Source organism: Saccostrea echinata, unplaced genomic scaffold (genome assembly GCF_033153115.1).
Source record: "Saccostrea echinata isolate AGI-Se365-2 ecotype Australia unplaced genomic scaffold, CSIRO_AGI_Sech_v1 ptg000001l, whole genome shotgun sequence".
NCBI classification, from domain to species: domain Eukaryota; kingdom Metazoa; phylum Mollusca; class Bivalvia; order Ostreida; family Ostreidae; genus Saccostrea; species Saccostrea echinata.
In genome coordinates this window covers 4,567,602-4,639,690 of record NW_026889750.1, presented here as the reverse complement: position 1 = coordinate 4,639,690, position 72,089 = coordinate 4,567,602, and the positions used below count along the sequence as shown (strand labels likewise).

Below are 72,089 nucleotides of genomic sequence, written 5' to 3'. Positions count from 1 at the left end.
TAAAACTGTGATATAAACTTTATTTTGAATTAAGACTATTCTGCACCAGCACATCTTTTTATCTCCAAGAAACACCAAGGTACCCCAATGACACCCCAAGGTATCCCAAGGTATACCATTATCACCCCAAGGATACCCAAAGTAACCCATTACCTATTATCCCAATGATACCCCAAGATACTAGTACCCCAAGGATACTCAAAGGAATCCCAAGATACCCCTTGGCTCTTGGACAGGGCTGAATTACTGGTAAACAGGGTATTCAAAGTCAAACACCATACACCTTCTAGTTCCATGAACATGCTGGAGGGTTCCTTTCATAATACAAAATGTGCCTAAATATTTGTTTTGGCAATCATTTATAGCCAGATTTTCCTTAAAACAATGAAAGAATTTTGCCTCTGCTGCAAGAATCAAGTACAATCAATAGTTTTTGTCCCTTTTTTCTTTAAAAAAGATCAGACCATCTGCACTTCTTTTGCATGTGGAAATAGTTTTATCCTTTTCACCCTCAGAGCTCCTGTTAATTTTGAAACAGATCCAACTTTAATGTGTCATTCAACAATTTTTTTTGCAAAGCTGTATAATGTTGAAATAATGTAACCCTGCAGAGTAAACAAAAAGGAATTTAACATATGATGTTTTTGGGGGGTATCCTTGGGGTTCTTGGTGAATATCCTTCCTTTTGTTTTGAGTATTGAAATACACAATAAACAGTTAACATCCTAATTTACAAATGCATATAAATTTAGATTCATTTAAGTTAAATGGCATGTTATTGTGGCATCCTTGGGTTGCTATGGCCTCTATTCCTAGGGCTTCCTTTGCGGTCTCTCACTTCTTCGTGAGTACCCTTTGTTTTGTGTATTGTAATACATAATTTACATTTATCAGGTCTTTCATTTTTGTACACCATAAAATATTTATTACAGTTTTGATGAACTATACAAATAAATAGTTTACACAAGTATGCATGTCACTTTTAGATTTTATTTAGTTTATAGCTATTTGTAAGACAAATAACATAAATGAATAAACTGTATATTGGCCCTAAAAAAGATTCATCTAATATATCTAATATAATTACCATATCAAGATCAGTTACATGTAAGGTTCAGGACACACGCAACATAGTTTGAACTTTATTGTCTTTTTCCTTGGAGTTGAAGAGTTCCAATACTTAAAGGAACTGTTTGCTACATTTTAATGTCTATATATGATGTTGAACACTTCTTCTAAAACAAGTTTGGATAAACAAAACATCCAGAATATATGCTTAGAAATTTTTGTATATTTTTCTTTGAATTATACAAGAATTTTCATCAATTGATAACTTTTCAAAGCCCCTGGTAATGCATGCTTATTTTTTGTCTACGAACATCTCATGGCACTTTAATCTTAAATCAAGAATATCTTGAAAAATTATCAGTTGGTAAGGTACGTTGCGTATGTCCTTAAATAGAGTGTCATTTGGGTGTCCTTGGGATTATTTAAAATTGTTTAAGGGTATCCTTTTGCTTCATTTATTGAAATACACAAATAACTAATGGTTATGGTAATTTTTTTTTTACACTAAATATAAAACAGTACTTATGTTTTCAAAGATGTAAGTTTGAGTTAATACAAGTCTCTTTGTTACTTTTAGATGTTCACCTTTGTTTTACTTTTTCCAAGATAAATAGTTCAACTTCTTCAAAAAGATTTAATGCATATAAACCATATCTAAATTCATTAAGATTGAATGGGATGTCATTGTGGTATCCTTGAGGTTCCTTGGTGTACCTTTAATTGAGGTTCCTTGGGGTAAAAAGACACACAAGCACTCTTCTAAATAATCAGAGATTTTCAAATAAACTTTACCTGGAATCTGAAATTTCTCATAGAGTCAGGATGACTGAAAATGTATTGTGGGACTACATCTTAGACATTTTTTGTGCTACTTTGCCAGGGGTCAGATAACTCTGGTGCTAAGAAAGCCCTGTTCCCCTACCTGACTAAAATTTAGAGGCACTTAGAACTGGACCAAATGAACCTTGGTTTGTTATTACAGGAAGGGTGAAAATGTAATGGATAGAAAAAATTGAAGGATCAGACCAGGGTTCAATGCAAGCCCCTTGAACTACCATATAAGTGGAATTTCAAGCAAGACAAAAATTATCATTACTAAACTTCAAAATTCTTCATTTGTTACATTTAATTCACCTTTAAGAACAAATCTTAACTGATGTTCATGTCTTGACATTGGTGTTTCAGACTACTAGGCCGACTATTACTCATATTAGAACCAACATGACCAATTATCCCATCCCTTCATGACCCTACTAAAGAATTCATCTAAAAAATGACCAAAAAAAAAAAAAAAACATTGTTTAACTGTAAGGATAGCTTTTCCTGAAAATCAGAAATAATTATTGGTTTTGATAGGCCACTTAATATTAAATTTCATTACAATGCTAGTTATTTAAATACCAGCTGCACTGATCAAATGTCTTCCCAACCACTGTTGCTTCATAGCAAACATCCATTATCTGTATATTTAGGTGAAACTACATGGGGTAAATCCACTCAGAAATAATTATTAGCAAGCGCAGGGAGTGGAGCGGCTCTAATGACAATGCCTGTGCAAAGAAAAAATTCGGACTACTGCACATTCATTCAATAGAATTTTTTGTAGAAAAGAAGTCTGAATGCTTCTTAAATGCGGATCTTAAAATTAATTGAACAATGTGCTCGCCCCAACAGTCGCACTGTCAACATATTAGGTTCTGATTGGTCACTTATTATTAAATTTCATTATAATGCTAGTTATTTAAACACCAGCCACACTGATCAAATGTCTTTCCAACCACTGTTGCTTTGTAGCAAACACCCATGATCTGTACATATAGGTGAAACTACATGGGGCAAATCACTCAAGGCAAAAAGGGAATTGGAGCAAAACCACTCAAAGCAAAAAGGGTATTGGGGCAGGAGCAAAACCACTCAAGGCAAAAAGGGTATTGGGGCAAAACCACTCAGAGCAAACAGGGCATTTGGGCAAAACTACTTGGATTCTACTATATCAACTTATCTATCTGGCCACAGCAAATAATCCTGCTTGACCTGCATACCGTCAACACACTCATGAAAATATGGTGGTGGTTGGTTGTTGTGGGGGTTATTTTGATTCATTAGATAAAGAGGCAGTATATCAGTTAGAGAGCAGGTATTCAAGGAGTCCAATTTTAATTCTTTGTCTGACTTTATATTTCTTCACTTCCTGCCCAAAATCAAGATTGAATCTGACATAAAATCTGACCGTTCTTATTTTGTATCAAATAAAAAAAAATGATGATTCTGGTATGGTTACTATTACTTGTTATATTACTGAATATTACCTAATAACTGTGTAATTACTTCTGGTAAATTTGGTCCATTATTGACAGTTTCACTTCCGCAAAAAGTAATATTCTTGATCACTAGAAAGCTTAAAAAGAAATTTGACAACTTGTTCTTTAAATGTATTATTTATACTTTTGACTACCATATCTATAAATAATTCTATTTTAAATACAGATTTTTGGCTAAATACTGAATGATTCTACACCACTGTCAACATCAATTTTGCTTTCATCTTTTTAATATAAAATCTCCCGTTCTAACTCAATAATGTATGACCTAATAAATATACAATGAGTAATCTGACACCGATCAGCAGGGAGGCCGAAACTTCAATGTAAATAAACAAACTTTCTGTCTCAACCGTTAGTCTAAAAAAAGAGATGTCTTTCTTCGGTAGGTTTATCATCATAAATACGAATGTGCATTGAATTTTGTTTTTATAAAAATATTGGTTCATTTGAAAGAAATAAAATATACGATAAAAATAGTTATGTACTCAATAAGTATACATTGTACATAAACAGGTCCGGCACAATCCCCAGATTAAGCTCCATAGCTTGAATTAGCTATTTAGCTTTATTAAGCTATTCAAAATAGCTTGATTTAGCTATTTTATCACATTTTTTCTTAAAAGTGTTTTTCTTTTCAGCATGTACAAAAAGTTGCACTTTGGTGCAGTGATAGTTTTCAACTTTGAACTCCTCTGAAAACAATGCACGCAAAAATCTCCTTGAGAGACTTTGTACTCAAAGTTCTAAAACTTTTGGGGCTATATAAAGCAATTGGTTTTTGACCAAACAGTTATTTACTTGCCAGGTGTGGCACAATCTCTTGATTTAGCTATATGGCTTGATTTAGCTATATAGCTTTATTAAGCTATTCAGAATAGCTTGATTTAGCTATTTTATCACACTTTTTTCTTAAATGTGTTATTTTCTCAGCATGCACAAAAAGTCACACCTTGGTGCAGTGATAATATTCAACCTTGAACTCTTCTGAAAATAATGCATGTAAAAATCACTCATCAAATTGTGTCTCCTTAAGAGACTTTGTACTCAAAGTTCTAAAAGTTTTGGGGCTATATAAGGTCATTGATACAGTTACTTCTTCAATGAAATTATAAAGGAGCCCAATTATGGTCAACAAGACAATTGATTGGTAATAATTCAGTACAATAAGCAATCATACTTATCCATGTCTCAAGGCACACAAGGTAGTGTACAGTTACTCAAACAATGGAAATTCACCTTTTGCTTAAAAGTATTCAAATGCTGTAATGTTAGAACTATCTTTGATTTCGGTTTTTGTTTTGATAGCCCATAGTATATATATGAATATTCAAATACTTGCGACTTTTTGTCTATTTCTTACAAAAAACATTTTTGTGAAAAACTGCATAAAAATAGCTTTATCAAGCTATTTTGAATAGCTTACTAAAGCTATTTAGCTATGCTAAATCAAGAGATTGTGCTGGACCTGCTTATTTTGTCCTCTTCGTGCTTTGAGCACATGTCTGAATTCTGAAACATTTAGGGAGGGATGAGTGTGGTGGTAAGAGAGATTCATTGACTGATGGCCAGATACTGTTTGTGTACTTTAAAAAGTGGTCTTTATATTTTACCAGCTTTGATGCAGACAGCAAAGCGCAAATTCATGAATACTGTTTATAAATCATAAATAAATACAATACACGATGCAGATGTGCATAGTGCTAATTCATGATTACATCAACCTCTCAATACCCAGTGATTGCACAAAATTTTAAATCCATCAATTTACATGTGTGTGTACACATACAGTAGCTGGTTCAGTCCCCTGTGTCCCATTTAGTCCCATTTTATCTCTTTCTGATTGTTACACAGGATTACAGCCTCTTTCTGCCTACATTCATTCTACTTTGTATATTCTGTATATAAGTGTTTGCAAAATCTCAATGATTAGGCATTTCTTTTGATAGTCTGTAATACATATTGATGTCCATGGTCATTATTCCATCCTTCTGATTTAGCTCAGAAGAAAAGTTTTTTTCAAAATTATATAAGATATATGGTACTTAATGTTTTGTAACAGAGCAAAAGTGGAACACACACCGATCTGATTCTCCATGTCCCTGCCCAATCTATTTTTGGAATTTTTAAACAGTCTTTGAGAATTACATGTACATCATACTTTTAAAGTAATGATTTACTTAGTTACCTTGATTATAAATGATTCCCCCCCCCCATTTCTAGATGAGTAAATTACCTGTGACTGAGTTAGTTATCCACATTGAACCAATATTTTCCTCAGAACTTTTGGATTATCACGCAGTATTTTAAAATACTGGTACATATATTGGTATATATATTTACCAAATTTTTTTACTTATTTCAGATCTTTATGAACAGTCATTAGAGAATCCTAGTAAAAATAAACATTCCAAACTGACAGAAGAGGAGAAGCATGCTATCACATGTGGACTTTTGCATGCACATTGTATAGGCTGTGTTGCAAGAGACTGTGACATCACTCCTGATGGCCAAAGCAGTTGCTCTGTTATCGAGTGTCCATATCTGTGTGGTCAGAAATTTCACAGGTGTAAGCTTGATGAACATGAAAACTTTTGTATGAGTAAGAAAGTGCCTTGCATAAATCATATCTATGGCTGCCCCTTTTTGATCCCCAGGGAACAACAAGCCCGTCATATCCCTGCATGTCCTGCAAGTGTAGTTAAATGTATGATCGAATGGCATAGGTGGCCAATGCATTCTAGTGACTTGTGTGTCAAAGCACCACTGCCTTTGAATAATCCACATGTACAATGTGGACAGTTAGATGTAGCCCTGGCATTACGAGATCAACGAGTGCTTCTGAAATCCATGTCCGATGAAAAGTCAAAGCCCACTGAAAAGGTAGAGGAAAAGTCAGGTGATGTCCCTTGGGAAACAAACAAGTATCCCCCTGGTCTTCAGAAATCTCTCTGTCACGGTATCTTCTCACCACCAAAAGAGATTGATTATAGTGCCAAAGAACCCATTAATGATGACAGAAATAATTATGCTAAAGAACATGCTTCCTCCCAGCTAGGGGATCAGGGGGTGGATTATATTTCCTCTCGAATGGGTCTTGCTGGTCTTCGGAGATTAAGCGAGATTGAAAGAGAAAAACGAAAGCAGTTGGAAAATTTGGCAACCATTAGCCCTCCACAAGAGAAGAAAGTGGAATTGCAGTCACCTGTCATTCAATTGAAAAAAGAGAGTACAGAAAACAATGGAAGTGATGAAGACAAATTGATTAACCTCTACAATAAAAAAATACAGCTTCATGAACTTCTAGGTGTATGCTTAAATATGGAAGGCTTTCCAAGTGGAACAAAGATTTTCAAGTTTAGCTGCGATCAGAATTTCAGACGTGATGAGATAGCATGGCATTTTAAAAATGTACACAATGAAATACAAAGTGGTTTGAATGGTGTCATGGAACAAAGATGTCCTCTTGCTTACCAAGGTTGTAGCTTCACCCATCGCAAGCTTATTCCTCTTGTACCAAAGGGTAAAATAGTTCATAGCTCTCTATTGGAAAGTTTTGGTCTAGTCATAGATGGGGGAAGTGATGAAGAAAATATTGAATCTATAGAGGATATTCCCACTAGAGGAAGTATAGATTCAGACAAAATGCGTCGACTACGAGAAGCAACTCCCGAAATTGTTACGTCTTCCAAATACGACTCCGTCATTAAGGTGATTCCAAGGTTTAGAAGAGTATCAGGTCCAGAAGTTTCTGGTAAGGTATATCAAGAAAGAGAGGTCTTACACTTAACCAGTCTACCTGCAGAAATCCTAGAACATATCATTAACTATCTGGATGGCTTCAGCTTGAACAATTTATCTTTAACCTGTACGACTCTGAGACAGTTATGTGCAGTGTTACTGCAACAGAAAGGGATGGTTCGAATGGTTTGGGAGAAGCAAGAAAATGGTGATTCATGGCATGTTACAAAAAATGTAAGATCTGTAATTATGGTACTATTAATTTAGGCTCGCATACATTTTAGAGAGAAAGAATCAATAATTTAATCCTTTTGTCTTTGTTTTCTGTAAGAGTTTAATTTTCTTCAGATAGTTATTGCACATACAATTTTAATCATTGAAAATCAAATAGCTTTTACTACCTTCTCTTTACATTTTCACCTGTAATTTTTTTACGTACTTCATAATTGTATTTGCTTGGCCAATTTCAGAAGTGGAGTTTTAGTAACAGTATGACTCCAATCAGACAGTGGAAGCTAGTGGGTGATGGTGTAATGTCTGAACACCTTATAGCCTGCCCATTCAACCAAGAGAAAGACAAAATTATACACACAGAAAAAATTAGGGTCATGGAAAATGTTGGTAGGTGGCAGCACACAGGAAAGGAAAAAGATAATGGACTGTTGGAATCATTTACTTATTTTAACATTTTCTAAATTTAGCTTGGTCATGGACCATTTGACACAATCATGAAATCACCAAATATAAAACCCATTGCAAATTTGCAAATACATTGTAAGCCACAGTGCATATAGTCATCATAAGTCAAACATTCACTTCCATGTTTGTACATGCATGTAGATATGAACATAAAATTCTGTAGATGCTGAAATATATATTTAACATTTTGGAATTTTTGTTTACTTTCAGATTTAATGGAAACCACAGTAGAAGAGGTGCAATAATACAAGCAAGGAGATGCCCAAATGTCCAAACTTAACAAATGTGGAAGTGGACAGTGAAAACTGCTGATGATTCTGTAAACGTACATTTTTTCTCAGGGGTCATAGTTCCATAGATTCTCAATCTCTATTCAATCTGCGAGTAGAAAATTATGCAGGTTTCTGGCATTGTCATTGTATGTCTTATATGCACTTTAAGTACGCTCTGACAAATTTCTGCAAAAAATTTGTTACCGTGTATATAGGGTAAATTAATCCCAAGCGGAAAAATGTACGTCTACGGTAACCATGCAGGTGTCTGAATGCTAGCTTTACTTGTTATAATGGTCTTTCAATGTCTAAAGACAAAAGTGATATTATATTTTTGCTGAGTATCATATTTACACTTAATTATTTTAGAGTATCTTAATGCATAATCAGAATTTTGCATTACATATGCGTGTCCTCAATTCAAATAGTTTTGTTACTTAATGCACAGGTGCATTTTTTTCTCTTATGAAAGAGAGAGATCTTGTTATTTATTAGCATTTTTTATTGTTAGTGTTTTGTTTAGTGTGGGTACGTTACAATGTGTGTGTTTTTCAAACAGAGTTTTTTAATGTGAAATGAATGCAAGAGTGAGTTCATATAGACTAAAAACAAATTATAGTGCATAGTATATATTATTTCCTATGTAGCTTGTAACACAAGCTTTGATTGGTTACAAGGTCGGGTGTAAATTTCCCTACACCTGACTTGAGCCGGGGGGTAAAAAAACATGATGTCACAATGTATAGTTTCTCTATGATAAAAAGCAAATAACATGACGTCACGATGCATTGTAGGACATAGTAAATCTTTATCAGTAGCTTGAAACACAGTTGATTGGACCTGTTTACAAGTAATTTATTTGGGTTAACATAATATTCTTTTCTGTATTGCATTTTTGTCTTCCATAAAATAACAATAAGATTTATACTGTATATTTGAAATTCATATTTATTGTCACTATAAAACAATTTGTCAAGTAGAATGCAGAATGTGTTTTTAGAATTGAGTAATGTGCAATATATCTTTGATTTAGAAGTGTATTCCAATGTGCTGTTGATTGCACAAAAGCTGGAAGACTAAATAGAGGATATTCAATGTTTTGTAGATAGATATGGAATTTATTTCATGAATGGGACAGGATTTTTAGCTCACCTCAACGAAGTTGGGGGAGCTTATGTAATACCCTCGGCGTCGGCATCCCAGGTTAAGGTTTTTGGAGCAGTTTTCTTTTCAAGCACTTCTATGGCCTATATTTGTCAGAGATGCATGGAGGATGCTTCTAGTGTGTTTTATTGTAACAGTCAAGGTTTCAGATGCTGCAATTTCAGCTAAAGAATGACCAGGTTAATGTTTTTGGAGCAGGTTAAAGTTTTTGGAGCAGGTCTCATTTCCAAGTAACTATAAGCCCTATATTGACCAAACTTGCATGGATGAGACATCTAAGGATGCACACTACTGGACTTACTTCGGATGCTGGATATGACTTATATTTTCCGGATGAGTGACCAGGTTAAGGTTTTTGGAGCTGATCTCATTTCCAAGTAACTATAAGCCCTATATTGACCAAACTTGCATGGATGATACATCTAAGGATGCACACTACTGGACTTGCTTCAGATGCTGAATCTGACCTATATTTTATGGATGAGTGACCAGGTTAAAGTTTTTGGAGCAGATGTCATCTCCAAGTATCTATAAACCCTATATTGACCAAACTTGCATGGATGATACATCTAAGGATGTACACTACTGGACTTGCTTCGGATGCTGGATATGACCTATATTTTCCGGATGAGTAACCAGGTTAAAGTTTTTGGAGCAGATCTCATTTTCAAGTAACTATAAGGCCTATCTGAACCAAACTTGCACGGATGATGCATCAAGGGACGAACAATCTCAAAACTTGCTACGGATGCTGGATTTGACTTACATTTTCTGGATGAGTGACTAGTTTTAAGTTTTCAGATAAGTCTATTCCCAAGTAACTGCAAGCTCTATCAGATCAAAATTGCATAAATGTTGCATCTAGGGATGCACACTCCTAGATTATTAGTTTAGTGTGGGACTCTGCCTTACTTAAAGACAACATTCGTTGATGTGAGCTCTGTAATCTCTGATTACCCATGTTTGATATTTTCACGAGTGCGAAGCACGAGTGAAAGTATCAAAAAATCCTGTCTCGCAAGTTATAATTACATATGACAATATTTATACTATTTAATAACAAAATGCTGCATTTGTTTTAGTGTGAAATTAAAGTATGTTAATATTAGAAAACGTACACAAAATCTCAAAAAGAGAAAAATTCATCAATTCATGGTATTTGATTTCATAAATTCACGATTAAATAAAAAATGATTTTAAAGATGTATATAACTTAAAAATCATTGACAAGAAGAATTAACAAAAATGACTAAAGAATATGATATGATTGAGTAAGAGTTATGAAATGCTATGACAGGAAAATTGTTTGCATGGTAATTTTATTTGGTACAATTTTATAAAAGTCATTGTTTTCTTTTTCATTTGAAATGCAGCTTTACACTTTCACTAAATTGGCACACAACACCCATTTTCGTGAAGAAGAAAACATGTTCATTGGCATACTACAGTGAATTATTTGTGCTGTTTAAATTTTTTCTTGATAGTTATGCTCATATTTTATCTAGGCTTAATAAATTTTCTCTAGCTACCTTGAGCCTGTCCAAATTATAATGAGTTGAAATCAACAATTTACATAAAAACACATTATAGCATGAAGCATGGATTTCATAACTCTTTGTAAGTTGTAGTTAAAGAGCAGAATATGTTGTTTTTAGTCTCGTTGAAAGACGATATGATATATTATCCTTGCTGCAGCAAGATTCTCGGCGTACATTGTATCTAATGGGATCTGTAAAGTTAAAAAGTCAATTTTTAGCCCTCACATTTAAGCACTGCCTTATACCTGAACAGTCAATTTTTTCATGTATTGATGTACACTTTATTAGAAGGTGAAATAAAAAAATGTCAAATCTAGATTTTAAAATTGCCTTTTTAATTTCTTTGGGGAGGGGGAAATGATTGGAGCATTTTAAATATAATCTTTTAGACTCATTTATTTCAAAGTGAGGATCCTTTCACTGTTGGATTTTTGAAAAAGTGTTTTTCAATGAGCAGATACGACTTGAGAAAAGGCTTAGTCGCAATTATCCAACATTGAATCCCTGACATGGAAAATAAAAATTATCCAACATTGAATCTCTGACATAGAAAATACCAACATTGAATCCTTGACATAGAAAATAAAAATTATCAAACATTGAATCCCTGACATAGAAAATAAAAATTATCCAACATTGAATCCCTGACATAGAAAATAAAAATAATCCAACATTGAATCCCTGACATAGAAAATAAAAATAATCCAACATTGAATCCCTGACATAGAAAATAATTATCCAACATTGAATCCCTGACATAGAAAATAAAAATTATCCAACATTGAATCCCTGACATAGAAAATAAAAACTATCCAACATCGAATCCCTGACATAGAAAATAAAAATCATTCAACATTGAATCCCTGACATAGTATACACCTATATTTACTGGCTATGAGGACAATAGCAAGTTTATCGTTCCCCAAGACAGCAACTATTTCCCGAGGCGCAGTCGAGGGAAATAGTTGCTGTCGAGGGGAACGATAAACTTGCTATTGTCCGAATAGTCAGTAAATAAGTGTTTTATTATACCGAAGCAGTCTTTACTTGTGTTACGTCACAATCTGGATAAAACCAGAAGAGTTCCGAGATGAAAAGCGAGGGAAATAGAATGCTGCCGGTGAATAGTTTAATGAATATTTCACCGTGGGCAAATAGCACAAAAACTATTCCACGGTAGGGGCTGTTTGGAAAAAATAGCATGTTTATTAATTCGTAATATATTTTTATATAGAAAAAATTCACAGAGGTATAATAAAAAATAAATTATCCAACATTGAATCCCTGACATAGAAAAAAAATTACCCAACATTGAATCCCTGACATAGAAAATAAAAATTATCCAACATCGAATCCATGACATAGAAAATAAAAACTATTCAACATTGAATCCCTACGGAAGCCCGTTGAGGCCAGTTCAGAGAAAGAAATATTTTTTATTGCGTTAAACGCAATAAGTATTGCAAAAAGTATTGCGTTTATTCGCAAAAGCATTGCGTTTAAACGCAAAAGATTGCGTTTAATCGCAATCTTTTGCGTTTCAACGCAAAGTGTTTTGCGTTTAAACGCAATATACATTGCGATTAATCGCAATCTTTTGCATTTAAACGCAATGATTATTGCGATTAAACGCAATGTTTTGCGTTTAAACGCAATAAAAAATATTTCTTTCTCTGAACTGGCCTCAACGGGCTTCCGTAAATCCCTGACATACAAAATAAAATTATTCAACAGTGAATCCCTGACGTAGAAAATAAAAATGATCCAACATTGAATCCCTGACGTAGAAAATAAAAATGATCCAACATTGAATCCCTGACGTAGAAAATAAAAATGCTTAAAATTTGACTTGGATTTCCTATCAAAAGCTAAACAATTGTATGTGTTGAAGATGTCTTCTGACGTAGATTTTGGTCAAACTTTTTTTTGTTTAGTGCAAAACAGTAAAATGGTTTCCCCAGTCTTGTATTCTACGTAGAAAAGAAATTCAAAGATAAATTCATAATAACACTAAATGTTAATTTGAGAATTGTTATTTGGTAAGAAACAAAAACAATATAATTTAGATGACCATGTGCAACTATTGAAACAAAAACATGAAAAAGTGCATATGCTACAGTTCATTTTACCAAATTTTAAAACCACTAAATATAAGATAGTATTTTGTTTTGAAACATAAACTATATGTATTTCTGTCAATTTTGATGCTGAAAGTTTCATTCTGATTTTGGAAAGAGCATTTGTTTATAACTCGATTTTAAACACTTTATGTCAAGAATGATATCCTGTTAAGGAATAATTAAAAATATAGAAAAATGATTTGTTAATAAAGTTAAATTGCACTGGACTTCATAGCTGCAGTTTAGCCCGCTGGTCTGAAAAACTGGGATGGACGACCTAAGAACTGCAAAACCACCCACTGAAAAAAATGAAAAAGAAAAGAAATAAATCGAGAAAGAGCGCACGTTTTTGTGCTCAATAAATATACACTTTTTTAAATGGGTGGTACTGTAGCTCTACGGTCGTCCATTGTTATAGGACATTATTTTGACATGACTTACTTGTTCCATACTCTTCCATACAGAAGTCCGTAAGTTGACGACAGACCAGGGAATTTGCTCACGTACAAGTGGTAATGGCAAGCTGTTTTACCACTTATTCGGAAGATATTTCTCTAAATGACAGAGATATCTCTTATTTTAGAGATAGCTCTGTCGAAATAGAAACATCTTTTTAAAATAAAGATATCTCTCTAAGTAGAAGATATCTCTGTCATTTAGAGAGATATCTTTCTCACTTTGATCTCTTTTTTTACTTAGAGAGTTATACACAGTAAGATATCTTTTTTATTTTGAGAGATATCTCTTTCACTTAGTAGAATGTCACATCTTTTGAATTGTGCTGAACTAAACTTCCTTGCATTGTTTTTAAGTAGTTGCATGGGGCTTATTAAGGGTTTCCTATAGAATAGATGCATGTTAAATACTCAATGTCCAAAAAAAAAAAAGTTCTGACGAATTACGGCATGCTATCATGAAGTTTTATTGGGTAATAGCATTTATGAAGTTCACTTCAAATGAAAATCCTGGTGGAGATATATATTATATAAAATATTTTTATCCAGGGCTGTAGCTTAATAGACCCCCCTTTTCAAAAAAAAAAAAAAAAAAGAAAAAAATGAGGGACAGGGTTTTGCTGAAAGTTTGAGAATGTAGGACATTCGGGAAAAAGATTGCGGACAATTTGCAGACAACTCATCTGAAACCATGACGAAAAACTTCCAAAAATTAAACGGCAAGTTTGCTGATTTCTTAAAGAAATTATCATTGATTTCCATAATTACGGAAATTGAAAAAAAAATCCAAGATGTAAAATTATCTAAGTTCCGCCCTGACAATGATCTTATTTTGAGAAAGCACCATATGTGCTATGTTTTACTAGAAAAAAAATGGCAAACTGACAACTAAAATTTGCGATAAACGTGTTGACAACTTTTCTTTCGTCAACTTTCCTTATTTATGTAGCAGTATTAATACCATTATCACCTAGATATGGAGTTTATGTGCCCCAGTTGATTCGATTCGGATGAACATGTTCTACGTGCGAACAATTTTTAAAACGAGACAGGCTATTGAGAAATATGTTGATGTTACAAGGATATCAACAATCTCGTCTAAAGTCAACATTTCACATTCCATAGTCGATACAATGGCCTTGTTTGCAAATACACTCTGTCGTTTTAAGTTGAATGTTGACTGATGTCTTTCACACAAATTGTTAGGACATAATTTTGACACTGAATTGTCTACGATTTTTTTTTCCGTTTACCCGACATGAAAGGAGTACACGGCAGGTGTGACCGGTCGACATGGGATACTTACATCTCCATGGCATCCGATCCCACCTTTGTTTTCAGAGGTCCATGTTTGGTCTGCTCATAATCTGTATTGTTTAATTGGACTTTTGAAATGATCGCTTTTCGTTTTATGTGAATTTTGTGAAGTAATTGTAATGCTGGATTAAGAAGTATCAATTGTATAGTTCCAAACATAAAAGAGAAATTTTTTGTTGGTTAAAATTTTCTCCTGCGAACTGAAAATTGATTGCTAGTTTAGGTAACTTTGAGATTAAAAAGTTTTTTTTTAAAGAAATTTTCTCTTAAACGTATCATAAAATTTACGTAAAGGCCTTGTCCGTTGCACAGCACTTAGCTGATTTATAAAATGCTTTGATTTGTCTTTTAAAAAAGTAACTTCATATTTGTCATACTAATCTGAAAAAAAGTTATGAAAATCGAAATTTGACATGAAAATGGGTAAGATCGTCCAGCCTCAAAGACAGGCATATAAATTTGTAAATCCAAAATCATTCAATTTTATTAATATTGTCACAATTATACAATGAACAAAATTAATATCAAATTTTGTATTTATATACTGAATCTGTCTTATGCCGTTGTAGGTATTTGTCAAACTCTTCGTTCAGGGCAACAGTAAAATAATTCCTCCAATCTCCTACCTTACCTAAAAAGGAAAGAAACAAAAGCGTCGTAATCTAATGACCCAGTATCACGTTTTCCCAAAAATAGAAACATTTCAAAGGCAACCATAATATAATAATTTTGAAAATGTGAACCATATGTGCGTCTCTTAGCCTAGTCCGAAATATCTGACTTTTCCCAGTCGTTTTTCACGATTTTGTAATTTTACGTGCATGGAAAACATAAAAGAAAACAAGAGACCCATGGGCCACATCGCTCACCTGAGCACCTTGGCTAGGAAAAGAAAAAAGCAAAATCAGTTCAGTATTGAAAAGTTTACCGGGGGGGGGGGGGGGGGGAGGGACTTGAATTTTAAACTACCTGATGATCCTTCCATATCAATATAACAAATGACTTTGCTGTTCTTGAGCAGAAGATTTTTTCCTATATATTCATTTGTAAAAAATGATCCCCTATTGTGACCCCACATTACACCCTAGGGCCCTCTTTTAAACAAATTTGATTCTACACTACCTGAGGATGCCTCCATATCAATATGACTAATCATGGCTTTTCTGTTCTTGGGAAAAAGATTTTTTCCGATATATTCCTATGTAAAACTTTGATCCCCCATTGTGGCCCCACCCTACCCCCGGGGGTCATGATTTGAACAAACTTGAATCTACACTACCTGAGGATGCTTCCATATAAATATGTCTCATCATGGCTTTGCTGTTCTTGAGAAGAAGAGTTTTTAAGAATTTTTCCTATATCCTCCTATGAAAAACTTTTATCACCCATTGTGGCCCCACCCTATCTCCAGGGGTCATGACTTGAGAAAAACTTGAATCTACACTACATGAGGATGCTTCCATATAAATATAACCAATCATGGCTTTGCTGTTCTTAAGAAGATTTTTAAAGATAGTTTCCCATAGATTTCTATGTAAAACTTTGATCCCCCATTGTGGCCCAACCCTACCCCCGAGGGTCATGATTTGAAAAAAACTTGAATCTACACTATCTGAGGATGTTTCCACATAAGTTTCATTTTTCCTGGCCCAGTGGTTCTTGAGAAGAATATTTTTAAATGAGGCCATTATTTTTTCACTAATTCCTAATTATCTCCCCTTGAAAGAGGGCGTTGCCCTTCATTAGAACAAACTTGAATCCCCTTCACCCAATACTTTGTGGCAAGTTTAGTTGAAATTGGCCCAGTGGTTCTTGAGAAGAAGTCGAAAATGTGAAAAGTCTACAGACAGACAGACAGACGGACAGCTAGACAGACGGACGCCGGACAAAACGTGATCAGAAAAGCTCACTTGAGCCTTCGGCTCAGGTGAGCTAAAAAATATAAAATGTTCTCCTGTGAACTGGAAATTGTTTACTTGTATAGATAACTTTGAGATAAAAACTATTTAAAAAAGAAAAAGAAATCTCTTAAACATATCATAAAATTTAGGTAAAGGCCTTCTCCGTTACACATTAGCTGATTTATAAAATGTCTTGATTTTTTTTTTTACTAAAAGAGTAACTCCATATTTGTCATACTATTCTGAAAAAGTTGTGAAAATCGAAATTTGACATGGAAATGATTTAGATCGTTCAGCCTCAAAGACAGGCATACAAACTAACAAATCTGAAATCATTTGATTTTTATTAATATTGGCACAATTACACAATGAAAAAAATTAATATCAAATTTCGTATATATATACTGAATCTGTCTTATGCTGTTTTCCTGGCACGTCTCTTATAGCCATTGGTGAATTCATAAGAACCATACCTTTTCTATATAATGACACTCCCTTTGTATCTTCTTTTACACTGGCCGCCGCTGTCTTTAGATTTTGAAAAGAACATTTTTCAGCAATTATGCTGGCAAGTTCTTCGTCACATGGTTTATCCATAAACAATGCCAATCGCTTTATTTCACTTATTGGATCCTGTTAAATGTAATATTAAGGGCGTTAATGTTAACTTTAATGTTATTAGTTATTTTAGGAGCAAGTATAGATGTGTGTATTTCCTTTGTTGGGCATGTCTGATAATGACACTAATCACACGTATTTGTTTATCCGTTGTTTATCTCTTGCCATCATTCTATGACCTTGACATGTCCTTGAAACAATATTATAGCAATAAATTTAATGCAATGGTTTAAAGTATTTTAGGGATCAAATATAAATTAAATACATGAACTGTTCAAAGTTATTCACTACACAAGAATTGCAAGGTATTATACCAATATAAACTGTCCAGTGACTTTGACATTTTAAAAGTTTTGATCTTGAATCAAATCCCTGACACACCTGAAGGTAATAAACAACAAAATAATATGATGTATTCTTATATTATAGTCCAGGCCACAGACTAAAGTCAAAAGGGGGAGTTTCGATAAGGCTGTTTTTCGGCCCCTCAAGAAATATAATGAAATTGTGATATGTTGTAGATAAAAGTGTCATCTTCCTAAAAATATGAAAAAAATTTATACTGCACATTTTCTGGTCACGTGATAATTAAAAATTTAAGTATACCCTCTTCCCTATATTTTTGGATTGGTCATATTTAAAGGGGGTAATGGAGTCTATTTAACGTCAAAATCATAAATGAAATATTACAAATGTGAATAAAGACATCAAATAACCAATTTCAATATTTGTCTTTACAGAAAATTAATGATGTTTATTTTATTTGAATGCGTTTTAAGGTGCAAGGTTTTTCTCGTGTTTTAATTGTAACGCTTCTTTCAAAGAGGATTGATGTAACATACAAAAAGTATATAAATAATAAAGACAGGAATTTTCAAAAAATGAATTAATCGACACTTTATACGTAGACTTAATAATCAATATATAACATTTTCCGGTACGTAGAAAAGCAAATGTAAAGCTATATAGACAAGAGATAGATAAACTTAAACTGTCATTGACAGGTGTTTGACACTGCTTGCAACACATTTTTATCAACTAAAGCTATTGTGCTAAATAAAGTATTAATAAAATGTATCGAAATATCATTAAATTGAATTTAAAAAAAAATCTTGAAATTAACAGATTTCGGAATTCGGTTCGATTAAAAAATGCAGCTATTTATATTTTTAAAGTATATTTAAAAGAATCATACTGCAATGTACATTGTATTTAATAATACCAAGCGTATTACTACCAGTCAAAATATTTTTTCAAGATAGTAATTAATAATTAGTCCCATACCGGTGAAGCCGGAGGGGTCTATAGGTTTCCTCATCGTCTGTCCGCATGTTTGTCCGTCCGTCCCTCTGTCTATCTGTCAGTCTGTTCCACTTGGTTTTTCGCACTTTTCTCTAAACGCTTGCAGATATTGAGCTGGTTTTTGGTATTTATAGTGTATCCTGATCAGAAACAGAGTTTGAAATTCTAGTTTGAATTTGTTAAATTCTGCTTCATTGAATTTTGACGGAATATTACAAATTCAAAAGAAAAAGGGCGTTCGGCGTTTTTTGTTTTGTTTTGTGTTTTTTTATATATATATATATATAAAAGATTGCATATATTGAGCTGATTTTTGTTTTGGTATATGTGTTAAACTTGAGTTATAGATCAAGTTTGCATTTTCTTCCGCTTCAATGATTTTCAAATAGGGCATTTTTAATTTTTAATGGAAAGCAGGTTATACTTGGTGTGCCGATAGTGGACTATTATTGCTAATGCAGTGCTTACAGAATGTGTGAATAAATAGCTAAATGATAAAAAAAAACAAAACTAAAATACATTGAGTGCATGTCTTCTTTTGATTCTTAAACATAAAAGTATTTACGCACATAAAGAGGTGCATTAGTTTTCAGCAAAAATGAGACAATCAAGGCAAGCGAGGACCTACATGTAATTTCGCGCGCTTCCCACTACCTTTTGATGCTTATGTTGTTTCACCAACTCTAATCACAATTTGATTTGCTAGACCATAGCCGCAATTTAAAATACATTTGTAAATACCAAATGTATGTGTTAAATCATATCCTGCAGAAACGTACAAATCAACATCAACATCCAGTCTTAAAAGTAATCTACGTTCCCTACATGTAGACCACACGGAAATAAATGTGAACCTTCTCTAACAGATTGAAGCGAGGAGAGATTCTATTCAAAGGAATGACTATAACCATATCCATGATAAAGAACGTTAATGAGTGGACTAATTCTTAAACTTCTCTTTAGTTCAGTCAGTCATTCGGAAAATGTAAGATCCGGCATCTGTTACAGTTCTGGTAATGTGTAACCCTAAATGCATCATCGATGCATACTTCTTCAAGATAGGGATTATAGTTACATGAAAATTAGACATGTTCCAAAATATATACCCTGAGCATTCATCGAGAAAATGTAAGTCAGATCTAGCATCTGAAGCAGTCTGACAGTGTGCATCCGAAGATGCATCATGAAGCACGTCTTCTCAACAAGCTGCACTGCTCCATAAACAATAACCTGCTTTAAAAACATTAACCTGGACATTCTTTAACTGAAAATGCAGCATCTAAAACCCGACAGATGACAAGAAAACACACTAGATCAGGCGACTCTGATGATATGAAAAAATTGATTAAAAACTTTCAATAACTTGTACGCCTTTAACGATGGTATTACAAAAGCTCCCCCAACTTCGTGTAGGTGAGCTAAATATGTGACGTTAACCTTACACGCGAGCGACGAAATAAGTATGGAAATAACGATAGGATACGATTATGTTTTCTTATGTTAATATTTTAGAGAGTTCTCTTTGGTTTAGAAAAAATATGCTACTTTTGGCTTTGTATTTTAACACGGCGTCAGATCAAGTAACCAGGAGCTTTTAATTTTAGATATGCAAATTTTAGACAACTTTCAATTTTTGGATATGAAGTGCACACGCGACACTCATCATATTTTAAGATATTAGTGTGCAGAGTATATCTAATTACTGAGCAAAACTAGGTGAGTGTCCCTCATGCACTTCATATTCTTACCATCGATTTATAAATGCCACCCTCTTATATTTTCCCATTAGCCTAATGTTAAAGCATTTGAGGGTACCTCTAAGAATGTGCCAACTACGGAATTCATCTCATATAAACTCTTGAAATATAAATAACAAAAATTATCATATATATCTTGAATTCTAAACCAAATTTGAAAAAATAAAACGAAATTTATTTTTATGAAAATAAGTGGGCCGATAAGCGGCCTTATCGAAACTCCCCCTTTTGATTTAAGATATCTTAAATTCCATCTAACATATGTGCATAAAAACTTACAGATTTTTATAATACACAAATTCAAACACATGTTGAAAATTTTGTTTCATTATCAAAATTATTGAAATTGAGATTGTGAAATAAAATACAGTGTTTCAATAAATGAGCCAAAACTTAAGGCGTACCAGGACCTTAAATCAAGATCCTGGCTTAATATATATATATATATATATATATATATATATATATATATATATATATATATATATATATATATATATATATGGCATTATTCCTTTATCCAGTAATAAGTCGTAAGGTGTGACTCAAACAATTCCAAGATTCCGGGTTACATGCACCTGTTGTAGATCTTCGTACATAATACAATGGACTGGATGGTCCGGATGCTCTTTGATGTACTTTTCCCACGCTAATGTATAGGTCGTCCAGGCGCAGAAATACACTACACACAAAATATTTTTGTTACACAGATGAAAAATAGGATAGGTTTGGAACAATAAGTGTCATGGTCAATAATAATTAAAAAAAAAAAGATGTGTTTGTGAAACACTGATGCCCCCGTATGGCAACTTATAGCAAAGGTTAAACTTTCTCAAAAGCAAATCAAATATGTTGGTACACAAAGGAAGGTCTTGTCTCGAGGAATATACCTGTGAAATATGAAAGCCCTAGCAGCAACCATTGAATAGATATGGAAAAGGTTAAAGTTTTTCAAAAGTAAGTCAAACATCAAGGTCAAATGGTCAAAATTAGCGGTGCCCAAGGAAAGGCCTTCTCACAAGAAATATACAGGTGAAATATGAAAGCCGAAGTATCATTCGTTCAAAAGTTATGACCAAGGTAAAAGTTTTTCAAAAGTAGGTCAAACTCCAAGGTCAAGGTCAAAGGATTACAATTGTTGGTATCCAAAGGAAGGTCTTGTCACAAGGATTGCATATGTGAAGTATGAAAGCCCTAGCTTCAATGGTTCAAAAGTTATGGCCAAGGTTATAGTTTTCAAAAAGTAGGTCAAACTCCAAGGTCAAAGGGTCAAAGTTGTAGGTATCCAAATGAAGGTCTTGTCACAAGGATTAAATATGTGAAGTATGAAAGCCCTAGCACAAGCTGTTGAAAAGTTATGGCCAAGGATAAAGTTTTTCAAAAGTAGGTTTAGCTCCAAGGTCAAAGGGTCAAGGTTGTTGGTATCCAAAGGAAGGTCTTGTCCCAAGAATTACATATGTGAAGTATGCAAGTCTTAGAGCTAACTGTTGAAAAGTTATGGCCGATGTTAAAGTTTTTCAAAAGTAGGTCACACTCCAAGGTCAAGGTCAAAGGGTCAAAGTTGGTGGTATCCAAAGAAAGGTCTTATCTTAAGGATTACATTTGTGAAGTAAGAAAGCCCTAGCACCAATTGTTCAAAAGTTATGGCCAAGGTTAAAGTTGGATAAAATTTTGCAAAACTGGGTCAAACTCCAAGGTCAAAAGGTCAAATATGGTGGTACCCAAAGAAAGGTCTTGTCACAAGGAATACACATGTGAAATATGAAAGCCCTAGCTTCAACTAATCAAAAGTTATGGGCAATGTTAAAATTTTTGTGGACAAACAGACAAACAGACAGACAGACGGACGGACAGGGCAAAAACTATATACCCCCGAATCTTCGATACGGGGGCATAAAAATTAAAACAATTTAAGATGTGTTTGTGGAATACTAATGCCCCCGTATGGCAGCTTTGGGCGAAGGTTAAAGTTTCTCAAATGCAAGTCAAACTCCAAGTCAAAAAGATCAAAGGTCTTGGTACCCAAAGAAAGGTCTTGTCTCGAGGAATATACCTATGAAATATGAAAGCCCTTACACCAAACGTTGAAAAGTTATGGCGAAGGTTAAAGTTTTTCAAAAGTAGGTAAACATCAAGGTCAAAGCCAAATGGTGCCCAAGGGAAGGTCTTGTAAAAAGTGATACACATCTACGTAAAATATGAAAGCCCTAGAACCAAATATTCAAATGTTATGGCCTAGGTTTTTTAACTTAGGTCAAACTCCAAGGTCAATGGGCCAAAATTGTTGGTGTCCAAAGGAAGGTCTTGACACAAGAAATACAAATGTGAAGTATGAAAACCCTAGCATCAATTGTTCAAAAGTTATGACCAAGGTTAAAGATTTTCAAAAGTAGGTCAAACTCCAAGGTCAAGGGGTCAAAATTGTTGGTATCCATAAGACGGTTTTGTCACAAGGAATACACATGTGAAGAATGAAAGTCCTAGAACCAACTGTTCAAAAGTTACGGTCAAGGTTAAAGTTTTTCAAAAGGAGGTAAAACTCCATGGTCAAGGTCAAGGGTCAAAGTTATTGGTATCCATATAAAGATCTTGTCACAAGGAATACACATGTGAAGTATGAAAGCCCTTGCACCAACTGTCCAAAAGTTATGGCCAAGATTAAGGTTTTTTCAAAATTTGGTCAAACTCCAAGGTTAAGGACAAACGGTCAAAGTTGTTGGTATGCGAAGGAAGGTCTTGTCACAAGGTATACACATGTGAAGTTTGAAAGCCTTAGCACCAACTATTTAAAAGTTATGGCCAAGTTTTAAATTTGATAAAATTTAGCATAAGTGGGTCAAACTCCAAGTCAAGGTCAAAATTGATGATACAAAAACAAAGGTCTTGTCACAAGAAATACACAAGAAAGCCATAGCTCCAACCAATCAAAAGTTATGGGCAAGGTTAAAGTTTTTGCGGACAAACAGACAAATAGACAAACGGACAGACAGAGTAAAAATCTTCGAATACGGGGGCATAAAAACATGGCATTGTACAGAAATAAATAAATAAATAAATAAATAAATAAATAAATAAATAAATAAATAAAAAATAAATAAAATTAGATGTGTTTATGAAACACTGAAACTTAAAGTTTCTCATATGCAAATCAACTCCAAGGTCAAGAGATCAAAAATGTTGATACCCAAAGAAAGGTTTTGTCACAAGGAATAAACCTGTTAAAAATGAAAGCCCTAGCACCAACCATTCCAAGGGTTTTTGCCAAGGTTAAAGTTTTTTCAAAAGAAGATCAAACTCCAAGGTCATGGTCAAAGGTCAAAACTATCGGTACCTTAGGGAAGAACTTATCACAATACACTTCATACATGTGAAATATGAAAGCTGTTGCACCTACTATTTAAAAGTTATGACCAAGATTAAAGTTTTCCAAAAGTAGGTCAAACTCCAAGGTCAAGGTCAAAAGTTCGAAATTGCTTAAACCCAAAGGAAGGTCTTGCCACAAGGAATATACATGTGAAATATGAAAGCTGTTGCACCATCTGTTCAAAAGTTATGGCCAAGGTTAAAGTTTCTCAAAAGTAGGTCAAACTCCAAGGTCAAAAGGTCAAAAATTGTTGTACCCAAGGAAAGGTCTTATCACAAGGAATACATATGTGTAGTATGAAAGCCCTAGCAACAACCGTTCAAAAGTTATGGCCAAGGTTAAAGTTTGATAAAAATTTTTAAAAGTTGGTCAAACTCCAAGATCAAGGTCAAAAGGTCAAATATGTAGGTACCCAAAGAAAGTTCTTGTCATCAGGAATACACATGTGAAATATGAAAGCTATAGCTCCAACCAAAAGTTTTGGGCAATGTTAAAGGTTTTAGCGGACAAAAAGACAGATAAACAGCTAGACAGACAGATAAACGGATAAACAGGGCAAAAAATATATGTCCCCGAATCTTCGATTACGGGGGCATAAAAATAAATAAAATCAGAAAATACTTAAGTGATTTATGTTTATAAACAATAAAAGTTTTCAAGTAGATCCGACATGGCATGTACATACTTTGTCCAAACATCTGTCCAATCATGCCTTTCATTGATTGATTGATTGTATGTTGTTTTAAGTCCCATTCGAGAATTTTTCACTCATATAGAGACGTCACTATATACCGGTGAAGGGCTTCAAATTTTGACCTTTACTCGGCACTCAGGGCCATTGAGCAGTGAGGGATCTTTATCGTGCCAACGCCTGCCGTGACACGGGGCCTCGGTTTTTAAGGTCTCATCCGAAGGACCCGCAACTTTCACTTCAAAGTGCTGAGCGCATGGCGAAGGAACAGTTGCTACACATTTTTTATTGACTTAGGTCAGTCGCGGCCGAGATTCCAACTCACGACCTCCCGATCACGGAGCGAGCGCTCTACCGACTCATGCCTTTGAAGAAGTTTCAGATTTCATTGTAAATTGATTTCATTCAAACAAGAGGAGGCTTTGTGTATATTTGTGTGTGTTTACGGCATGGAAATGAAGTATTTCGGACAACATCTCAAAATTCGGGACCAAAATAGCACATTTTGAGAAATAATTAAAATTAACAATATAAAAGTATATTTTTGCCAATTTAAAAAAAATGTAGGAAGGATCTTTTTAGTGGGATAAAAATGAAAGATGGAATTGAAAGATGAGAAATGGAATAATATGAAAAGTTTTAAATCACGTTTTATGCTTGATTTTTTTCTCTTCAGTTTAGTGAGTTTACGTAAGTTTTTCTGGTATTTTTAAAATGGAGATCAAGTCTAGGATATCAGAGGAGACGACGGTAGCAAATGTTCAAAAAGCGTATAAAAAAGGCTACAATTCTTTTTATCTTTCTTTCAAGTTTTTTGGGGAGTATTATGTTTCATGAAAACACAAATTTCACAAGTATTTCATACTTGATTTAAGGAATGAATTTAATAGTAACCCAATTCATACGGTATCAATTTGGTTGGGGCAGTTTTCGGTTTATAAAAAAAGTGTAAACTGCCCCAACCCAGTTTATATCGTATAAGTTGGGTACCTATTTAATTCATCCCTTATACTATAGTTATTTAATTTTCATCATTTAGTATAAAAAAAATATGATTGCCCTTAAAAATGACTTCAAATTGTTCAAAATTTAAATGTATACTTTACTTGCTTCGTGTTTCTCCATGAAAAAATCCATATACTGCTCAAAGGAGCCATGGAAGTTTATCTTGTCGACACAATGATGGTAAAACGATACTGACACGTCTTTTGGATTGCGCTGAACAAAAACTACCTTACATCGTTTTTGTAACATTTGTTTAGGTAGATTACTGGGGTAAAAATGAGTGTTAAACACTCGAGGTGAAATGGTGGACTCCAGTACTTCTGGTGTGTGGAATTCCAGCATGTAGCTTTCTTTTTCTTTAAGGTGGTATTCAGCACTTTGTTTAAGAAGCATACTCATAATTTCCCATGTCCAGTGTGTTCCTTGGAAAGAAAAAAAAACCGTTAAAGCGATTGCGTTATTAAAATTACATGTATTTAATTCAATGATTAAATCATTGTGACTTTCAATTAATTTCAAACATTTTTCTCTTTTCTATTACATTAATTTTCCTTACTTTTTCAGTTTTCCATCTTGTCATTTTGAAAAATATAAACATATTGTAAAATCAACATACTGTAGAATCAAAGTTTTTGGTGAGATCAAATTTTAAAAGAAAAATGTTGGTTCATGATTGAGAATAAGAACATGTAATTTTTTATTTTAATTCATGGGTCTATTTATAACGAAAGAACAAAGAAAATAATATCCCCACGAAAATTAGTGATTTTGCAGTATATTTTCTTTTTTAAGTGAGTGGTCGAATACCAGAATTCGTCATTAATCTTATAGGTTATAATTATCATCCTAGTTTTACTATAGACCGTTTCACGATAACTGCGGTACAAAATGATATAATTTGGTGAAAAAAAAACAATTGTTTAATATATGTCGTTTAATTATCTGTCAACAAAAACTTATCCAAACGTTATTAATTTGCCCTGCAAAAGAGTAGTACCGAAGTTATCGTGAAGGAGCTTATTATATCGTTAGAAAAAATGGTGAAATGAAAGAAAATTTATTTTCTATATATGTATGTACCTGCTTTAGGATAAGCACACAAGAAAAAGTCGTCAGAACTGACATTCATTTCTTTAAGCTTTGGAAAATTGGTCTTTGGGTTTGGATAATTTCCCTTGAGAACCCTCGTTGCATTGAGGCATTGGCCTCCAGATTCTATTAACTCCATTATATTTCCGTGACCGTCGGCGACTTTGATGACATCTTCCTTGGACACCGTTGTGCCATAAACTGAAAATTTTCAGATGCTTAGTTTATATCAGATAAGAATATGGTCACATGCATTTCTTGCAGAACAGCGTTGCTTTGGTACTTTGCTGACAATCATAATCAGTACGTTTTGAATTCTTGCAGTTTATTTTCTGTCCTTTTTTTTGATTATAAATCACATATATTTATTTCATTGGTATTGACTACTTTTATTTTGCCATGAGGTAATAAGGCTGCATATAAAACCTTTATAATTGCAAATAAAAATGTTCGGAATTTCCCAAGAACATGCAAGTTGTTATAGGAAGACTTTAATATTATATCCCACTTGAGTCTTGCTCTTGATTACATTTGGTATGTGTGGTTATGAAAATCCTGGAATCCTGGCTACAGTGCACCGCCTTAACTTCTGGATAGCAGACCGTTTTTGTATTTACTGTCATTAAGTGATATCACCTATTCGAATTGGCGATGTCACTTATTCAGCTTTTGAATTGGGGATATAACCTATTTAATTTGAATGTGTGATATCACCTATTCGAATAGGTGATATCACCTATTTGATTTGAAATGATGATATCACCTATTTGAATAGGTGAATAAATCTAGTTTGTAAAATTTCATCAATTTTAAATCAATGCTGAGGAAATAAAATTGCTCTTTAAAATCCTTTTAAAATTTTCATCTTTTGCATTGAAGCTAGATTGTCTTGAGGAAGGGAACACTCATTATTTAATGTAGTAAGAAATGTAAATAGGTGATATCACTAATTCGAATTATTGACATCACTAATTCAAAAGGAAAAGGAGATATCACCTATTTGAATTGATGATATCACCTATTCATACAATGTATAGGTGATATAATCTATTCCATTGAAATAGGTGATATCACCTTTTAGAATAGATGATGTCACCTATTTATTTCCAATAGGTGATTTCACCAATTTGAAAAGATGATATAATGAAGATGATATAGATGAGTAATTGATATTATTTATCCTAATAGGTGATATCATATGGCACGCCGATTGCACCAAAATTATTTTCTGCACAACGATAATGATTTTATACACGAGTATGATGCAAAATATACACGAATAAGATAAAAATGCACGTATCGGTAAAAATTGCACATAGTTTGAAAGATTTTTACACAAACATAACGAAAAATATACGAATCTGAAATTTTTTACACGATTAAGGGGTATAAAATGCACAATCGTAAAATCAAAAACTGCACGAGCAGAGGAAACTAAAAATTACACAAACAATTTTACTGCGCATACAGCTGCGCATATCATTATTATGCACATAGAATATTCATTGTGTTCTTGGTTTTCTGTACTCTTTATCTCTTTATGAATGCTGGATCATGTAATCGACAGAAAATGGCGTTGACCATGATATGCATGTTTATTTGCTTCTTTATTTCTTTGCTTAAACTCTATCCGATTTCTAGCTAGCTAAAGCCAATCGAACGAATGAAGTGTTTTCTTGTGAACTATGTGAAAAAATTTAAAAGTTGTTCGGAGATACCATATTTTTCTTACATTGACCGAGATCCTAGCCAAAATATGGAGGTATTATATGATGTCGGACATAAATTGTGGCAAAAAAGGAATCGCATGTTTGTGTGTTATAATGCGGGGGGGGGGGGGGGGTACCATTGCATATAATGCATTCGACTCCGAAAAGTAATACACAGCAAACTCTAAATTCCTAACGATAAACAGATCTTGCTTTAAAAAAAATGATAGAATTATTTAGTTATTTTTTAGATATACGCTCTATGGCCTTTTAAAATTCTCTAACTGATAGATACAACTTTAACGGAAAGTACTTGTATAAAATATTATTAACACATGCATAATAAAACGATTAATAAAGTGGATTCTTCATGAAAATGATGGCAGAATTATTTCTGATTATAATTTATTTTGGTACTTCTCATTTGTACTAATTATGAATTCATTTGGGCAGATTTTTTTTCATTTAGGAATAGGAAATTATTCAGTTGGCTGGATATATTTTTTATTTTCGAAAAGATTAAAAAGTGGGGATTACCTGACCTTAGATATACAGAGTATGTTTTTAAAGTCAAACATAAAAAAATATTTTATTTCTAATTATATATATTATACATGTATCTTTACTTATAGAATATGAGGATATCAATTTTGGTTGGATATCTGTAGCGTACACTGTTATGAATTCCTTCGATGATATCGCATATTTTCAGTCATAAACTACTCAATAAAACACAAGACATTCCTAAGGGTAAGCGTTACCCTCATTCGTAATGGCGATTACTTGATAAATGTTTTCACTTTTAATAAATAGGACCAGATAAAGGGAAATTATATAATTATACTCTATGTGCTTTAGTACATGCCGTTTTTGTGTTTTGTTACTTAAAATTTGTCCAAATGAAATAACAAAACTCTACTAAAATGATCCTGGCACCGGTAAAACATATCATCAGCGGCGGATCTGGTTCGTGGATTGATGGAGTCGCAACATCTGAATCTATGTATCTATTAACGTTTCAAATCGTTGGACCATAATGACACATCAGAAATTTAAAAACATAGTGAATTACTAAAAACATCTACGTACAATGTTACAAATAAGAAAATGGGAATGGATATTATAATAAATAGAAAGAACATAGAATGTGTTTTATCACTCTTAAATAATGCAAATAAATCATGTTCTTTATGGAGCTCGAGGTTTGACAAATATTTTCCAAGATAACAATTTCTCTTTACATTTCAAATTCGTATGCATAAAATTTTAATTATTTTCCGAACACTAAGTTTTTGTAATAACAATTTTTACCTAAATCTATAGTCATTATAAAAAGAACATGACTGTTTAATTATAAAATGAAAATAATCTTCAATAACATTCAAGGAACATATTTGATACAAGATCCACTTTTTAAAAGACTATTCATGTGCATATCTAACGTTTTTGAAAATTCAGATTATGAGTTAAAAAGCCTAATCTATGCAATTTGTATTTTGTAAGTACACGTATACATGTACAAGTAATTAAAAAGTTTGCTTTATAGCAATATTGTACATGCGTATCAATAGCATCAACCAGGTCTTGTTTTACTTCGAGCATGACTACGAATAAATATAAGAAAACATATGATGAATATAAACCTCAAGAAATCTTTTTTTTTTATTACCGTGTGCAAATTTATTATTGTTAAAATCTGCATTGAAAATAAATATGCATGTGTAGCCAAGTTCCAGCTAATTAAGTTCATCTTGTATGTTTTCTTGAATTTGGTCTTACAATATCGTTACAGTTCAGTTGAATTGCAATCCTGATTTCGATAGACTATTTTATGTACCCATAAATTCTTAGAAAATATTTCAGGCACGTAGCGTCAGGAGGGGTCTGCCCCCCCCCACTTTTTTCCAAACATAACCTACTTCTATTGTAAATTTCCACTGAAAGCTGGATGCCCTCCTCCCTTTGTTGTAGGATAGTTTAAATCAAAGTAATTTGGTATTATAGAAAGTGGAAGGTGGACCCCCCCCTCCCCCACGAAATAGGATTTTCGAGTTTGGACACTTTACCTTATTTTTTCGCTTGTCAAGGTTTTTTTTCAGATAGGTTGTCAAAAAACTCTGACTGCCCCCCCCCCCCCCCCGCTTTCAAAAACGATACTACTTGCCTGTATTTTATAATTTTAAATTTTCTTAACTCCTTTATATGCATTTTAACTATTCAAAATAGAATACGCCGATACATTAAAAACAACATAAATTATAATTCACATAAGTAAAACGACTGTATATTTTTTTTCTACATTTTCATGGAGTTTTTATGAAATCACCACACGTTGCTCAAAAGTTAAGACTACATGTACTTTGTTACATACATATATCAAAAAGTGAGATACGCGTTTCAAAATTAAAATTTAAGTTGCACAATTATTTGCTCGATTTTCTTTACTGTTGACTTCCAGAAAGTTTTTGGTCAAATTCCACAACCCAGATGATCGCAACATTGCTTTTTTTTTTTTTTTTGCAATTTTGTATGTTTTTTTATATACATCTTTTTATGTATCAGTCAAAAACGATATATTTAAAAACAGCTTATAGAGACAAAAGAGTTACATTATTGATAACATACAGTGCATATTAGAATACAAAAATAGGAAAAAGGTGACTCGACCCCAGATTTAAAAAGAAAAAAAAAATGGAAAGGGGGGGGGGTTCCATACCCCAAGTGACTGTGGGTTGTTCATATACTACAAGTTTAAGATTGTGTGCCTGTCAATTTAACTGCATGTATAATATACGTTGTACATATTCTTTAGAGTCTAGCGGAATTTTAAAAGAATCTTATTTACTCCTCCTTTTGTAATTATAGTATGTTTCAAGCATCCAAGCCACATTGAACTGTTCTTTAATGAATATTAATGAAATGTGCGCAATGAGGATGCGTAGCACATTATGTCGATGTTGTATTCTCACTCGTGCAGTTTTCGTTTTTACGTTTGTGTAATTTCCTCACTATATCGTGTAAATATTTTGTTGATTGTGCAGTTTTTCTATTGTTTGTGTAAATTTCAATAGCTTCGTGTATATTTTCCTCACTTTGTGTAAGTTTTTACTTACTCGTGTAATTTTTGTTTTAGGTCGTGCAGAAAATAATTTTGAACCAATCGGCGTGCCATAATATCACTTATTCAATTTGAATGAGTGATATCATTTATTCAAATAGGTGATATCACCTATTCGAATAGATGATATCACTAAATGGCAGTAAATACCATTTATTTAACTCTTTAATTAAGCTATTTCGTACAAAATAAAATTACGCACATGAATATTATTATTTCTTATTCGATATAAGATAAACCCATATTCATTTTCTGTGTTTGCCATTTGATCATTTTATACCACAACTTAGATGTGTCTTCTAATTATGGACTGCGATCATTCTTTTATGCACATGATGCAATTCAGGGAAAAAACTATACTGGATAATGGCCAATATCTGTCCCCAGAATCAACTTCGATGAGGAAATCTTAAAGTATGTTGTAAGTCAGCTAGGAGTTAAACATTTTCGTCATAAGTAAGATATGAAGTCACAAAATGACGTTAATTCAACATTTTAACGATTTCGAAAGAAAATTTACATCAATAATTTGATTTGAAAACATCGAGCCCAGGTCTGCTCAAATTCCATCTTTCGATATAATGTGCAGAATGATAATAAAATATATGAAAATAGTTCCCGAGCTAGTTTGCGCCCTATAAAAACTGAAGTAAAAATTGAACAATTGGGGTGAAGGGGGGGGGGGTATTTTCTCTCTCTCTTTTAAAAAAAATAATGTGAAATCTCAGTAGTTTATGAGGTCACAGAGACAAAAAATGCTAAATTTTTGATTTTTGTGGGGGCAAGGATTGGCCTTTACCATATATAGACGAGAGGGCTAAATTAGGATGTGCCTGCTGCCAATCCCATTCATTTTTTGTAAATAAAATTATGCATTATTAAATATAGTTCATTAAAGAATTTTCCAGCATTATGATTTATTTATTCCGTTCAAAACAAAGAGTATTTTTATGTGTTAAAGAAACTAACAATTTTCCAAATTAGTGGACAGCACTGTTTTAACACATAAAACGTAACTTCCAATAGGTGGTATTGTTGCGACAAAAATGTAAATAAAACAATTAACAAGAGGCCCAGGGGCCACATCGCTCACCTGAGCACTATGGCTAGGAAAAAGCAGAAATCACTTCAATCTTGAAAGGTTGAAAAGTTTAAATATAAAAGTGGTTGGGGGGGGGGGGGTGTCAGGAATTGAACAAATTTGAATCTACATTATCTGAGGATGCTTCCATTTAAATATGACCAATCATGGCTTTGCTGTTCTTGAGTAGAAGATTTTTAAAGATTTAACCTATGTATTCCTATGTAAAACTTTGATCACCCATTGTGGCCCCACCCGACCCACAGGGGTCATGTTTGAACAAACTTGAATGTACACTATCTAAGAATGCTTCCATATAAATATGACCAATCATGGCTTTGCTATTCTTAACAAATAGTTTTTTTTAAAGATTTTTACTATGTGTTCCAATGTAAAACTTTGATGGCCCATTGTGGCCCCACCCGACCCCTGGGGGTCATGATTCGAACACATTTGTATGTACACTATCTGAGGATGCTACCATATAAATATGACCAATCATGGCTTTGCTATTCTTAACAAATTGTTTTTTTTTTTTTTTTTAGAATTTTTACTATGTGTTCCTATGTAAAACTTTGATCGCCCATTGTGGCCCCACCCGACCCCCGGGGGTCATGATTTGAACAAATTTGAATGTACACTATCTGAGGATGCTACCATATAAATATGAGCAATCATGGCTTTGCTGTTCTTGAGAAGAAGATTTTTACTATGTGTTCCTATGTAAAACTTTGATCGCCCATTGTGGCCCCACCCGACCCCCGGGGGTCATGAGTTGAATAAATTTGAATGTACACTACCTGAGGATGCTTCCATGTAAATATGAGCAATCATGGCTTTGCTGTTCTTGAGAAGAAGATTTTTAAAGATTTTTCCTATATATTCCTATGTAAAACTTTGATCGCCCATTGTTGTCCCACCCGACCCCCGGGGGTCATGAGTTGAACAAACTTGAATCTACACTACCTGAGGATGCTACCATATAAATATGACCAATGATGGCTTTGTTGTTCTTGAGAAGAAGATTTTTAAAGATTTTTCCTATATATTCCTATGCAAAACTTTGATCGCCCATTGTGGCCCCACCCGACCCCCAGGGGTCATGATTTGAACAAATTTGAATCTACACTACCTGAGGATGCTTCCAAGTAAATATGACCAATCATGGCTTTGCTGTTCTTGAGAAGAAGATTTTTAAAGATTTTTCCTATATATTCCTATCCAAAACTTTGATCGCCCATTGTGGCCCCACCCTACCACCGGGGGTCATGATTTGAACAAACTTGAATCTACACTACCTGAGGATGCTTCCAAGTAAATATGACCAATCATGGCTTTGCTGTTCTTGAGAAGAAGATTTTTGAAGATTTTTCCTATATATTCCTATGTAAAAATTTGATCGCCCATTGTGGCCCCACCCGACCCCCGGGGGTCATGATTTGAACAAACTTGAATGTACACTATCTGAGGATGCTACCATATAAATATGACCAAGTATGGCTTTGCTGTTCTTGAGAAGAAGATTTTTAAAGATTTTTCCTGTATATTTCCTATGTAAAACTTTGATCGCCCATTGTGGCCCCACCCGACCCCCGGGGGTCATGATTTGAACAAACTTGAATCTACACTACCTGAGGATGCTTCCACATAAGTTTCATGTTTTCAAGCACAGTGGTTCTTGAGAAGAAGATTTTTTAATGATGCCATTAATTTTTCACGAATTCTTAATTATCTCCCCTTGGAAGAGGGCGCGGCCCTTCATTTGAACAAACTTGAATCCCCTTTACCCAAGGATACTTTGTGGCAAGTTTGGTTGAAATTGGCCCAGTGGTTCTTGAGAAGAAGTCGAAAATGTGAAAAGTTTACAGACGGACAGACGGACGGACAGACGGACAGACGGACTACAGACAAAATGTGATCAGAAAAGCTCACTTGAGCCTTCGGCTCAGGTGAGCTAAAAATTAAATTTGAAATTAGAAACAAAATTAGATTTAATATGATTTACAATGTATAGTTAGTTGTTTTTTATGATTAAATGAAATTATGACATTTGGGCAAGCCGAAGTGTGAGGAAAAAATTATGAAAACATCCCAAATCGCAGTTGTCTTTCTTCTACTCCATTAAAGGAATCGCACAAATGACGTCATAGACCATGGCTTGCAATTCTCTCTTGAAATATGTATATTTCGAGATTCAGTTTCAGACTTTAAGTGTGCATTCAATCGCCACTAATTCATCATTTTCATTGTATTTCTAAATTACAACTCATCAAAAGAAATTGATTCATAGCATTTTTTTTTAAATTCAAACTCTTATTTTTATGATAAAAACTCTTCAAAATCTAGAACTCATATGGGACTCTAGGTAAAAATTATGATGATTATGATAATATAATAATAATAACAAAAACAAGAGGCATACATGAAATGTCAAAACATTATTTTCTGTTACAAATTGTCTACCTTACACAGTGACACATTGTGCTGAGATAAGTAAGGCGTACATGTCAGTTTATTTCATAAAAAGGATTTTTGAAAAAAATATATACAATTTTGCAAACCATTTAAGGATTAGTAGTATAAATATCATCACAATTATTAATATCATTTGATATGGCTACAATCTGATTGCTGTATACGTACCCATTTTTGCTTGCAATGTTGCGTTTATATATCAGCGACAATGTCAAAAGGCTATTTATAATTTCCATTTGTACGTGTCACATTAACCTAGATAGCAGACGCTCTAGATGTTGATGTAGGCAATTGCAATGCCTTAAATTACATATAGGTGTTTGCTAACTAAACAATGCAGTTTACTGCTTCCTATGTTATCAGCTTTTAAATGAAAGTATAGACAGGTGGGATCATCTTCATAATAGCATCTGAATAGTGGGAGATGGGTAAAAAATGAATTTCTCAGTAAATATTTATCTTTTATTTAAGTCAGCATTTTATATTTAAAACTTATCAGGTGTTCCTCTCTACAGATCCTGCTTTTAACTATAACGTCTCAAGCAATTGCTGGCAAAATGTTTAATGTAATAAAGTGAACACGTTTATTCTTGTTAATCATTTAAGGACTCTATACACTAAAGTAAAAATTTTTTTTTTTTGGATAAATTATGTTGTAAATACTGAACTTATCTGTCTCATTTTCAACATATTACCCCCAAGAAAAATGTTCAAAGACAACGAAGAAACTCTGTTGTCGACTTAATTGAGGAAAACACATGCAAAGAAAGTGTTTCATGAATTTTTCATGGCATATTCAAATGTTAAGAATGCTTAAATAATTACAAATTGAGTGATACACTGTAGATTTTAATTTATTTTTAATTATTTGAGATCTAAGGACAGATTACTCTAAATGCATTAAAATACCGTGCAAAATCAGAACTTTTCAGTGTGCAGAGTGTAAACAAGGTTCTAATCTTTAAGTCCAAAATTCACCGACCTTTTCAAAGAATACCTACATACAGAAAAAAAAAACACAGATAGACTGACATGCAAGTGTTTATATGTAGAAAAATATATTCACAAATAATCAAGTCTGGGTTTTGTTATAAGTAACATAACCAAGTGCCTTTGGTTTCTTTTTCTTAATATGAGGATTACATTTCCGCTAAATGAATTCTTAAAACTGGAAACTAATAGTATACGTTACCCCCAACTGACCCCAATAGTGCAATGTTAGAGTTGAAAGCAGATTAGAAAGTATTATTTAAAAAATTTGCAAGGTTTCAGTTTAAAAATAAAACTACCGTTCAAATTGTTTCCATGCCATGGGCAGACACTTTGAATTTTTTTAAATATTGCATGTTAAACTACACTTGGCGAATATCGCTGCTATGAAGTTTCATTAAGTCTGGCCAAGCTCTCTGCGAGAACTGTGGACAATAACAAAATGTTCGGGTGACATATTAGCTGCCATGAATTAGGCATTTCAAAAAATTCTATATCGCCCCAGGAAAAAATACCTCAATGCACGTATATTAGTCAGAATGTATAGCTCAAATTGCAAGAAACAGCATCTTCAATTCACTAAAATCCATGTAACAATGGAAAGGAAACTATAACAACTTGCGTTACATATATGTAGGAAAATTTTGTTTCAAAAAGAAAAACAACCAAAGAATGAAATTCCTCCTATTGTTTAGCAATCTCCAGCCTTTTCTTTAATTAATCTAAGAAGTAAAGAAATATGATAAGAACTCGCCCTTAGGAACTTAATAGTAATAGGAATGCGAATTTTATTTTTCAATATGAATTTTATGGCATATGAACTTTTTGTTCAGACACAAGGTCAAAATTTTTATTTTTCTTGTCATCCATAAGTACTTGAAATTTATGGAAAAAAAATAAGTAAAGGTGTTTTTACAAGTAATTGATACATACATTCAAAAATATCTACTGTCTTAAACAGTATAAAAATAAAAACTTTTGAATACAATAGTAAGGAATTCTGGCTATAAGAACTTGGTTTTCTTGCTCTGGGCAATTTATATAGTTTCGCTGTATCATTTGAATGGATAAACATAGGTAATCAAAGATTACAGAGCTTACCCCAACAAAATTATATCTTTAAGTAAGGTAGAGTCCCAAACTAATATTTTAGTAGTGTGCATTCCTAGATGTAACATTATTGCAATTTTGGTCCAATAAGGCTTCCAGTTATTTGGGAATGGACCTACCTAAAAACTTAAAACTAGTCATTCATCCAGAAAATGTAAGTCATAGTCATGTCCAGCATCTGAAGCAAGTTTGAGAGTGTTCATCCCATGATGCATCATCCATGCAAGTTTGGTTCAGATAGCCCTGTAGTTTACTTTAAATGGGTCACTCATCTGGAAAATGTTGGTCAGATCCAGCATCCAAAGAAAGCCTAGTAGTATGCATCTTTAGATGTATCATCCATGCAAGTTTGGTCAATATAGGGCTTATTGTTACTTTGAAATGAGATCTGCTCCAAAAACTTTAACCTGGTCACTCATCCAGAAAATGTAAGTGAGATCCAGCACCCGAAGCAAGTTCAGTAGTGTGCATCCTTAGATGTATCTTCCATGCAAGTTTGGTCAATATAGGGCTTATTGTTACTTTGAAATGAGATCTGCTCCAAAAACTTTAACCTGCTCCAAAAACAATAACCTTGTCATTCTTCAGCTGATATTGCAGCATCTGAAACCTTGACTGGTACAAAGAAACATACTAGAGGCATCCTCCATGTATCTCTGATTAATATAAGACACAAGTACTTGAAAAGAAATCTGTTCCAAAAACTTAAACCTGGGACATTGACGCCGACGGTATTACATAAGCTCCCCCAACTTCGTTGAGGTGAGCTAAAAAATTCCTAAAAAAAATTATTTAATTTTTCTCATTATTTTCTCAGTTCCATTCAAATGTCCATAGAAATTTATCAATGATTCGCCCTGTTCAAATGACATTTCACCAAAAGGCGAGGAAACAAAAAAAAAACAAACCCTTTCAAGGAAAGGACAAACTAAAATTGATACATAATCACCAGAGGATTGACTTCCGTTTAAATATATTTGCAATTGAACAATGGATAAATATGTAGATTAAATTTCATATCTATATACTGAATCTGTCTTATTCTGTTGTAGGTATTGGTCAAACTCTTCGTTCAGGGCAACAGTAAAATGATTTTTCCAGTCTCCCACTTTCCCTGAAAAAAATATAACTAACACCAAGATTATTGATGAGAATGAAAGAATATAGGGAAACAATTTGCACTAAAGTGCATCTAAAACGTTTTATTATAATCAACACAAAGAATCATTTTAATCATGCACAGATGTGTGTGGGTGTGGGTGTGGGTGTGTGTGTGTGTGTGTGTGTGAAATCATATCCTGTTCACCTTTTCTATACATTGACACACTGCCAGACGTTTCTTTCAAATTGGTGGACGCGGCCTTTAAGTTTTGAAAAGAACATTTTTCAGCGATCTGTTTGGCAAGTTGATCGTCACATGGTTTATCCAAGAAGGCAACCAAACGCTTTATTTCACTGACTGGATCCTATTATGCATAAAAAACATACATTTCTTGTTCAAACTACTAACGACACAAAGAAAAACTGTACAGGCGCATGACAAAATTCATTACTTTTAAATACATGTACATGCACTTTTTAACTCGTGTACAGTTTTTGAGATTTCTCAGCCAAATCTTTTCATGCTGTTTTAAATCCACAGATTTAAGACTCTTTTACTTTATTTACTTAAAGAAATAAAATTTTTCTGATGAAATGTAAAATACTTATGAACTTTCTCAAAAATGAAAATAAATATATGATTTAAATTATACTAGTAATAGCAAGCTTTGTAAACAATACAAAATCAACATATTTTCCACGTAGTTTTCAATTTTTATAGAAATGTATGATCAGTCTTAAGTTATAAACAGGTATTGGTAAAATTCACTGTTTATATTCTTTTTTAAAAACCCGTTTCCATAATTTTCAATTAATCAAGGTAATTCATCTTCGATTCTACTATTTCCAATTAATTTTTTTAAATATTTCTTGTAATCAAATAACACATTTGATAAGGAACTGCTGCAAGGTACCTGTTGTAAATCTTCATACATGATACAATGTACAGGGTGGTCCGGGTGTTCTTTAAAGTACTTTTCCCATTCTAATGTATACAGAGGCCAGGCAGAATGATACACTACACATAAAATGCCTAGTTAGTTATCTTCATATGTTGCAGAAAGAGTAGTGTCGGTGTACCAGTTGTTCAGAGTAGTTATATAAATAAATACTGTATAATAGGAAGATCTTTAACTACAAATACTTTTAGAAATGATGGTATTTCAAAGTATAAAATTCAGATTTTCAAACGTTATGATCCGATATTGATTACATAGATAATTAGTCTTACACGGTATACTTTACCTAACCCGTGTTTTTCCAAGAAAAAGTCCATAAACTGTAAGAAGGTACCACGAAAATTTATCTTATCCCTACAGTGATAATAAAACGAAACAGCTACGTCTTTGGGATTTCGTTGAACAAAAACTGTCTTACAGCGCTTTTGAAAAAATTGTTGAGGTAAATTATTTGGCCTTAAATGAGTATTAAACACACGTGGTGACGTCATTGACTCCAGCACTTCCGGTGTGTTGAATTCTAACATGTGGGTATTCTTCTCCCGTGGAATATATTCAGCACTCTGCTGAAGAATCATATTTATGATTTCCCACGTCCAATGTGTTCCTTGAAAGGACAACAAAACATTTTATCACAAATTAAAAAACATCGAAGTTACCCTAAGTCATCTTTTTATCCCCCTTACTTTCGTCTGAGCTACACTTTATAAATTCACTAATGATTTTAACCCATTTGCCCCCCGTTCATTCAGAAAATTGAAAGTGCTCAGCATTATACATCTAGTATTGCAGCGGTATTTTTTTTCAAGCCCTAGATTTTTTTTTTATTAAGTAACAATGCTAAATATATTTGATTAGGTCATCTTTAAAATATATGTGTTGCTTACCCTCTCCCGACTCAGGATTAAAAAATTGGGTAGGTAAGTAGGGGGATTTTTTCAAATTCAAAAACACTTGTGAATGTGGAGTTAAAATAGTTATGAATGGGATGAGAAAATTTCGGAATGAATAAAAAAAAGTGTTTCCAGGAGGTTAAAAAAAAGTTTTAAGTCGGGCCGGTTTTGGTCAGTCGGTCGGGAGAGGGCAAACGATTAAACAATTTTTTAAAGATGCCCTCACACTCTATCATGAAGAAAAAGTACAATTGTAGCTATACCAACCTGCTTTTTGATAAGCACACAGAAAGAAGTCGTCTGATTTAATATTCATCTCTTTCAACCTTGGGAAATTGGTCTTTGGGTTGGGATACTTTCCCATGATGACCCCTCTAGCACTGATGCACTGTCCTCCATGTTCCAAAAACTCCATAACATTTCCATGACTGTCGCTGACTTTAATGATATCTTCATCCGAAACTGTGGTATCATATTCTAAAAATATTCAGGTGCGAAGAATATTGTTACAGAAACTTAATCTCCCGATATCTTTCTGAGAATAGTCTTTTGTTGTGCTGTTCTGCTTCGGTAATTGACATTGATAGGCCGGTTGGTCCCCCACTGTTGCAGTATGGTCGAACACTCCCACATAAATTCATCCATTTTTTTTCTAAAAGAAAGAATTGGAAACCCCCTCTACCAAGTTGGCGGGTTTTTAAAGTATAGGAAATTTTTCTTTTATTAACTAAAAAATTTTTTTTTGTTTGTCTCAGTTTTTTTTTTACTTGTCAGTTATCAAATTTAACTTGGACCCCCTATCCCAGTTTGAATGAGCGATGGTAAGTGTCCGTGTTGTACAGATTCCTTATAAAAATATCCGATTTAATTAACGGGTATTTCTGTATATGGAAACAATGTCCAGCCTATATTTATACAACTGGTAAATCAGGACACACACACTCTCCTTGTTACATTTTTATTCATAGCGAACATATTCAAAGAAAAGTCAGCAGACCATCGAAGTGAAGATCAGAATAGGTAAATGTTGTAGCAAAATATTCTGTTTTTCTTTATAGTCTATTCTTTCTCTAGATTGATAGCAACCTATTATTGGGAACACTTTGCATTTACTGTATGGTATAAGAATTATTAAATACTGTAAATTATATGTAGTATATTTAGCGTGTACCATATATGGCATGCAGAAATTGATTTTTCGACATGTCTGGGAAGATTTGATTTAGCGTATTTATGATGTGCCACATAAAGATATACATGTAGATAGATACATACAATAAATTTAGCTATGTACTTGATTTAGCTTAAGCTTTTTTTTTTTTTTTTTTTTTTTTTTTTTTTTTACCGCGAAAGGCGCTAAATAGGCAAACGTAATACGTTTACAGTATATAAATCGACAGCCCTTCAGATCTTAATGAGGAACAAAATACCGTCCTTGTTCATTGCAAGTAAACGTTTTGAAAAAAATTCTAATGCACCTGTGGAAAAGAAACAAAATTATATTTTATAATTTTTGGGGAGTGGTAATGGAATGGTGAGTGAAATCTTGCTGTGACCTTCAACTCGACATTTAGGTATATCAATGACGTATTATCAATTAACAGTAGTTTCTTCCATTCATGTTATATGGGTAAAGAATATAAAATAATGATAGGCAGGGGAAAATACGGAATACGATGAAAACTACAAATGTTTACAAACACGATTAACTAAATACTGACGTTCATGTGTATTTCAAACATTAGGTAACTAAAAATAAGTACGTTTACAAATCTGTTATCTTTAATAAACTAAATCAAGGTATTTAGACATGTAAATGTACCAGATAAATTTTCAATACGATGCAATTAGGTAAGTTCATCGTTGCAAGTGACTTTCATTTAACACTGAAAAATAAAAGTCACTTGCATCATCTCAAGAATTTTGAGCACTTAATGTACCATCCATCCAAGATTAGGTCTAGCTAGGGTTACAGCTACACGTACATGGTAACGATGGATCTGCTCCAAAAGGCTTATAATTACAACGCCGGGGTATATCATTAGATATATATATCTAGATATCCTACTTGAGGGGAACAAAAGATGACACAACTGTGCTGTCATAAAAATAACAAACTAAGAGAGGTCAATAAAACAAGCATTCTGAGAGTACCGCATTAGCAATACTAGTCCCCTACCGGCAAGTGTAATCTGGTTCCCGTTAAAAATTGAAAATGCCATAATTCAGTCAAAAATCATTGAAGCGGGGCGAAATGCAAACTTAATCTATAACTCATCAAGGTTAAGTCACATGCCAAAAATCAGCTCAATATCTGCAAGCGTTTAAGATAAAAGTGCGGAAAACCAAGTGGGACAGACTGACAGACAGACAGAGGGACAGACGGACAGACAGACAGACAGAGGGACAGACAGACTCCGAGGAAACCTATAGTCCCCTCCGGTATCACCGGTAGGGGACTAATAAATATTCAATTTACACACTTTTTCAACGAAAGCATTTAAAGATTAGCCTGTGAAATGATTTGTATACTTACGCATTGTAACTACCGGTACACTGTTCTCATCGAACAAAATCGTTGATAAATCAGAAATAACTAACCAAAGATTAATTGCGCAGTTCAGGTAAAATGTACAAATCGGTAACAGTTTACGGAAGGCTAGGTATGAATATATATAGTCCCTAAAAAGGCATTACATGAAGGTAAACAAGTTTTTCATTCTCTTTATCAAACATATTAGAAAGCAAACAATATAAAAATATGCATTTTTTCCCCGACGGTACAATTGTACAACACATGCTTATTTACATACATATAGAATAAACCAAATAAATTTATCATTTACAATTCTATATATCCAATTCTACATACTATGATATATGAGTATTTGTATGTGTATCCAATTCTACATACTATATGTGCATTTGACATATAGTAATAGAGTATGCAAACATATACATCTATCATGTGAAAAAATGCCATATTATTTTTGATTTCTTATTTTGTGTTTCAAAATTTCATTAATAAAGTTTGTGATTCATATATCATTTTTAACTTTTAAATGGTATATCAGTTAATGGTTTACACTTTGAAAATTTTTTCCGACTTAATTGTCATACACATTCTTAAAATCAATGTTTTTTTTCTTCAACAAACTACTTTTTTTTCTGTTGCACTCCTGACATGACATAACATTTTTTTCAACATCAGCCATGACTATAACTTGGTCAAACAAAATTTACTAGTCTACATTTAAAGCTCAATACATTGAATATTATCAGGAAAGTCTTTATTTCCAACATAAATCATTATTATTTATTTCATAGATCTTCAAAAATTATTACATTTTCAAAATGTCAGAAAAAGTGTTGCACTCCTGACATTTTTAGCATCATTTTTGAGCAAAACTTTTTTGTGACTTGAGATATCAATAAGATATTTGGCAAGTTTTTAGACAACATCAAAAGACATATGCTGATTCCTAGAAATTTATTCACATCGCTTGTATTTTAGTGCAGGTTGATAGATATGTGTCCAGTTATTTTTTTTTTAATTCATCCATAACTGTAACTTTAATTTTTGTTACTATTGTGAAAATTTGTACTTATATATGGAATTAAATATGGAGATAACGAACAGTAAGCAAGCTCAAAATTCCATTGAAACAATATAAATCGGGAACAGAGCAATCACGGACCTCTAAAAGCATCAGAGGTGAGATCAAGTGTCATGGAGGGGTAAGCATTGTAATGTTGTGAGAGAGAGGTCGAGGAATACATCTGTTTAGTTTACTAACTATTTATTAAGTGACCATCAGATTGAACATATTCCCATGCATATAATTATGACTGACAACAGATGATCCTAGGGAGAGGAACTTTACCGTGAGATCTGATAATGTCAGAGAGCGGTGCTAGATTAAACATAAACATTCTGATGTTGGCTTGGTAATTGTTAATTATAGATTGACAGATTTAATTTAGAAGTATAAACATTACATCTCTCCCTTTCTTTAATTGAAAGCATGTACATCGAAATAATTATCATTAACGCTTACACTTATCAAAGTTCATGTGGGTTTCATTTTGAGAATTGTCAGTAATTTTGGAAATGTCTGTCCAACTCTGGTGTCTCTTTCCTCGAACTTTCTACGGCAGCATGTAAATGCACAATTACTAATATTATGTACAAAATCAGAATCTAATTATGTTTTGAGGATTATTATGTCCCATTACAAACGTCTCACTAGGTACACACATAATCTTTTAGATACTCTGGTGATTTAGAAGTATAAACATTACAAGCATCCACTGTGCTTCTTGTCATGATCGGGCAAACGGAAAAATCCGTAGACAATTCAGTGTGTAAATAATGACCTAACAATTAGTATGAAAAACGTCAGTCATCATTCGACATAATGATAGATTGCATTTGCTCACTAGGTATTTGTATCGACCACAGAACTTGTGAAAAGTTGATTTCAAACGAGACTGTTGATATCCTTGATTCATCAACTTGTTTGTCAATAGCTTGCCTCGTTTTAGAAATTGTTCGTACGTCGATAATCGAATCAATTGGGAGACATTAACTCCATATGCAGGTGATAAGGGTATATTGTTACATAAATATGGTAAGTTGACGATAGAAAAGTTGAAGTCATCAGGTTTATCATAAAGTTTTGTTGTTAAATTACCATTAACGTCTTTTTCTAGTAACATATCCAAATATGAAACAGATGTGTCAGACTCTGTTGTATCTTTTATTTCAAGTTCATTGGGATGTATCGAGTCGGCATTTGAATGGAAGTTGCTAATTTATAATACAATATACGCCGTCGATACATCTAAATGTCGAGTTGAAGGCTACAGCAAGTGAATCAGTCCTATGGTGTTGTAAATTAGGTCAAACGTGTTGTTTGATACAACAATAAATTGAATCTTGAAATCTTCATACTGTAACCCACTGGTCTGCATTGGGATGGATTCCGAGAGTTATTGTTCCACAGATTGAAAAAATTGTATATTAATTGAACATAAGATATTGTGCAAGGTTTAATTGCCACATTTTATGCTACCATTTCAAAATATTAATGACTATGTATTTATAATTATTTTACCAATTCTGTAACTTTTTACAGCGTTCCAGGGATTGCATGAAATTCCGACCCTAGAAATTGTTTGTCAGTTTATATTACATGAAACTTAAGGTGTCTGGTCGTCCAATTCATTTCTTAAACTAGTGAGCTACAAACCTGTTGTTACTTCTTTACTTGAGAAGGGAAGAAATTTTCAATCAGATAAGAAATTTTTCCTATGAAAACGCTAATAATTTTGAAAAACTGAATTCGATCTGCATCTCTTCTGCGGTTTCATATATACTTTTCTGTACAATGGCACGTCCTTTGAATTTTCTTTTAAACTAGGTACTGCTTTCTTCAGATTTTAATAAGATTTTTTGAGCAATCAGATCGACAAGATCGTTGACATAGGATTTATCAATAAAACATTCCGTTGAATGTAAAGGAAAATATTCCACTAATGGTGTTCTATTAAAGGTGTTAAAAGGCGGTCGACTTGTTGAATGCAAAAATGTAAATATTATTCGTTATTTTAGAAACAAGTTAGTGGTATAGAACCTTTTAATGTAATAAATTCATTTAAGAATTCTGTTGCTGAGAAACTGCAGGTGTGTGCAGACTTGAAGTACGAGGAGTGGCCAGCCTCTAACACCCTTTCTTCAAGAAAAATCTTTTGCTGTAGATTTAAAAAATGAAAAAAAAATTGAAGTGTTCAAACCCGAAAATCCTATTTCGTGGAGGGGGGGGGGGGTCGAACTTCTTTCAGTACCAATTCTTTGAAAAAAAAATTCCGACGCCTATGTAGCCTATGTATGATAGAAGTGATCCCCATACTATTGCATTTTTACAAAATACCGAAAAGTTAGCGGAGGATCCTAACCCCCTCCCATAATATATTTTATACTGATTTCTTTTTACATGTACATTGTTTCATAGATACTTTTTTTGTATGTCGAGGTCATACTATGAAAATAAGAAATAATAATAATCATAATGATAAATTTACAAATTTTAAAATGAACACGTTTCCATTTGTAAACACGTAAGATCAAGTAAGAATCCATAAAACTCAACCCATAAAATCAACGTAATAAAAGATACTTCTTCACAAGGGCATGCCTTCATATACATTCTTGAAAATATAACACTTTCAGTTGAACAAATTTTCTGTATTTATTTGTAAGAAATATCAGTTATAAAGAACTAAATTCGGTTATCCAAAGGAATCGTTTCATTTCTATTCTATTCTGGGGCAAATAAAAATCCAGAAAATCTTATAAAATTTATCATTTCCTTAGATCAATCCAAATGTCTCTTTGTTTCAAAATAAAATGTTCTGTCCATCTGTTCAAATCACCTGTCACCAAAAGGCGAGGGAACAGAAAAAGTGCACATCAAAGCGAACTTATCATGGACGGACTTAAAAATGTCAAAAAGCTTCACATGATTAACATACATTCATGCGTAGTCGGAATCCAAGAGTGGATAAGTAAATATTTTAAATTTCGTATTTATATACTGAATCTGTCTTATGCTGTTGTAGGTATTGGTCAAACTCTTCGTTCAAGGCAACAGTAAAATGATTTTTCCAGTCTCCCACTTTCCCTGAAAAGGAAATAAAACTGCCATCAACACCAACATTTTCATAATAACGAAGGGATACAGGAAACTATTCACACTAGAAGTGCATCTGAAATATTTTACATTTCATTTGTAGAAATTATTTTAGGTATCTATACCCTACATTCAAAAATATATATGTATGTTTATGTATGTATGTATGTATGTATGTATGTACATGTATGTATGTATGTATGTATGTATGTATGTATGTATTGCACCTTTTCTATACAATGGATCACTACGGCCTCCTCCTTTGATACTGGCGGACGCAGTCTTTAAGTTTTGAAAAGAACATTTTTCAGAGATCTGATTGGCAAGTTGATCGTCACATGATTTATCCATGAAGGCACTCAAACCCTTTATTTCACTGACTGGATCCTATTATGCATAAAAACATACAATTCTTATCAAATCACTGACAAACACACTGGTCATACTGAACACTGATATTCATTACTGTTTGAAACTGTTTAACCTCTGGTTATCTTTCCCCTATTTCTTAGACAAATCTGTTATCACACAGTTCCCAGTCCCATTTATTTACTACATTAATTAATTAGGAATAAATGTCTAATTTTTTGGTTCACTGATGTGTTCAAGCAAATGGCTTGCATGATAATTTGCATAAACTTCGAAGGCAAATTATTGAGCCAATTGCTCGATCATCGTCATGAATCCAAAAAATCTGACAGTTATTCCTTATATTTACATGCTCTTGATTCCGTAAATTCACTTGCTACAAGACCCACCTCCTTCTGTCTCTCTCTGTCCCGCCCCGCACGTTTTTGAAAACTACGCCTATCGATGAACCAGTAGCTTTATGTAGAAATCGAGTACATTTCATATTTTTAGTTTTATCTCGGATGAAGAAATTTTAAAATGTAAATATCTATTCATAAGCGTAATTTGATTGACTTATCATAAACCTTCTCATATACTAAGGAAGCCGGTAGGTGCCAAAGAAAATATTTTATCTGGCGGCCGCCAGATCTTTTTAACTGGCGGTCACCAGAAAATTATTTGGCGGTCGCCAAATAATTATCTGGCGGCCGCTTGATCAGTTATCTGGCGGTCGCCAGTTATTTATGTGACGGCCGCCGGATAAAATATTTTTTTTCTACCTGGTACCTACAGGCTTCCGTAATTTTGTGATTTCCAGTTTGGTAATTATTTTATATCATAAAACCATTAAACACATATATTAATTACAATACGAGTTTGAAGGAAGTGTAAGGTACCTGTTGTAAAAATTAATCTTCATACATGATACAATGTACAGGGTGATCTGGATGTTCTTTAAAGTACTTTTCCCATTCTAATGTATACAGAGGCCAGGCAGAGTGATACACTAAACATAAAATGCTTAGTTAGTTATCTTCATATGTTGTAGATGGAGTAGAAAATGTTGTTTTTTTTTCAGTATAGTTATATACCGTTTAAGAGGTATTTTTAGCAATACGCAGCGATTTGTGTGTAGCTCTCATCAAATATTTTAGCGAGAAAAATCATAGCGATTTTATCATGCCAGAAAGATAGCTATTACCCCCAATTCAGCATTAACTGTTTGTGATATTCATTTTTAGCGATTTCAATATAATGTCAAAATTGAATCCTGCTAAAAAGTCTGCTTAATTATGGTATTTGAATGTATATATGATTATCTTTAATTCAAATTCTTTCAGAAATTATATTTCATGGTATGGAAATTTTTATCAACAAACTTTAATTGAAGATATTTTGACATTAGCTATTTATTGTTTCTACAGAATATTTTTACCTGGTCCGTTTTTTTCCATAAAGAAGTCCATAAACTGAATGAAGGTACCGCAAAATTTTATCATTTCTCTACAGTGATAATAAAACGAGACAGCTACGTCTTTGGGATTGCGTTGAACAAAAACTGTTTTGCAGCGTTTCTGAAAATATTGTTGAGGTATATTATTTGGCCGCAAGTGAGTATTAAACACGCAAGGTGACGTCACTGACTCCAGCACTTCCAGTGTGTTGAATTCCAACATGTGGGTCTCCTTCTCAAGTGGATGATATTCTGCACTTTGTTGAAGAATCATACTCATGATTTCCCACGTCCAATGTGTCCCTTGAAAGGATAACCAGAACTATAGCTAAATAATTTTAAAGCTGCTCAGTATAACTCATCTGTGTTAATAACATTGGATCAGAAATAATTTTCTCTCCACTTTTCTGTCATCAATTTAATTTTTTTCCCCTTATGCTGATCCAAGCTAGACTTTTTTGAAAATTTATAAATCCCACGCATTCCACACCTGTTCGTTGAAAAAACTAAAGTGTTCTATATTTCGCATATCGAGATGTAGAATTGCAATTATATAGTTCTTATTTTAAGCCCTCAGGTCTGAATGAAAATTATGATGTATTTAATCTCACTCAATTGTTACAATGAAGAAAAAATGAAATAGTGTTCCAACCTGCTTTTGCATAAGCACAAAGAAAGAAGTCGTCTGACCTGATATTCATCTCTTTTAACCTTGGGAAATTGGTCTTTGGGTTTGGGTACTTTCCCATGATGACCCCTCTAGCACTGAGGCACTGTCCTCCATGTTCCAAAAATTCCATAACATTTCCATAGTTGTCGCTGACTTTAATGATATCTTCTTTCGAGACTGCTGTATCATACCTTCTTTCTGGCATATTCTCTATTCATCAATAAAAAAATCTGCATTCCTAGTCTACAAGAGTAAGCGTGAGATTCAAAACAGTCATAATGCTATCTTTAATGATAAATAGAAAATGTGTCGAAAGACAATGTACTACAAATATTCAGGTGCGAAGTTTCATATTGATTTACTGATTCTTTAAAATATGCATTATCGAGATCAATTAATAAGTGTTTTTAAGGAAACAACTTCAGTCCCATATTTATATAGTAAGAAAACCATAATCAAACATTTATCATTATATATCGAAAATAGTAAATGAAAAGTCAATAAACTGAAAATGTAATTTATTACATGTAGCATCAAAATTATTTTTTTGTCTATCCTTTCCATAAAAATATTGCGAAAGATTGTAATTTTTCTTCGTTGATAACAGTTTGTATTTAGTTAATCGTGTCATAAGAATAATAGCGAATTAAATATATAAATACAAATCCGACAGAAGCTAAGGTGGGCAAAAACAATGTCCTTTCAAGGCCTTGAAAAAAATAAATCATCTTTTGAAATGTTACGCAATATCTTATCCTTTAGGGGTTGGTGTGGGTTGGTAGATGATATCTTTTTTACGAAGAATAATACATTGTGTTTATAAATTTCAGAAATCGCTAGAGTTACCTATTGATTTGACGTTAATAACGGAATATCTACGTACCAATAGCGCCCATATTATCAATATGAATCAAACAAATTTTCTTTCGAAAATTTATTATTTGATTAAAGTATTAATAAAGCATATGGTTAAAAAATTTTACATTTTGTAGTTTAAAAATTTATCAAAAACTTGAGGAGAGCACCCCCACCCATCCCCAGTACAATATTAAATTCTTCATATCACCAAACATTACAGAATTTCTTTATAAATAGCACAAAAAGTCCAGTGCGTGCATATTTGAAATCTATATACATTTGTAATTATTTATTTTCAACCGATGTTAGCCACACCCAACTGATTACAGCATCACATACTGGTTCGAACCAAGATACAACTACTAGGCCAAAATAAATTTATTGTTTGTTTGGAATTGCCTCCCGCCTCATTTAAATGACCCCTCCTGGAACAATTTTATTGACCAAGAATAAGATTGTTTTTATTCAATCAATTCTTGGCCTGTTATCAAATGTGCCAAAATCACTTAAGTGTTGGATCTAAGCAAAACTGAGTTCACGGTTGATGGGAGATACCATTTTCAAAAAGGCAGAAAATAATGTGTTCACTGCTTATTTTGATTTTTATCATCAATTTTTAATTTAACTTTAATTTTGGGAAAAATAATAATTTCTCTCCCTCCCTCCTGGGTCTGAAACCTCCCAGGCGGCAATTCCAAACTAACAATTTTTTTAAGGATGGCCCTACCGAGAGCTAAGGGCTCAGTACACTCTGTAGTAACAAAAAGGGGTTAAAGATTTTTTTAAAATTATAATTTTTTAATGTTATTTAAAAATTTACAAATAAGCACTTTTTACGAACCCCATCGTTCAAGATAGAGTTAGTGTACCTTAACCTCAATTGTATTTCTAAATATGTAAGGAGTACTTGAGGAAACGTCGATCATTCTAGAATTTCGAACATTACTTAGCTCAGCTATTCTCCTTTACTTAAAAGCAAAGTCTCCTACAGGTACCAACACGTATATTCAATAAGACACATTCAACGACTTGATCATTACAAGCTTTCTGAAAACAGCTGAAAAAAATCTGAAAGCATTTGTACATTTTTAGATGTATCATCCATGCAAGTTTGGCCGGGGGGGGGGGGGGGGGGGGCTACAGCTACTTGCCAAATATCTATTGCAAAGGTCCCCCTTGCAGAAATTTGCCATACATAGCAAAACTTACATCGGATTATTTGCAATTTAGGAATCTTTCCCCTACGGAAGAAATGCTATATTGCAAATCCCTTTACCTAGGAACGATTGCTTCATCCATGATCCATTCCCGTTTAGTCCAGATAGTATTATAGTTTTAGCGTAATTGCAAGTCTGTAACCTTGCATCAAGAATTTGTTTGATGCAGCACCCAAAGCAAATCTGGTATTATACATATACATCCCTATATGCATTATCAAAGTAACTAGAGCTCCGCGGTAAGGTTAAATAGAACTGCTCCAAACGGAAAACAATGGGACGCAGATATCGATTGAGCTAATGATGACAAGAGTGCGCTGTCGAAAATTTGACCAGGGTAGATAGTGGGACATTAAACCTCTTAAACAAATTACATGTTTTTCGAAAACTTTAAAGATCAATCCAAGAAATGCCTCGTATATATACATACCCATTGTATCTGCACTGTGATCATTCACAATAATTAAGTTAATTATTAAGATAATTAAGTAAGAAGGATTAATTTGTCCAGTTTACGACGCATGGACGATGTGCAAATCGGTCCTGATTATGGAAGGGTAGATATGACCTTACATAGCTTCCAATGGATCAGTTCTTTATATTCCTTATGTCTTTCGACAAGTTATACATGTTAAAAGCAAAATTAATTATATCTATATAACATAAATTTAGATTGAGGGAGAATAAACTTACGATATTTTATTACACACTGTAGATCCTTAATTCATTATATACAATAACATGTTTTGGTATATAGGGGGAAATGTCATACATGAATATTGCTGTCTTTAATTTGATAAAAATGCCTAAAATTTTGTTGCAAAATTTTTAATACCGGGTGTCATACACAAAACAAAAACCTTCTCTCCTACGGAAAGAAGGTCAGCAAACATCACGGGATTCTTATTGATTCGTGCAATTAAATCAGTACCAAAATACATCGTTTCGGTGGAACATTTTTTCTGCTTTGGGGGATACTTTCTGAGATGGCAGATGTACAAATTAAGTTCCAAATTCTACTGAAATAAAACGATAAAACGACATGCCTCGCTGACACTCTTCCATCGGACTGAATATATATGAGGGTTTATGATGTCTTTTACAACGGATTACGTGTTGAAAAAGTGGTTAGAGCGTCTGGTCTAGAGTCGCGAAGTAAGGAGTTGATCCGGTCCTTTGGATGAGACCGTAGAAACCGAGGCCCCATGTCGCAGTAGGTGTTGGCACGAAAAAGATCCCTCACTGCTCAATGGCCGTAAGTGCCGAGTATAGGACAAAATTTGCAGCTCTCCAACGGCAAGTGGTGGCGTCTCCATATGAGTGAAAAATTCTCGAGAGGGACGTTAAACAACATACAAACAAACAAAAACGTGTTGAAAAAAAATAAGAGAAACTCATGTCATGTTTTACATCATGACCCGTTATTAAACCATAACTTTTTGAGACAAAATGACAAAAAAAATTGTCTGAACTCCATAACGAGGTGGATATGAAAACATTTCATAAAAGCAAATTGCAGTAAAGAGAACTTTTTCTTGTGCAAAAAAAATCTCTGCTGTATAAACAATATACAGAATTTCACTGATAGATTTTGATTTATTGTGCTTGAGTTTCCATAGGTATTACATGTATTTTCTTCTTTACTGTCTGAGCTGAAGGCTCAAGTGAGCTTTTCTGATCGAAAGGTGTCGGCGTCCGTCTGTCGTCTTTTCACATTTTCGGCTTCTTCTCAAGAATCTAGGGCCGATTTCAACTGAACTTGTCACAAAACATATGCATCTTTGTGTGAAGGGAATTTAAGTTTCTTCAAATGAAGAGCCATGCCCTCTTTTAATGTAAGAAACGGATAGTATGAATTTGAAAATTTAACGGCATCTTTAAAACATCTTCTTGTCAATAACCACTAGGTCAAAAAGATGAAACTCAGGTGAAAGCTTCATTATATACATAATATAGATTCAACTGTGTTCAAACATGACACACGGGGCTATAGGAGGAAACACAATTGGTGTTTTGAAGTTTTACATAGGAATACATGTATATAAAAAAAAACTTTAAAGAATCTTCTTCTCAGGAACAGCAAAGTCATGATCAGCCTTACTTATATATAGGCAACATCCACATGTAGTATAGATTCAAGTTAGTTCAAATCACGACCCCCAGGACTAGGGTGGGGCCACATTAGGCGATTAATTTTTATATAGGAATATAAAGGAAAAACCCTTTAAAATCTTCTCAAGAACAGCAAAGCCATGATTAGTTTTACCCATTTTGCAGCATCCACAAGTAGTGTGGATTCATGTTTTCTTCCATTCAAAACAATCATAGTCACATTTTCAACAACAAAACTATGACTAGAAATTACTGACCGGAAAGAACATTACCTATTAGAAAGTAACTAAAGCATGCATTAGCCAACAATTAAGCAGTTATAAAAACAAGTTAAAGGTTCATTTTCTCAAACGGGTTGGACGTTCTACGAGATCTGGTGATGAGCGAACCTTTTTGATCGACGCGCACGTTTGTCATTCACAGTATTTGTCATCTTATATTATAAACGATAGTAAATTTCAATAAGATTTTATTCAAAATTATATTAGGTATATACATTGTACATGTAGGATAGCAATCAGGTTGACAAGATCGTTGACATATAGGGTTGATCAATAAAGCAATCCGTTAAATGTAAATAAAAATATTCCATAAATAGTGTTCTATTAAAGGTTTTAAAACGCGGTCGACTTGTTGAATGTAAAAATGTAAATATTATTCGTTATTTTAGAAACAAGTATAATGGTATAGAACCTTTTAATGTAATACATTCAAATTTAAGAGTTGTGTTGCTGAGGACCTACAGATGTGTGCAGACTTGTAGTACGAGGAGTGGCCAGTCCTTACATTGTAGCACCTTTTTTTCCAGAAAGTCTTTTGCTGTTGATTTAATATGAAAAATTTCATTGAAAGACCGTTTGCCAACCCCTTTTTATTGATGTATGGAAGTGATGCCCACTCTATCGCATTTTTTAAAAATACCGAAAAGTTAGCGGAAGATCCTAATCCCCTCCCATAATATATTTTGCATTGGTTTCTTTTTACATATAGGTCGTTTCAAAGATACTTCGTCGAGGTCATACTATGAAAACAAAAAATAATAATAATAATAATAAAAATAACAAAATTTTAAAATAAATACGTTTCCATTTGTAAACAAGTAAGATCCAGTAAGAATCCATTAAAAATTAACCCATAAAATCAACGTAAAAAAAAGATAATGCTTCATAAGGGCATGTCGTCAAATACATTCTTGAAAAATTAGCACTTTCAGCTGAGTAAATTTTCAGTATTTACTTGTAAGGAATATCAATTATAAAGAACTAGATTCGGTTATATCCGAAGGCATCTTTTAATTTTTGTTCTATTACTGGAGCATGTAAAAGTCCAGAAAATCTTCATCTAAAATTTCTTCATTATATCCTTAGATCAATTCCAAAGGTTATAATTTCCAAATAAATTGTAAAGTCCATCTGTTCAAATAACCTGTTACAAAAAGGCGAGTGAACACAAAAAGTGCACATTAAAGCGAATCTTGAACGGACTTAAAAATGTCAATACGTTCATGCGTAGTCGGAATCCAAGAGTGGATAAGTATATATTCTAAATTTCGTATTTATATACTGTATCTGTCTTATGCTGTTGTAGGTATTGGTCAAACTCTTCGTTCAGGGCAACAGTAAAATGATTTTTCCAGTCTCCCACTTTCCCTGAAAAGGAAATAAAACTGTCATCAACACCAACATTCTTTATAATAAACCGTTCACGGTAACTCAGTCGGTAGAGCGCTCGCTCCGTGATCGTTAGGTCGTGAGTTCGAATCTCGGCCGCGACTGACCTAGGTCGATAACAAATGGGTAGCAACTGTTCCTTCGCCATGCGCTCGGCACTTTGAAGTGAAAGTTGCGGGTCCTTCGGATGAGAACTTAAAAACCGAGGCCCCGTGTCACAGTAGGCGTTGGCACGATAAAGATCGATCTCTCACTGCTCAATGGCCCTGAGTGCCGAGTAAAGATAAAAAAATTGAAGCCCTTCACCGGTATATGGTGACGTCTCTATATGAGTGAAAAATTCTCGAATGGGACTTAAAACAACATACAATAAATCAATCTTTATAATAAAGAAAGGATATAGGGAAATTATTTACACGAGAAGTGCACCTGAAATATATTACTTTTCATTTGTAGAAGTATTTTGACAAAATTAATTTTAGGTCTCTATACCCTCCTTTCCAAAGTATAAAGGATATATATATGGGATCTCCCATGATTTGTGGTTGGATATGAGTTTTATCCAACGAGGTGTGTGGGTTTTTTTATGCCCAAGCCTTGGCGAGGGAATAAAAACACAAACGCATTGGATAAAAATCATACCCTAGCACAAATCATGGGATATTCTTTTTATCACATGTTTTATACATCATTATCAATGTTTACACTGTTTTATAGATTATTTCACATTATTTACCTTCAGCACTTTCACGCAAAACCCATTGTGTCGTCACAGCAGTAGGATATTAAAAAATATAAAATTAATGATATCCAAGGGATAAAGGGGTAAACATGTGATAAAAAAATATTTTAATTTAAAAAATCATATACTGTGCACCTTTTCTATAAAATGACATGCTGCGGTCTCCTCCTTTGACAGTATCGGACGCAGTCTTTAAGTTTTGAAAAGAACATTTTTCAGCGATCTGATTGGCAAGTTGATCGTCACATGGTTTATCCATGAAGGCAGCCAAACGCTTTATTTCACTGACTGGATCCTACAATGCATGAAAAACATACATTTCTTATTCAAATTACCGACAGACACACTGGTCATGCTGAACACTGATATTCAATACAATTTAACCTCTGGTTATCTTTCCCCTATTAATTAGACAAATCTGTTATCACACAGTTCCTAATCCTATTTATTTATTAAATGAAAAACACACCATATTTATTTATAAGTGATATTTGAAGGACTTATCATACACCTTCTAGGTTCTAAAACGTTAAAATACATACACATATACACTTAAACTATAGCAAACTTTTAAAATCATGAGCAATTTACATTTTTTTTATTTAGTTCCCCCCTTTTCAAGGATACATTGTAAGAGCTTACTAATTTTACATTAAAGCTATAAATAGAAATATAAAGAATATTTTTTAAAAACTTTTGCCCGAATTGTTAAATCATATACTCGATTTTGTGATTTCCAGTTTAGTAATAATTTTTATATCAGATAATCATTCAACACATCATAATTCATTAAAATACGAGTTTAAAGACAGTGCAAGGTACCTGTTGTAAATCTTCATACATGATATAATGTACAGGGTGGTCTGGATGTTCTTTGAAGTACTTTTCCCATTCTAATGTATAGAGAGGCCAGGCAGAGTGATACACTTCTGTAACACATAAAACGCATCGTTAGTTATCTTCATATGTTGTAGATAGAGTAGAAAAACTTAATTTTTTCAGAAAAGTTATACCGGTATACCGTTTAAGGGGCATTTTAGCAATATGCAACGAATTGTCCGTAGTCCTCATTAGATATTTAAGCGAGAAATGTCTTCGCGATTTTTTAATGCCAGAAACATAGATATTATCCCCAGTGCAGCATAAACTGTTTGCGATAGTTAATATCAGCGATTTCAATATAATGGCAAAATTGAATCCTCGCTATAGACTCTGCTGAAATATGGTATTTGAATGCTTTATATAAGATTATCTTTAATTTCAAATCCTTTCAGAAATCCTATTTCATGGTATGAAAATTCAAATCAACAATCTTTAAATGAAGATATCTTGACATCAGCTATTTATTATTTTACAGAGCATTTTTACCTGGCCCATGTTTTTCCATAAAAAAGTCCATAAATTGAATGAAAGTACCGCAAAATTTTATCGTTTGCATACAGTGATAATAAAAGGATACTGCTACGTCTTTGGGATTGCGTTGTACAAAAACTGTCTTACAATGTTTATCAAAAAATTGTTGAGGCATATTATTTGGCCGCAAGTGAGTATTAAACACGCGAGGTGACGTCACTGACTCCAGCACTTCCGGTGTGTTGAATTCCAGCATGTGGGTCTCCTTTTTAAGTGGATGATATTCTGCAGTTTGTTGAAGAATCATACTCATGATTTCCCACGTCCAATGTGTTCCTTGAAAGGATAACCAGAACTATAGCTAAATAAAGAATTTCAAAGCTGTTCATTGTAACTCGTCTGTGCTTATAACACTGGTTCGGGAATAATTTTAATAATAATAATAATAAATCAAATTTATATTCAGCCTTATATTAAATTTAAATATTAAATAAACTCTTAAGAGCTTACAACAATATAGCAATGTACATAATAAAAGCAGGACTAAAATAATCTTATATACAGCAATAAAATGAGCCAGAAAATTATTTTTAAGACAAACCATATGTATATACACACTTTTCTATAAAGTTTTGAGTTCCCTTTTAAAAACTTCAAGTTTGACAATTTGTCGAAGTTTCACCGGAATTTCTCCATTTTTCCCTCACCCATCTCATTTTCTTCCCCTTATCCTGATCTAAGCTACATGTAGACTTTTTTTTGAAAATTTACTTAAAATGCCATGCATTCTACACCTCTCCGATCATAAAACTTAAACTATAAAATTAAGTGATCTATACTTCACATACTGAGATGTAGAATTGCAATTACACAGTACTTGTTTTAAGCTCTCGGGTTTGTATGAAAATTACGATGTATTTAATCTTACTCAATTGTTACAATGAGTAAATTTAACCAACCTGCTTTTGGATAAGCACACAGAAAGAAGTCGTCTGATCTGATGTTCATCTCTTTTAACCTTGGGAAATTGGTCTTTGGATTAGGGAACTTTCCCATGATGACCCCTTTAGCACTGATGTACTGTCCTCCATGTTCCAAAAACTCCATAACATTTCCATGGCTGTCGCTGACTTTAATGATATCTTCTTCCGAGACTTCTGTATCATATCTTCTTTCTGGCATATTACATGTATATATTTATCAATAAAAATAATCTGCATTATGACCACTAGACTAAGTGTCACATATAAAATCAGTCATAATGCTGATTCTTATTCATAAATAGAAAATGTGTCAGAAAGACAACACACTAAAATATTCAGGTGCGAAGTTTCATATTGTCTTACTGATTCTTTAAAATATGCATTATCGAAATCAATTAATAAGTGTTTTTAAGGAAACAACTTCAGTCCAATGTTTATATAGTAAGAGAAAACCATAATCAAAACATTAATTATTACTTATCGAAAATAGTGAAGAAAGTCAATAAACTGAAAATGAAATTTGTTATACATGTAGCATCAAAATTATTATTTGTATATCCTTTCCATAAATATATTGCAAAAGATTGTAATTTTTGTTCGTTTATAACACTTTGTATTTAGTTAATGGTGTCATAAGAATAATTGCGAATTAAATATATAAATACAAATCCGACAGAAGCTAAGGTGGGCAAAAACAATGTCCTTCAAAAAAAAAATCTTTTGAAATGAAACGCAATATTTTATCCTTTAGGGGTTGGTGTGGGTTGGTAGGTAATTATATTTTATTTAAAAAAGCATATGGTTAAAACATTCTACAATTTGTAATTTAAAAATCTATCATAAATTGAGGAGAGCATCCCCCCATACAATATTAAAGCCTGTATATCACCAAACATTACAGAATTTCTATATAAATTGCAAAAATCAAAGACCATTGTTTTTGCATGCAAGTTTGTAATCTATATACTTATTTATTTTCAACCAGTGTTAGTCACACCCAACTATATGACAGCATCACATACTGGTTCGAACCAAGATACAACTATGTACTACCGAAAGCTTAGCGCTCAGTAGTACCAGACAGGGGTTATAAAGTTTTTAAAAATCAGGTAATTCAATGTTATTTACAAATTTACAAAATAATCACTTTTTACAAACTCCATCGTTCATGATAGAGTTAGTGTACCTTTGAGTTCAATTGCTTTTCTAAATATGTCTGAAGGAGTACTTGAGGTAACGTCAATCATTCTAGAATTTCAAACATTACACAGCTCAGCTGTTGTCCTTAATTTTAAAGCACATTCTCATACAATTATTAAAACATTTAAGAAATAAACAACGTTATTCAGTGAACATGGCGTTATGAATAGCAATTGCTCTACTGGCATATTGAATGATGCGCGCTACTGCGCCAGTGTAGGAAAACAACTGCACTTATACATGTAGCAGGAGCAGTTGCGTTCATGGCGCTATGAACGCAACTGGTGAGTGCAAGGTTCATAGTGGGAAAAAGAGAGTATGCAAATATATATTCAATACGACACATTCAGTGAGTTAATCATTACTGTACGCTCTCTGTAAACAGCTGACAAAAAAAATCTGAAAGCATTTTTAGATGTATCACCCATGCAAGTTTGGAGAGGCTCACCTTGCAGAGATTTGCCATGCATAGCAAAACTTACATCGGATTATTTGCAAGCAGCAGTTTAGGAATCTTTCCCCTACGGAAGAAATGCTATACTGCAATTCTTCTATAGTAAGGAATGATTGCTTCATCCATGATCCGTGCCTGTTTGCCCCAGGTAGTATTATAGTTACTTTAATAGAATAACTGCAACTCTGTAACCTTGCATTTAGAATTTGTTTGATGCAACACCCAAAACAAATCTGGCATTATATGTATGTACATGTATATCACTAAATGCATCATCAAAGAAACTTGTGTAAGGCTAAATAGACCTGCTCCAAAAGGATAACAATGGGACGCCGACATCGATGTCGGAGTTTTATTCCTTAGGCGGGGTTGAGCTAATGATGACACGAGTCCGCTGTCGTAAACTTGACCGGGGTAGAAAATGGGACAACACAGTTATACACCTCTTATACAAATTACATGTTTTTTCGAAAACATTAACGATCAATTCAAGAAATGTCTCGTAAATATACATACCCATTGTATCTGCACTGTGATCATTCACAAAAACTGTAGATAAATCAGTACTAAGCAAGAAGGATTAATTGTCCAGTTTACGACGCATCGACAATGTGCTAAGTGGTCACGGTTATGGAAGGGTAGATATGACCTTAAATAGTTTCCGATCAGTTCTTAATTCCTTAAGTCGCTCGACAAGTTATACAAGTTATATAGAGCAAAATTATTTATATCTATATAACATAAATTAAGATTGAGAGAAAATAGGCGAATGATATTTCATTATACACTGTAGATCATTAATTTATTATATAAATTACACGTTTGCAAAAGGAATGACAAATTACTGAGAGGGAGAGAAGGTTATCCTCTTGTGTACGTCACCCAGTATTAAAAATTGAAACAACGATTTTAAGACATTTTTATCAAATCAAAGACAGCAATATTCATGCATGACATTTTTTCCCGGTATAATGTCTTTGTCCTTTGCACCAAAAAATGGCGGAGTCGAAGCGGAGAAGGGAAAGAAGGTCATTACGGAATTCATATTGATCCACGCAATCAAATCAGTACAAAAATACGTCGTTTTGGTGAAACATTTATTTTTCTGTTTGGAGGACACTTTCGGAGATGCACAAATTACATGCCACAAAATCTACTGAAATAAAATGACATGCCTCGCTGACACTCTTCCATCGAATTGAATACATATGAGGGTTAATTATGTCTTTTACAACAGTACTTGTTGAAAAAAAATAAGAGAAACCCATGTCATGTCTTACAAACTCATGTAATGCCTTACATCATGACCCGTTATTCAACCAAAACGTTTTTGTGACAACATGACAAAAATTTGTCTTAATTCCATGATAAGGTAGATATAAAAAAAAACATTTCATTTGCAAATTCCAGTTTAGGACCCTTTTTTCTTGTGCAAAACTCTCTGCTGTATAAACAATAGAGAATTTCACCATCTGTCGTCTTTTCACATTTTTAACTTCTTCTCAAGAACCTAGGACCGAGTTCAACTAAACTTGTCACAAAGCATCTTTCTGTTAAGGGGATTTAAGTTTGTTCACATGAAGATCACGCCCTCTTTCAAGGAAGAAACCGTAAGTATGAATTTGAAAATTTAACGGCATCTTTTAAAAATCTTGTCAATAACCACTGGGACCAGAAAAAAAAAACTTATTTGAAAGCTTCATTACATCATATAGACTCAAGTTTGTTCAAACATGCATGACACACGGGGCTAGGATGGGGCGACAATAGGAGTTAAAAGTTTTACATAGGAATACGTGTATATAGGGAAAAAAAAGCAAGAACAGCAAAGCCATGATCACTCTTACTTATTTGGCAGCATCCATGCAGGTAGTGTAGATTCAAGTTTGTTTAAATCATGACCCCCATGGTTAGGATGGGCCGGGCCACATTAGGCAATAAATTTTTACATAGCAATATATAGGGGGGAATCCTTAAAAATCAGCAAAGCCAAGATTAGTTTTACTCATTTCGCAGCATCCACAAGTAGTGTAGATTAAAGTTTTCTTCAAATCATGACCCCAGGTGGTATAGAGTGGGGCCATAATGGGCCATCAGAGTTTTACACAGGAATATATATGAACAATCTTTAAAAATCTTTCTGTCAAGAACACAAGGCCACGATGTATATGGAAGCATCCTTAAGGTTAAAAGTTTCTTGCGATTTGTTACAAAAAGAGCAATCAGAATAAACTATCACAGAGACAAAATGTATGATATAAAACTCTTCCCGTCTCCTTCTTATGTGAATTCTGAAGAAAACAGCATAACTACGAACTTGCAAAAATCCCAAGAGTAAGAAGAAACTAACGTACACTGACTGAAATTATCAAAGATTGTGAAAGATAATCAAGTGCATTAAATCCAAAATGTGAAATAGTCATCAATTAAACGGCATACGTATGGTTCAATGCAATACAATACCTGTATTTTAAACATTTTTACACCGATGCCATCGAATATCTCTTATGATATTATGCTTTTGAATGCCATTGCTATGTTTTTGAAAACACTTGCTCTATTTAAGATTTATGAAAATGGTAGAGAAGATTTGTTGTTTTTTTTTTTTTCACCAGAAGCAATTTGATACAATACCGTATAAAGTGTATTAGATAATTCTGGTCGCTGCCAGTTTTTTTTCCGGATCCAATGCCAAAACACATTATAGTATTAACCTAATATGTATATGTATTAACGAAATGTCTAAGTCCCATCTTATAATATAAATGATAGTAAATTTCATTAACATTTTATTCAAAATTATATATAAATAGGTATTTTAATTTATTTAACATTTGTTTCTTCTTCAAAATCCTGCCTGCAAGTACATCTAGAAGTTTGTGAAACTTTTTCCATATGTCCGAATCAATTAAACTGTCAAAACTTTTATTGAGGGTTCACAATAATTATATCGACAAGAAATACATGTAATGCTTGCGTACAAATATTTTAAGATGATGAAAGAAAACGACAGTTGCAAAATGGGCATTCTCTTACACTGTAAATCCCAAAAATAATTCAATTTTTATTTTAAAAAAAATTAAAACTCGGTAATGTATGAGCTTTAGCAGGAGAATTTGATTTTCTACACCCTATACAGTTCACTTTTCATCATTCCAATATTTAGCAATGATAGAATGACCTAATAAATCCACTCTTTAGTGCAGACCTTTAATTAATGTTTACAGCTTTAGATTATGCAATAGGCTCTAAATACCCTATGTTAGATTACAAATAGAGACATGCCTCCGATTTTTCTTTAAAAGCTTTTTAATCTTTAGGTAAATTACTTTAGCATAGTTTTCCCACCTGAAAGGATGGATAGGCGCACCGAACGTAACATTCATTTTTCAAGATTAATATGTATTATTTCTAAAAATACATGAAAATTACTGACCTCGTTTTCCCCTCGGCTTCATTTTCTGTTGCAAAGGAAATTATGCATTTGCAAATGAAATTAGGCTGGGCCCCTTGTTGGCACTCGGCCAATCTCTTCTCTCTGCGCCTACCATTCTACTTTTACTCTCATTCGTTCCCATTCTCTTGCAACTCACTTGCCATCCCTGCCCCCTACCTCCATTCTATCCATAATATTATCTGAATTACAAAATAAGTATAAGCAATTATTGTTACTTTCAATAGGCAGCATCCCTCCTTTTGTTTGCCGAACAAGAGGCCCTGAGCCACAACGCTCACCTTAGTCAATATGACCCTGTTCTTCTTCACCATCTGCTTTTTTTTCTATATATTCCTATGTAAAACTTTGTTCCCCATTTGGACCCATCCTATCCCCGGGAGTCATGATTTGAACAAACTTGAATCTACACTACCCGAGGATGCTTCCATATCTATGGAACGCCGGGACTGTCTTATATGAAGATTACACATTATATGCAGTGTTCTCTTCATTATATGTGGTACTATTTTAATTATATAAAGTAGTTTTTACAGTATATCGTGTGCAACTTCCATTATATACAGTACTTCTTTCATTATATGATGTAGATATGTCATTATATTATGTACATCTATCATTATATGAGGTGGTTTTATCATTATATGAAGTGCTTTTAACATTATATGCGGTAGATCTAACATTATATGCAGTAAACACAACAATATATTATGTACTTCTCATATTATATACAGTATATTCATCATTATATGTTGTATTTCTATTATTATGATGATGCTGATTGTTAAATATTATGTCCGGTCCTGTTAGCATTCCGTGCGGTAGATTTTGCATTTCGTTATGATGTAGACACAGTATTATATGCGGTGCTTTCTTCTTTATGTGTATATGATCTTTCGGAAGCTACCTTTCGGAACCCCCCTTGTTAGATTTAGAAATTTCTACCTTTTTTCGTTCTTAGATATGAAAATTTTTAATGATTTAGGGTTATCTTTGATAATTGGTAATCAACCACGCGTCAGCCAAAGCATCGCGGAATAATCACATACCACTGACATAATATTTATCCCTATATTAAAGGAATTTCGAAGTCATATCAATAATTATACTTCAGTAGTTTACAACGAGAGATAAAGAGAGAGAGACAGAGAGATGCACTTATTACTGAAATAATTTTATTGTTGCATTAATTGTTAAACTATACGAAAGCCTATTAGGATCAAGCTACGGTAAAAAAAATTTAAAAGGCGTTATAACGCCTTTTCAAAAGGCGTTATAACGCGGAAAAAGGCGTAATAACGCAAATAAAGGCGTAATTACGCCTTTCCAGAAGGCGTTATTACGCTTTTCCAAAAGGCGTTATTACGCCTTTCCAAAAGGCGTTATTACGCCTTTCCAAAAGGCGTTATTACGCCTTTTAAAAAGGCGTTATAACGCCTTTCCAAAAGGCGTTATTACGCCTTTCCAAAAGGCGTTATTACGCCTTTCTAAAAGGCGTTATTACGCTTTTTGAAATGGCGTTATTACGCCTTTTAAAAAGGCGTTTTTATGCCTCTTTTTTTTCAATACATGACTTACTTAGCCCACCCTGGGGACTGATTATAATTAGATTTCTAGGAAAAAAGATTTTTAAATGTGTAAAATATTTTCAGTGTTAAACCAACGTAGTCCTTCTCTGATGCCAGACGCTTCTACCAAGGTGTATGGATTTCAGAAATTTTGTTGAAGGCTAATTGCTCATTATACCTTTGCAAATATTTAGCCTGTTTTTTACCAAGAGGAGAGAAAAATATTTCAAATTTGACATGAATTTTTAATTCGTGGCTAGCAAAGCCCAAAGCTGGTTCTGCCTATATATATCCTGGATTTTCAAAAGTAGAGTGTTGACTTCTCTTAATATGCATGCAAAATGCAAACAACTGTCTGCGAGATGTGCAGGAATATAAAAAATTCTATAATTTATAATATAATTTATAATATTAAAACTATAATCTAAATATTGCATAAATAAAGATGACTTTGGTTCAGTCTTTCATATATTTACTATCTTAAAATAACGCCTTTCCATTTTTGGATACAACTCCTTTTCAAACAGGCCGGTAGTACGAATGTGAGGGGGGGGGGGGGGGGTCCCCCACCCGACTTTTTGGGAGAATAGTCTTGCTATAGTTTAAATATAAAAAATCATAAATTCATTGCTTAGTCCCTTTTACCGAAAAATTAGAAAAAGTTTCCCCTCAAGTTTAGGCAGTTTATTTTTTTTCGGGGGGGGGGGGGGTCTTGTTTTTTTGTTTGCTTGTCAATGTTATGGGACCCCCCCCCCCCACTTTAAAAGCACGGAACTGTCAAAGACATCTTAATGGCCCTTCAAAAGGCATAATAACGCCTTTTTGAAAGGCGTATTAATGCCTTTTAAAAAGGCGTAATAACGCCTTTTTAAAAGGCGTAATAACGCCTTTTGGAAAGGCGTAATAACGCCTTTTGGAAAGGCGTAATAACGCCTTTTGGAAAGGCGTAATAACGCCTTTTAGAAAGGCGTAATAACGCCTTTTGGAAAGGCGTAATAACGCCTTTTAAAAAGGCGTTATAACGCCTTTTAGAAAGGCGTAATAACGCCTTTTGGAAAGGCGTAATAACGCCTTTTTTCGCGTTATAACGCCTTTTGGAAAGGCGTTATTACGCCTTTATTTGCGTTATTACGCCTTTTTCCGCGTTATAACGCCTTTTCAAAAGGCGTTATAACGCCTTTCTAATTTTTTTTTTACCGTAGTTTGATCCTAATAGGCTTTCGTAAAACTATGACGTATATATAAAAAAATGCTGAAATTGTCTTTAGTTATACTATGTGAATGTTATGTAATGTATCAGGAGAAGATAAACGATTTTCAGAACATAAAATGTATTGAGTCGTGGGTTGTACTTAAAGATTTTAATTCTAAAAAGGTATGTGGTGAAATTACTCAGTAATACAACGTATATATATATATATATATATATATATATATATATATATATATATATATATATATATATATACAGGTCCGTAGGAAGCAATTTCAGTTTTGTTTTTTTTTGGGGGGGGGGGGCACAGCTATACATTTTCAGTTGAGGGGGCACTATCTACTACCAAAAATTCCTTGACAAGCAAAAAAAAAAAAAAAAAAAGGTCATCAAACATTTTAATTGAGAGGGCACAAGCATATAGTAGCTATGTTTTCTATAGTAAACTGTATATCGGCAAAATTATTGGGGGGGGGGGCGTGCCCCCCCCCCCGGTTCCTACGGCCATAATATATACATGTAGAACCCCCTCTATCAAATAAAATGAGAGATAAAAGGGTAATTTACATTGTAAAAAATTAGCACATCCCACCCGGCCTAAAAAAGCAAATAAATAAATAAATAAATAGATAAATACTTGTAGTGCTTTCTATAAGTCGTTGTTAAAGCCCTGCCTACTCGAAGGCATAGGAATGCAGTTAGTTTTTTAAATATCTTTTTTGACATTGATTGTCCTATATATGAAATGAATCTTTTTGAATGTCATATTGTTCACAAAAAAGATAGAAATGCCTCATTTTTTTTCCACTCCCAAAATATTTCTATCATACCCAACAACCCCCCCCCTCTCGTTACTTCATACCATGAAATATAGAATGGATTCTATTTTACTCTATTGCCCACTTCATATCTTTAAAAAACATTCTAACCTGTTTATATATACGTAGCATTAATTATTAACTGCTTTAATGTATATACGCATGCTTTTATTGTACTGAATTCAACAGGAAATGTCGGAGTTCTCAAGGTCGATAAAAAGAAGAACCAATTTTTAACAGAGAGTTCCGAAAGGTAGCTTCCGAAAGATCATACACATAAAGAAGAAAGCACCGCATATAATACTGTGTCTACATCATGACGAAATGCAAAATCTACCGCACGGAATGCTAACAGGACCGGACATAATATTTAACAATCAGCATCATCATAATAACAGAAATACTACATATAATGATGAATATACTGTATATACTGTGAGAAGTACATAATATATTGTTGTGTTCACTGCATATAATGTTAGATCTACCGCATATAATGTTAAAAGCACTTCATATAATGATAAAACCACTTCATATAATGATAGATGTACATAATATAATGGCATATCTACATCATATAATGAAAGAAGTACTGTATATAATGGAAGTTGCACACGATATACTGTAAAAACTACTTTATATAATTAAAATAGTACCACATATAATGAAGAGAACACTGCATATAATGTTTTATCCTCATATAAGACAGTCCCGGCGTTCCATCATATCAATATGACTAATCGTGGCTTTGCTGTTCTTGAGAAGATTTTTGAAGATTTTTTTCTCATATATTCCTTTGTAAAACTTTCCCCACCCTACCCTCGAGAGACATTATTTGAACATACTTGAGGATGCTTCCATATCAATATGACTAATTGGCAGTGCGGAAATATAATGTTAAATATTTTTGCCAATATACATGTGTTCCTGTGTAAAACTTTGATCCCCCATTATGGCCCCATTCGATTTGAACAAATTTGAATTTACACTATGTAATGAATGTTTCACATAAATTAAAACTTTTCTTGCTCAATGGTTGTTTAGAAGAAGATTTTTAAAAGATTTCACCAAATTTTTACTAATTCTTCATTATCTCCCTTGAAAAAGGACATGCCCCTTCATTTGAACAAATTTGAATCCTCTTAAAACAAGGATGGTTTATGACAAGTTTGGTTGAAATTGGCTCATTGGTTCTGCAGAAAAAGTCAAAAATGTAAAAATTTTACAGACGGACAGCTAGACGGACGGACGACAGACAAAAATGTGATCAGAAAAGATCATTTGAGCTTTCAGCTCAGGTGAGCTAAAAACCCTTAGCCGTCTTTAACTTGAATTTGAGGAATCTTGAAAAAGGACATATGGTATAATGGGTTAAATTGTTTTGAACATATTTTATTGATAATATGTCAACGGGATTGAACACAAGTTCCGAAAACTTAGGTAGTCCTCTCTCCAGTTAAATGGTGGGGATCTGCTATATTCAAGTGGTTTAGCATGAGAATGTTTCAAGAACACAAACTGAGAAGAAACTTTAGACAAAATTTCAAATTTGTGTAACTTTTGAAATACTGTACGTGTACATAAATTGGCGTATTCAAAATTTAGCGCAATCAGCAATCACTGGGTATGGAGTTGTTGGCGAAATCATGAATTAGCGCTATACATGTTCGTGCCGTATTTTGTATTTATAAATGATTTCTTAGCGGTACTCATGAATTAGCGCATCGTTGTCTGCGCCAAAGCCGCTAAAATATGGAGCCCGCTTTTTTTAAGGACATTGGCAAGTCAAGGTTTTCCGGAGAAAAAAAGTTTAATACATGGGTTTTTTCACTTATGAAATAGTGATTGAGAGTGATCTCCCGTGTAGAATTCTCTAAGCGGTGAAAACCAATAAAGCATATGTTTACAGAGGTAAACAAAAGCACATGTACTTCCTTCAACGGGTAGAATTATCTATACAGCAAGAAAGAAAATTAGTAATGGCTTTGTTGTGAATTGTATTCAGGGGACCAAGATCCAACAGGTTGTCATTTACCATAGTTATGCTCAGTATGCTGGGAAGGGCAAAGATGTGACATACGCTGAAAGGTAGACCGACTGAGATCAGTTCTCAGGTTGTATGAAGAAAGCAGCATTTAGTAACTACGAATAAAATTTGAAATAAATCCATGCCAATATTTTTATGACAATGTGTTTCAATCAATTCAGTCAATTACATGATAGAATGAATCAACCAGTCTGACTCTCTTGACCATTATGAATGATATGTAATTATAGCTGTTAAGGGAAGTAACTCAAAAATAAAGATCGGTGCCGGTATGTTCTTGTCCTGTTTCTATATATACATTTTCAGCCAAAATATCTAGAAGTCATAGGAAATGAAGATACAATAATGTATATAATACAAGAACTATATGAAATAAGTGGGTTTTTGAAAAATATTATGGTGAAAAATTATGTAGCTCCCTTTTATCAACATTTTACATAGGAAATGCATTGAGAATTGCAAAAACACTGATTTGACAAAATCTAAAAAAGAAGGTTGGCTTGGTAGGTTAAACAATCCAGAATATAGCCTGTTTAATACAATTAAACCTACTCAAGAGTTCTTGAAAAATTCTATACTATAACCAGGAACCTTGCCAATGTCCTTAAGTACAAGTACAGTAATTTTGAAATATCAAATAAACTAGCAACATTTAAATCATGTTTGTTGAAGAAAAATCAAGCTAATAAAAATCTAAATTTTCATTTTAGAGTCTGTGACCAGTTTGTGGTTTAGGGGCCAGGGATGTGAAGAGGATTGAAAAAATTAGGATATATAGAGGAGCAGTTTCATATATTGAACTATTCTTCCTTGATGCATGCACAAGACGAACTATTTCTCAGACAAATCAGTATGTTCAGATTATTTGCTTGTTTAAAAGGGAATTTAAGCTGAGTCGGCGATTTTTTTTATTCAAGGATTGGAAATAGAGGCGAAATGTAGCAGGAATTAATCGTGAACTTTGAAAATATGTAGTTTTTCTCCAAAAAACATGTAAACTTCATCAAATATCTTTTGAAGTTCTTGAAAATGAATGTTTTCATATCAGGGAAAAAGTCATGTTGTAACACAAGGTATCATCACTCTAGGTTTCCAAGCTAGCCTGTTAAAGGTAATAATTCACACTAAATCTGTTCATTTTTTTTAAAATGTAGATTCCTTATTTTACGCGAGTATTTAATATCGCGAAAAGGCCCAAAGGCCTCAAATCGCGAGAACAATAATTCGCGAATGGGTGATTTATCTAGAGATTTTACATGCATTAAAGCACCATAAAAAATAAAAGCGAGTAATTTTATTTCGCGAGTGGTGCTTCTCGCGTAATTACGCGTTAATTTAATCCTCGCGTACAATTAGGAATCTACAGTATCAATTTCGCATTTAACAGAGTAAAAGACAACTACAATAGCATGTCATGTTTGGTATCAAACAAGATATCAAATTCCACTGAATAGTTGTGCCCATGGAAAGCAAATCTGAAACATTTTGAAAGCTCAAAGTAAATCCGTGATTATCTCTCTTTGATTTACCGTATGATTTCGTTGCCTTCTGTATCCTGTATAATAAAGTCTCATTAAATCGAACGAAAACATTCCTTTTACTTGACCCATATAATTAAAGTCTCTCGATAGCACTTGTTGAATAAAAAACAATACCGGTACTAATGCTTATTTATAACCACCAACACCTGTGAATTAGAGTGTACTTTTATGTTTCTTTCCCAACTTGATCCAACTTCCTCGTGTCATTTGAAGTACACGCTTATTACGCACTTATTACGCAATACACGAAGCATTCTTTCTAGTTCAGATACTAGTACCAGTATTTACATAAGATGTGATTTAGCTGAAAACTTCCTTAGAAAGAAGTTCTTAGTTCAAATCATTTTACATCACATGAGGAGCAAAAAAGCAAAATTGGGGAGATCCCCCTGATTTTGTAAATGTTTGTTTCGTCGAGTGAAATAAACGAATTTTGAATGTTTAAATGGACAATGTATTTTAGCTTTAAATATCCATGTGAATATTGCCTGACACTTACACCCTAGGATATTTTTAAAGAAGTGCGAACTCACGAGAAATGTGTGTGCTTGGATGAAAAGGATCATAACACACATTCATAACCTTTAAAAACTAAGTCAATTCTCAGACTCCAAGACTATTAAGTAAGAACAGACGTGAATCAAAATTTAGATTTTGAATACTTAGTATCTTGCTTTTTATTTCGGAATACGATAAATATTTTAAATCGACACAGGTTACTGACAAATCAGTTGATGTGACAGGGTTTTCAACTAATTCGTTTAAAGTCTGTATTTCGCATATTCTATGGTCGTTATGATGACCCTATCATTATACAACTTATCGTTGGGTTGTATTTTGACAGAAATATTTCCCACCAATTGCTAGGCCATCGATTTTATACCATTTTGACTACGATTTACCTGATCAATACTGAGGACTCACGGCGGGTGTGACTGGTCAATGGGATGCTAAACTAGCCTCCTCCTAGGCATGTCTGGTATTTTCAGGGACCCGTGTTTCTTTTTTGCCCTGTTCCCTATTCGTATTTTTACTGGATTTGTAAGTTTAAGCATTGTTTGTTATCTCCACCTTTTTCATTCATGACATTTATAAAAAGTTAAAAGTTTGTATATTATTCAAATACTAACACATGATGAAAATTTTGTTTTATTTTCAAAATAACTCCGAAAGTTAAATTTTGAAGTTTGTTTTCAGATTTGTCTAGTATATTTTCCACAAATCAAAGCATTCGGGGGATGAAAATATAATACTTCGTGTTTATACTCTGAAATAACTAAGAAAAAATAAACATAGAATATATAGCGATAACACATGTCGATAAACGACTGAGTTGATCTTTGTCTGTCTGAAATACTCTTTTCTCGTTTGTTTTAGCTTCTGATAACAAGTGTAGATGCAATGAAGCGATCCAGATAAAATCAGTATCAACACCCCTCCTGATAACACACAGATCCTCCCACATGTATTGTGAAATATGACTCGCCAAATTATATTTCTGATTATCTGTGTTCTAACGGTTTTGCATCACGTACTTTCCCGCCGAGGATGTTGCGGCCCGCAACAATGGACTGGAGTTGCTATCCAGAAGCTTGGGCGATACGATCATGACGTGGATGTTGCGTCACTTGCCGACGTTACTACTCACGTTGCGTACAGTTATGATGACAGAAAAGTTTCTCTTCAACAGGAAGTTTACAACATGACGGTGAAAAGCAAGAATAAAGTACATGTGATTTACGAGTTCAAAGAAGTTAGTATTCTACAATGGTTTACCTTAATAGATGTTTCGATTTTATGGATATCTTTGGATAATTATATTTAAAACTTTTTTT

At 33.4% G+C, this 72,089-nt stretch overlaps 6 protein-coding genes across 6 annotated transcripts in view; 2 read left to right on the top strand and 4 right to left on the bottom strand.

Moving 5' to 3' along the window:
• Positions 1-3,443, bottom strand: part of LOC133183725 (gamma-secretase subunit Aph-1-like) — a 12,486-nt gene extending 9,043 nt beyond the window's left edge. The window contains exon 1 of the mRNA XM_061318648.1: positions 3,378-3,443. The gene's annotated coding sequence lies outside the window, so the exon portion shown is untranslated. The remainder of the gene's footprint in view (positions 1-3,377) is intronic.
• A 283-nt stretch (positions 3,444-3,726) lies between these two features.
• On the top strand, positions 3,727-11,104 carry LOC133183713 (F-box only protein 40-like). Its single transcript, XM_061318639.1, has 4 exons — positions 3,727-3,774; positions 5,755-7,364; positions 7,601-7,751; positions 8,040-11,104. Exons 1-4 carry the CDS (start codon positions 3,762-3,764, stop codon positions 8,072-8,074), a joined length of 1,809 nt encoding a protein of 602 aa, XP_061174623.1. The 5' UTR covers positions 3,727-3,761; the 3' UTR covers positions 8,075-11,104.
• A 4,115-nt stretch (positions 11,105-15,219) lies between these two features.
• Positions 15,220-39,562, bottom strand: LOC133181845 (sulfotransferase 1C2-like). The gene is made up of 10 exons (XM_061316475.1): positions 39,252-39,562; positions 38,921-39,024; positions 38,212-38,371; positions 37,934-38,019; positions 37,540-37,561; positions 26,414-26,623; positions 25,435-25,755; positions 20,852-20,955; positions 17,070-17,229; positions 15,220-15,326 (listed from the first exon to the last, which is right to left on the bottom strand). Exons 1-10 carry the CDS (start codon positions 39,541-39,543, stop codon positions 15,220-15,222), a joined length of 1,566 nt encoding a protein of 521 aa, XP_061172459.1. The 5' UTR covers positions 39,544-39,562.
• A 6,872-nt stretch (positions 39,563-46,434) lies between these two features.
• LOC133181834 (sulfotransferase 1E1-like) lies at positions 46,435-49,229 on the bottom strand. Its single transcript, XM_061316463.1, has 4 exons — positions 49,007-49,229; positions 48,542-48,657; positions 46,778-46,937; positions 46,435-46,541 (listed from the first exon to the last, which is right to left on the bottom strand). The coding sequence occupies exons 1-4, from the start codon at positions 49,227-49,229 to the stop codon at positions 46,435-46,437; spliced, it is 606 nt and encodes a 201-aa protein (XP_061172447.1).
• A 5,254-nt stretch (positions 49,230-54,483) lies between these two features.
• On the bottom strand, positions 54,484-58,158 carry LOC133181176 (sulfotransferase 1B1-like). Its single transcript, XM_061315748.1, has 5 exons — positions 57,936-58,158; positions 56,992-57,312; positions 56,446-56,549; positions 55,759-55,918; positions 54,484-54,860 (listed from the first exon to the last, which is right to left on the bottom strand). The coding sequence occupies exons 1-5, from the start codon at positions 58,156-58,158 to the stop codon at positions 54,754-54,756; spliced, it is 915 nt and encodes a 304-aa protein (XP_061171732.1). The 3' UTR covers positions 54,484-54,753.
• Positions 58,159-71,636: 13,478 nt separating this feature from the next.
• LOC133183702 (uncharacterized) overlaps positions 71,637-72,089 on the top strand; it is a 3,092-nt gene continuing 2,639 nt past the window's right edge. The window contains exon 1 of the mRNA XM_061318629.1: positions 71,637-72,007. Within this exon, the coding sequence (XP_061174613.1) occupies positions 71,732-72,007 (276 nt within the window). The 5' untranslated portion in view covers positions 71,637-71,731. The remainder of the gene's footprint in view (positions 72,008-72,089) is intronic.

Coding starts and splice junctions, on each gene's coding strand:
- LOC133183713 (XM_061318639.1), top strand. Junction 7,365..7,600: donor CATGGCATGTTACAAAAAAT/GTAAGATCTGTA, acceptor GGCCAATTTCAG/AAGTGGAGTTTTAGTAACAG. Junction 7,752..8,039: donor TAGGGTCATGGAAAATGTTG/GTAGGTGGCAGC, acceptor GTTTACTTTCAG/ATTTAATGGAAACCACAGTA.
- LOC133181845 (XM_061316475.1), bottom strand. CDS start 39,543: ATGATTCTTCAGCAGAGTGCTGAATATATTCCACGGGAGAAGAATACC. Junction 37,562..37,933: donor AACAGAATAAGACAGATTCA/GTATATAGATAT, acceptor TATATTAATCAG/AGATACATGGAGGATGCCTC. Junction 17,230..20,851: donor TGTACGAAGATCTACAACAG/GTGCATGTAACC, acceptor TACATTTAACAG/GATCCAATAAGTGAAATAAA.
- LOC133181834 (XM_061316463.1), bottom strand. CDS start 49,229: ATGCCAGAAAGAAGGTATGATACAGCAGTCTCGAAAGAAGATATCATT. Junction 48,658..49,006: donor TTGTGCTTATGCAAAAGCAG/GTTGGAACACTA, acceptor TATCCTTTCAAG/GGACACATTGGACGTGGGAA. Junction 46,938..48,541: donor CACTGGAAGTGCTGGAGTCA/GTGACGTCACCT, acceptor TATGCATAATAG/GATCCAGTCAGTGAAATAAA.
- LOC133181176 (XM_061315748.1), bottom strand. CDS start 58,158: ATGCCAGAAAGAAGATATGATACAGAAGTCTCGGAAGAAGATATCATT. Junction 57,313..57,935: donor GTGTGCTTATCCAAAAGCAG/GTTGGTTAAATT, acceptor TATCCTTTCAAG/GAACACATTGGACGTGGGAA. Junction 56,550..56,991: donor TATGGAAAAACATGGGCCAG/GTAAAAATGCTC, acceptor GTGTTACAGAAG/TGTATCACTCTGCCTGGCCT.